Source organism: Glycine soja, chromosome 20, assembly GCF_004193775.1.
Source record: "Glycine soja cultivar W05 chromosome 20, ASM419377v2, whole genome shotgun sequence".
Classification (NCBI taxonomy): Eukaryota; Viridiplantae; Streptophyta; class Magnoliopsida; order Fabales; family Fabaceae; genus Glycine; species Glycine soja.
Genome location: NC_041021.1, coordinates 26,747,804 through 26,819,892, shown reverse-complemented (window position 1 = coordinate 26,819,892; position 72,089 = coordinate 26,747,804). Strand labels below are relative to the sequence as shown.

The 72,089-nt window shown below is 35.2% G+C and overlaps 1 protein-coding gene, 2 long non-coding RNA genes and 1 pseudogene across 6 annotated transcripts; 2 read left to right on the top strand and 2 right to left on the bottom strand.

Moving 5' to 3' along the window:
- Positions 1-33,953: 33,953 nt before the first annotated feature.
- LOC114402830 lies at positions 33,954-37,830 on the top strand. 4 transcript variants are annotated; one of them, XR_003664528.1, is made up of 7 exons: positions 33,954-34,245; positions 34,320-34,399; positions 34,709-34,858; positions 35,162-35,349; positions 35,452-36,231; positions 36,631-36,773; positions 37,317-37,830. It is a non-coding gene; the product is annotated as an uncharacterized LOC114402830 (long non-coding RNA). The 4 variants fall into 4 exon arrangements; XR_003664530.1 differs by having other exon boundaries at positions 33,954-34,399; positions 35,473-36,231; XR_003664527.1 differs by having other exon boundaries at positions 33,954-34,399.
- Positions 37,831-38,231: 401 nt separating this feature from the next.
- On the top strand, positions 38,232-41,143 carry LOC114403023. The gene is made up of 3 exons (XR_003664569.1): positions 38,232-38,382; positions 38,569-38,634; positions 38,738-41,143. It is a non-coding gene; the product is annotated as an uncharacterized LOC114403023 (long non-coding RNA).
- Positions 41,144-54,674: 13,531 nt separating this feature from the next.
- LOC114402722 (histone-lysine N-methyltransferase, H3 lysine-9 specific SUVH5-like) lies at positions 54,675-58,188 on the bottom strand. Its single transcript, XM_028365384.1, has 4 exons — positions 58,037-58,188; positions 55,812-57,158; positions 55,469-55,738; positions 54,675-54,953 (listed from the first exon to the last, which is right to left on the bottom strand). Exons 2-4 carry the CDS (start codon positions 57,154-57,156, stop codon positions 54,910-54,912), a joined length of 1,659 nt encoding a protein of 552 aa, XP_028221185.1. The 5' UTR covers positions 57,157-57,158; positions 58,037-58,188; the 3' UTR covers positions 54,675-54,909.
- Positions 58,189-68,337: 10,149 nt separating this feature from the next.
- LOC114401937 lies at positions 68,338-69,059 on the bottom strand (annotated as a pseudogene).
- Between the last annotated feature and the right edge of the window lie 3,030 nt (positions 69,060-72,089).

The following is a 72,089-nucleotide window of genomic DNA, read 5'->3' as shown; positions in this document are numbered from 1 at the left end:
ATTTGGAGTACTTCTTAGTCCAATAGCTCTTAAGGTGGTTGGCCCCTTTCTTCTTGACTCAAATTCTTCAAGATATGGCACCAATCCTCCTTTCCAATTCCCTATATGGCAACTCACAACCAAGGAAACAAAGAGACAAGAAATAACCAAAGACCAAAAAAAATGAAATGAAAGCTAAACCAATAGAGTTTTAACAAGACAAATTTCCAAGGATTATTCAACAATTAAAGCAATGAAAAGCACTAAAAGCAAGCTAGGACTCAAAGAGAAACCTAGAATGACTCTAGAGTAGAGTATAAAAACTCTAAAAAAAAAAAGACTCAAGAAACCTCTAGTTTTGGCACTTGTTTTCACAATAATGTTCAATTGAAATTTCAGAACTAGGATTGGTATAAAATAGGCACCAATTATAGAACAAATTTTGAGCCAAAACAACAAGCACACTTTCCTTTCACTTTTCTTTTTTTTTCCTGGACACTGATTTTTCTGCCAACTTGTGAGATTTTTATTATTTTTTTCTTTAATCCAAATCACTTGGTTATTTTTTTATAATTTTGGTCCAGATGTCTAGAAAATTTAGTAAAAGTTTCAGCTCAAAAAACGTAGTGACCAATTCCCAGTAATTTATACAAGTTTGTATGTTCAAGCTGCCAGCACCAGCGATTTCAACCTAGAAATCAAGAGTAGTGTTTATGTTGCTTAAGGCTTGGATAGTTACAATTTGTGTTTGCTTATACTCAATTATCTTGAATAACAAAATTCAAGAGAGCTTAAGACTTATTTGATTCACAAATCCAGCCACAACTCAGCACCACAACTCAACTTCATCATAGGCATCATGTAGGAAACTTAGAAAGCAAAAAAAAAAAAAAAGTTCAAGAACAAGACTACTTCTAGGAATTGATTTAGAACATGTTATGAACTAAATAACATGCATGAATTAGACTCAAAATTCAAAAGATAGGCTAAGAATGACAAGAATACATGAACAAATGTATCTAGAATTCAATCAACAAAATAAAATTCAACACAAACTTAGAACATAATGTGACAACTACTATGACTAAACATGACTCTAAGACAACATGGATTAAGTGATTTACACTTAGATTTTTGTGTTTTTTTTTTCTAATCAATATTTTGGAACAAAATTTAGATCTAAAGGTTCAGCACAAGAATATTATGAATGAAAATTGATAGAACCTAAAATCAACACAAAAACAAGATTCAAGAGTAGATCTACAAAATTTGAACCATAGAAATGCAAGAACAAGTGTAGATCTAAGATTTAATCGGTTTATTTTTTTTGAATCTACTCTAAACAGCACCAAAACACAAGACAATGGAGGATATACATGGAGAATAAGATGAAAAAAAGGATTAAAAGAGAATTCACCGAACAAAAAGATAGAGGAAGCAAAAGAACATCACCTAGATGAAGATGCTCTTGATACCACATGATGCAAGCTCCATTGGAGCTTGTAGGCCTAGGATCTTCTTCATCAATGGATTCCTTTGCTTCTTGGAAGATAAATGGCAGCGGAATGGAGAAGGAAGAGAGAGAGGAGACGCCACTTCAAGGAGAAGGTGAGTCTAGAAGAAGCTCACCACCATAGGAGGCCATGGATAAGAGCTTGGAGGAAGAAGGAGATGAATGAAGGGAGAGGGAAAGAAGAGCACGGAATTTTGTGCTCAAAAGGAGCTCTGAAATCTGAAGTTAATATTCAAATGATCAAAGTTCAAAAAATGCACACACATGACCTATATTTATAGCCTAAGTGTCACACAAAATTGGAGGGAAATTCAAATTTCACTTGAATTTGAAATTGAATTTGTGGAGCCAAACTTTGGAGCCAAAATTTCACTAATTATGATTAGTGAATTTTAGTTATGGTTCAGCCCACTAATCCAAGATCAATTCCAAGATTCTCCACTAAGTGTGCTTAGGTGTCATGAGACATGAAAAGCATGAAGGACATGCACAAAGTGTGACTATATGATGTGGCAATGAGGTGTAGTAAGCAAATGCTCACCTCCCCCTCTAAAATTTAATTGGATTGGGCTTCTACCAATTCAATTAAATTTATTTGCAACCACACACATCAAATATCCACTTAGTGCATGTGAAATTACAAAACTACCCCTAATACAAAAACTAGTCTAGGTGCCCTAAAATACAAGGGCTGAAAAATCCTATATTTCTAGGATACCCTACCTACAATATGGAGCCCTAAATACAAGGACCAAATATAATGACATCCTAGTCTAATATGTACAAAGATAATTGGACCCAACCTTGGCCCATGGGCTCAGAAATCTACCCTAAGGCTCATGAGAACCCTAGGGCCTTCTCTTGCATCTTTGGCCCAATCTTCTTGGAGTCTTCTATCCAATGCCCTTGGGGGGTAGGATTGCATCAGTAAATTTTTCCTCCCCCCTCTCTCTCCAAATTCACCAAATATGTTCCTCTTTTCAGCTATCTTTAGAAGCCATAAATTCTGAGGTTGTTCTTGGATGGTAATGAGCTTACATGATTTTCATATGCAGTTTCCTATAAGAAGTGTTCACATTGGTTCTTCCGTATGTTTTTTTATCTGAAAATATATTAGGGAAAGAAAAGAAAAGGAACCATATAATGAAGGTTTCTGTAGCAACCAAGTTTGCTGCACTGCCATGGAGATTTGGCCGAAAAAGATTTCCTTTGTCAACTAGAATTGATTTCAGTGGATCTTTATCAACTTCATTGGTCAGTATTCACGAGCCTGTTGAATGATATTATTTTTATCCAAAATCCTTGGTTGAAAATGTAATTTCTTATTTTCAGGCCATGAGTTTGGGAAAATGAAGGTTGCTCTGTAGCAAAAGTATTTTGTTTAATGTGGCTCATGAAATAAGATGTCTATTTACTTATTCATGATCAGATCATGAGAAAGCTTAGTTGCTGAATTAATTAATTTTCAGGGTATATTGATGGTCTGGAAGGTGTTGAAAGGGACCCATGAAGGCTGTTATTGTTTCAAAGTATATTAATAGTGGTAATTCTTTATGACTATCATCTGTTTTAAAGTCTTCAATATTGTGCAAAAACATGAATCACTTCCACGGTAAAAGGTTTGATTCCTTGATGTATAGCATCTTAATGTTATTATTCATTATGACTTCCTAGTTTTATGATTGTTTCTGTAGAGTGAGGAAGAGTTCTACTATATCTGTTCAAACCTGGCATTGTTATTGGTACACACTATGTGTAGCATAATTCCGCCAAGTACAAGTTAGCATTGACGTGATTTCTTTTTCCTCCAAGGGGGAAATATCCTGTTATGTTCACTAAGTACGTGTTTGGTGTGCAGTTAGCAATCCTTTGGCACTTATTTTTAGAAATTCAGAATGTTGTGTCCACTGGTGCTAATTGATTATTTATGCAAGTAATGTTAGAATCTGACTTGCCCTTTTTTTTCTCTTGAATTCTGAAAACCCTGTGGCCTGAGATATTACTATCTTCAATTTATAACAAAGCAAGAAGAAATATGGGAACATTTTCAGCAAGGCTAACTTACTTGGTAGTATTATAAACTCAAAAACAGTGTTAGTAGTTTGCTAGATATAATTAAAGCCTAGACGGATGCTAACATGTAAGAGTGAAACAGGTCTTGCACCATGTTAGAAGAATTTTCATCGTTAGATTTATTTATATTTTCATTAAGGTAAAATTGTATTTTTGGTCCCTTTAGTTGTCTTCAATTTTTATTTGAATCCCCTCTTAAATTTATTCATGAATTTAGTCCCCCAATTATGTCCAATCAAGTAATTTTGGTCTTCATGCCCAGATTTGGACGTTGACTGTTACAAACGAACATTGACTGTCACGTGTCACGTTTTGGTTCGTCTATATATAGGTGCGACATTTTAATCAAGTATGGTAACCTTTTTTTACCCTCACTCCAGTGGAATGATAAGCTACGGTGGTTCGTGGATCCTCTTCTCATTTGCTGCAATTGGAACCCTAATCTCACCTTCACCCTCACTTCTGGCTCTGTTAATGGAGGTTGAATGGGAGCAATATTTAGGTCTTGTGCATCCACCACTGTCACACACAGGTGGTAGTTGTAGTTGTGGACATGAGGGTTGTGGAGACGATGGTTGTGGTTGAGGAATAAGCTCAGTAACAGCTGAGAATTCGGCAGAATTCAATTGTGGATTCTGGATAATTGTTTCCATCATGCCTCTAAGATCATCATTGTCGAATAGTTAAGCTGAAATAAAACGTGTCTGACCGAGATGAATTGAAATAGGGACACGAAATAACAATTGAGCAACTTGTTCAGTTGCTCGAGTAGGAAGACGATTGTTAATTTTTCGAATGAATTGTGTAAACGTAATAGAACGACTGGCGTAAAAAAATATTGGGGTCGTACATTGGTACGTCGATCCTTGAACTGGATCGTCTACAATGTGACCACTGTGGTAAATGAGGGTCGGAATTTCTTTAGGTGGTGCTTATGGGATATGAGTGGAAATGGTGTGAGAGTTACAAATCGAGTTTTGTTTTGTGAGAAAATTGTTGTGTGTGATATGTTGTTGTCAAATGGTGATATTATATATAGGCTGAGAAAGTTTAGTATCAGAGTTAGATTGGAATGTTAGGTGGGAGAGTTAGATTGGAAGGTTAGGTTGGGAGAGTTAGTTACGAGGGTTAGATGGGAGGGTTAGGTGGGAGTGTTAGATTGGAAGGTTAGATGGGAGAGTTAGATTGGAAGGTTAGATGGGAGAGTTAGATTGGAAGGTTAGGTGGGAGAGTTAGTTACGAGGGTTAGATGGGAGGGTTAGGTGAGAGTGTTAGATTGGAAGGTTAGGTAAGATAGTTAGATCGGAAGGTTAGATGGGAGGGTTAGGCAGCAAAGTTAGTTACGACGGTTAGGTAGGAGAGTTAGGTAGGACATTAAGTGCATGTGAGTAAATTAGTGTACACATGTGAGTGAACAGTATGCAACCTCACACATTAATATACATGACAGACTGTTCATTTAATCATGATTGGTTGACCGCAGTGTTCCGTATCGCATGCCAAGGTCACATGGATTGTTCAGAAACATTTTAATGGGATAAACATACGCATGTCAGTGAACAGTGTGCAACAACACACTTTAAAGGGGTGTCAGTGCATGTGAGGGTTAGGTCTGACATTGCTCCGCATCTCTGAAACGATGCATATGTAGACTATTATTACTGAAGTAAATTAAAAATAACAACTTCAAAGCATGCAACAACTACAACTAGATAATAAAGATGGAGAAAAACTTCAATGCAATACAACAACAAAATATGTTAAATTATTCATTCTAATTTCATGGTATTCTCCAGCTTCTGCTCCATGTCGGCCCAACTTAGGTCATTAACTTGAGTAGGTGATAATGAATAATGAACATCAACTTTAAGTTCCATACATATTACACTTCTCATATTGAGAAATGTATGAAACATGCATGAGACACCTTCTTCGTCAACAATTTGAATTGCCCTATATTGAACTTCACCATTTAATTGATATACAGGACAACGATACCAAAGGGTATTAATTATAGGCGTAACATCATTATCTGTAATTGATGACTGTATTGCAGTGATATATTTGGCAGCGTCATTGTTGGATTCAAGAGTAACGACTTTGTGTTGTCACCTCTGAAAATTGCATTTGCACTTGAACTTTGAATGATTTCACCATTGATATAAATGTACACACAAATAGGCTCTGACCTCATTGCTAGACCTCTCTGTTTTCTCTCACAATTTGATTAGACACAACAGTGCAAAGTATTAGGTGACATGGTAGGTTTATATATGCACTCAATCACGGGTCCATGGTTCATGTGAATTAGGATCTCGATGCATCACAGTACCACAGTCGTGTTAATGTGCTTTGGAATCTCGAGGCCTTACAACGAGACAACACATTAATGATGTTTGTGACTCATTTTTTCTATAGTTTGAATGTCAAAGAATCCAAAAAAAATTATTTCGTGCACCAGTTTCATCGACTAACACCTCAAAATACAAGTGCAAAATAAAAAAAAAAACTATGATTTGGACCCATGCAACTATGCTTAAGTACCCATGTTCTGCATTTCTTTAAAATTATGTCAAACACATTAATGATGTTTGTGACTCATTTTTTATATAGTTTGAACGTCAAAGAATCCAAAAAAAATTATTTCGTGCACCAGTTCCATCGACTAACACCTCAAAATACAAGTACAAAATAAAAAAACTATGATTTGGACCCATGCAACTATGATTAAGTACCCATGTTCTGCATTTCTTTAAAATTATGTCGAAGACATTAATGATGTTTGTGACTCATTTTTTCTATAGTTTGAACGTCATAGAATCCAAAAAAAGTTATTTCGTGCACCAGTTCCATCGACTAACACCTCAAAATACAAGTACAAAATCAAAAAAACTATCATTTGGACCCATGCAACTGTGCTTAAGTACCCATGTTCTGCATTTCTTTAAAATTATTTCGAACACATTAATGATGTTTGTGACTCATTTTTTCTATAGTTTGAATGTTATAGAATCCAAAAAAAATTATTTCGTGCACCAGTTCCATCGACTAACACCTCAAAATACAAGTACAAAATCAAAAAAACTATGATTTGGACCCTTGCAACTATGCTTAAGAGCCCATGTTCTGCATTTTTTTAAAATTATGTCCAACACATTAATGATGTTTGTGACTCATTTTTTCCTATAGTTTGAACGTCAAAGAATCCAAAAAAAATTATTTCGTGCACCAGTTCCATAGAATAACACCTCAAAATACAAGTATAAAATCAAAAAAATTATGATTTGGACACTTTTTCCATGGTAATAACGTCAAAAACTTCAAAAAAAAAATATTCGTGACACACTGCAATTTTCACAAATCAATTTTTTTTTACTCTGAAATTATAATGGACTTCTGCTGCATCAATTATTAGGGATAAATCACAGTCGAAATTGACAACACTTGGCAATTTCTATAGGTCTCTAAAAAAATAAATGTCTCACCAGTAAAACTGACATGCCATGCACTACTCAATTTTTTTTCACTCTGATAATTATAATGGACTTATACTCCATCAATTACCAAAGATAAATCACAGTTAAAATTGACAACACTTAGCAATTTACACACGTCTCTAAAAAAAATAAATGTTGCACTAGTAAAACAGACATGACATGGACACCTCAATTTTTTTCACTCTGATAATTATAATGGACTTCTGCTCCATCAATTACCAGGGATAAATCACAGTTGAAATTGACAACACTCGGCAATTTCCACACATCTCTAAAAAAATTAATGTCGCACCAGTAAAACTGAAATGACGTGGACAACTCAGTTTTTTTTCACTCAGTTGTTTTCTTCACTCAGCAATTTGCACATTATGGACCCTTGTAAATATGCTTAAGTGTTCATTTACCCGTTCATCTAAATTCACAGTTAACTAGTGACTCACTCAATTATAACCAAATTCTATAAATACCACTACAACTAAAGACATTCGTAACAATTTCAAATTTTCATCTCAATCCCTACCACAATGTGTCACCTAACTGCATATGTTTGTGTTTACTACGACGGCCAAATTTGCAATACTAATGAGGGCACCACCTTCGTTAGTAACAACACAAAAACTTTCATGGTCGACAAGGTCATAACCTTTACACAATTGCTTGAACTTGTTCACCAAAAAATAAACATTGACCCAGAACAACATATCCAACATCTCCATTTTCGGTGCCCTATATTTGAGTCAGGACAACGTTATATGTACACATCTTTTATTCTGCGAGATGATGCTGATGTTCGACAAATGTTCAACATTAATTACCCATAATGTTGTAGAGACAAGTGTTGAACAAACACATTTCAAAATTCCACATCCTCAGTCAATGTATTGTACTGCTTCACCTGTTCATCAAACTTTTGGTCAGACTGGCGAGTCAGTCAGCGCAACCAACCATGAATGGATGACCAATTTATTTGGTGTCAATTTGAATACACCAAATTTTGTGACATTATATTTAGCTTCATTACAACAGTTCAATGCACCACATTCGTTTGGAGAATAAGGACAAAGTTCTTCAACTACAGCAACCCATACTGAATATACTAACACAGAACAACAACATCATCATGACGTGGGAGAACCAGTCATACATGAAAGAAGAAATCCGCGACGTAATTGACGTCCATCGCCCTGTGGGACTGGTCATCGTCTTGGTCATTGAGGTAAAAAATATTGTGATAATGTGATCAACTATGTTTAAGTACCCCTGTAACGGTTTCATAAAAAAAAGTATGTTCCCCACCTTTAAAAGAATGTTTAAGTGGTCATCTTATGCAATTTTTTAATGTCAAAGAATCCAACAAAAAAATATAACGTGCACCATTTCCATGGACAACCACCTCAAAATAGGAGCAAAAAATCGAAAAAACTATGTGATGTGCCATCATTTTCTTCTATTTTCTAAACCTTTTTGCACCATTTTAATTACTGATTGGTCTTAATTGTCAATTAATCAGGCAGTTTTATTATTTGGGCTCATTTAGCTAATTTGACGTTTTTAATCTAATTTCAGGAATTAATGAAACATTGGGCTTAATACGGATTTTGGTTATGGACTTGAAGAGGGAAAATAAAGCAGCGCTTACCTTAGTTAATTTCGAATTAGGAAATTTAGCAATTTTATTTTATGTTGTTGAGTGTTTATTTCGTTTTGGGCCAGAGTATTGTAATAGGGCCCAGTGACTTTGAGTGACTCTTTTTAAATAGTAGCCTTGGGATTCGTGCAAGGCTATTCTGTTATGCTATTCATTATTCAGAGCTTGTGTTTTAGGGTTTTACGTTTTCTGCTTTGATGCTACTGTTCACGTAATGCAATTTTACGTTTTCTGCTTCTAATTACAATTTCGTTCTTGCTTCTTCTTCTACTCTCATTTACGTTTCTGTTTCATTTACATTTCTGTTCATTTACGTTTCTGTTCATTTACGTTTATGCTTCATGTTTCATTTGCGTTTCCTGTTTGAATCTATGGAAGGCTAGTTTTTCTGGTGTTGTTTCCTTTTGAGGACGAAGCCCAACTCTCTTTGAGGTTTCGTTTGTAATGTGGTTTCCTGGCAGTTTTCCCTTCACCATTTATCCCAAATTCGTGAACATTAATCAGTGCACTCTTCGTGTTCGATTAATTGCCTCTGAGCCTAACTTGCGTTCATGTTTAATGGACGAAGGGGTAACTGGTGTATGTGGTGCCTAATCACGTATTGATAACCCTAAGTTGATTTTCGCTTAGTAAATTGAAATAGGGTTGGATTAAGTGGTTGACTGTTAGGGACGAATTCTCCATAACCCAGGATAAGAGAATGGCTTCTGAATCAGAGGAAACAACCCGTTTTTAATATTAGTAGTTTCAAATTCCAGTTTACTTGTTCTGCTCTTTAATCATGAAACAAACAAACCCCCCCCAATCGTTATTGTTACTGCGCAAGTATATTATGAACATTTGGTTTGTCATTGCTCGTTGGGAAACGACCTAGGATCACTTTCTAGTTACTGCATTTTCATGTTTATTTGATTCGGGTACGACCTCGATTAAATTTGGCGCCGTTGCCGGGGAGCAGTGTCCAAAGGTTCATAATAGCTAGCTAGTGTTGTGTGTTTAATCCTTTCGTGTTTTATGTTTAATTGTTAGTATTGTGTTAGTATGTGTGTTAGTGTTGTTTAGTGTCCTGGTATTTTGTTTAATGTGTGTTCTGTTTCAGTTTTTCCATTAAGTGTTTCCCCTATTTCAGTTTTGGGTGTTTTGCTGTAAATAGTGTTTTGCGACGGACTTAGCGACCACTTTTGCTTGCGGCAAAACAGAGTAGTAGTAGAAATCAATTAGAGACGGGTTTTAGCGACCACCCATGCTGAATTATTTGAGATTTTTTGTTTTAGTAGCTAGGGTTGTTATTTTTGGCTGAATTTTTTTGTGGTAACTTCTTTTAACCTATATTTTGTGGGAAAAATAGCTAGAGCCTTTAGTTTGGTCAGATTTGAAAGTTCCAAAAAAGTAGCAAATTTTGTGTTTGTCGAAACTTCAAACGGTCATAACTTTTGCTCCGGTTATCAGAATCGCAATTATTATATATGCATTTGGGGTAGAAAAAAATTTCCTATGCCGTGGCAGCCTGCCATAGGCTGGCTGAGGTCTCCATCGTAAAAAAAAAAAACGATTCTGTCAAAAGTTTTTTATTTTTCAAGTTTTATTCACTTATTTTTCTTAACCTACCAATTTTAGCTTTCATAGTTAGACTTTGAATTTTTGTCTGAAATTTTTTGTGCTATCTTATCATCATTTTATAAGGTTGCTCACAAAATTTCAAGTCATTTGGATATCATTTGAGGGTAGCTGTAGTTCAAACTGCACCTTTATTTACATGACAAGGCAACTAGTTGTGCATGCTGAATGTAGTGTATGACTAGAGGCAATCCATCTGACTTACAACCCTTTGACCCTGAGATAGATAGGACATTTCATAGATTAGTTAGGCATCATTTTATACCTTTTGATCATCCTGAGCATTCCATTACTGGTGAATCTGTGCATTCTGTTATTGGTGATTTTGAACATCCTGATTTGGAGCATTATAATTTTGAGCATTCTGATTCTGAGCATTCTGATTTTGCACATTCTGAGAACATGGCACAACCTCCACCCCATGAGAGGACTCTAAGGGAAATGGCTGCACCTGATTTCACCTACGAAAGCTTGTGCATCCAATACCCTGATGAGGATGTCCCATATGTTCTTAAAACTGGACTGATTCATTTGCTTCCAAAGTTTCATGGCCTTGCAGGTGAAGACCCGCACAAACATTTGAAGGAATTTCATATTGTCTGCTCCACCATGAAACCCCCAGATGTCCAAGAGGATCACATATTTATGAAGGCTTTTCCTCATTCATTAGAGGGAGTGGCAAAGGACTGGCTGTATTACCTTACTCCAAGGTCCATCCCAAGCTGGGATGACCTTAAGAGAGTATTCTTAGAAAAAATTTTCCCTGCTTCCAGGACCAAAGCCATCAAGATGGATATCTCAGGTATTAGACAACTCAGTGGAGAGAGCCTGTATAAGTACTGGGAGAGATTTAAGAAACTATGTGCCAGTTGCCCCCACCATAAGATTTCAGAGCAGCTTCTTCTCCAATATTTTCATGAAGGACTCATTAATATGGAGAAAAGTATAATAGATGCTGCCAGTGGTGGAGCCCTTGGAGACATGACTCCTGCTGAAGCCAGAAATTTAATTGAGAAGATGGCTTCCAACTCCCAGCAGTTTAGCGCCAGAAATGATGCCATAGTCATTAGAGGAGTGCATGAGGTAGCTACAAACCCATCTGCATCATCTAAAACTAAGAAGCTTGAAGGCAAACTGGATGCATTGGTTAACTTGGTAACCCAGCTGGCCTTGAATCAGAAATCTGTACCTGTCGCAAGGGTTTGTGGTTTATGCTCCTCTGCTGACCACCATATAGACCTTTGCCCTTCCATGCAACAACCTGGAGCAATTGAGCAGCCTGAAGCTTATGCTGCAAATATTTACAATAGACCTCCTCAACCTCAGCAGCAAAATCAACCACAGCAGAACAATTATGACCTCTCCAGCAACAGATACAACCCTGGATGGAGGAATCACCCTAATCTCATATGGTCCAGCCCTCAGCAACAACAATAGCAGCCTGCTCCTTCCTTCCAAAATGCTACTGGCCCAAGCAGACCATACATTCCTCCACCAATCCAACAACAGCAACAACCCCAGAAACATCCAACAGTTGAGGCCCCTCCACAACCTTCCCTCGAAGAACTTGTGAGGCAAATGACTATGCAAAACATGCAGTTTCAACAAGAGACCAGAGCTTCCATTTAGAGCTTGACTAATCAGATGGGACAATTAGCTACACAATTGAATCAACAATAGTCCCAGAATTCTGACAAGCTACCTTCTCAAGCTATCCAAAATCCCAAAAATGTCAGTGTCATTTCATTGAGGTCGGGAAAGCAGTGTCAAGGACCTCAACCCGTAGCACCTTCCTCATCTGCAAATGAACTTGCCAAACTTCACTCTACTCCAGAAAAAGGTGATGACAAAAATTTATCTAACAATTTCTGTGCAGGTGAATCTTCTTCCACAGGTAATTCTGATTTGCTGAAGCAGCACATTCCCCCTCTTCCATTCCCTCCAAGAGAAGTTTCCAACAAAAAAAATGGAAGAGGCCGAGAAAGAGATCTTGGAAACGTTTAGAAAAGTAGAGGTAAACATACCTCTGTTGGATGCAATAAAGCAAATTCCAAGATATGCTAAATTCTTGAAGGAGCTGTGCACTAATAAGCGAAAGCTTAAAGGAAGTGAACGAATTAGCATGGGCAGAAATGTCTCCGCATTGATTGGTAAATCTGTTCCTCAAATTCCTGAAAAATGCAAAGATCCAGGTACATTCAGCATACCTTGTATTATAGGGAATAGTAAGTTTGACAATGCCATGCTAGATTTAGGAGCCTCTGTTAGTGTTATGCCTCTGTCTATTTTTAATTCTCTATCTCTAGGTCCCTTGCAGACAACCGATGTGGTAATTCATTTAGCTAATAGAAGTGTTGTCTATCCTGTTGGTTTCATAGAAGATGTCTTAGTTAGAGTTGGTGAACTGATTTTCCCTGTTGATTTTTATATCTTGAATATGGAAGATGGATTTTCTCAAGGATCAGTTCCCATCATTCTAGGTAGACCCTTTATGAAAACAGCTAGAACTAAGATAGATGTTTATGCAGGCACACTGTCCATGGAGTTTGTTGATGAATACATGACTGATCTTTATTCTAATCTGCATGCCTCTCACTCTTCATGCATTGAGTCTGAAATTGTACTTGATCATATTTATGAATTTGATGCTGAGAGTGAATCTGAGAGTGATATTGATTGCATGTCTGGTGGTGGTGTTTTACCTCTCGAGATTGATTTTATAGAGTCAGATAGGACTAACCATGTTTCAGGAAGTACACATACCTCTGACTTTCTTTATGAGGTAAAGGATGAGAAACCATCTCCTTCTACCACTGTTCAGCCGACCACACCAGAATTGAAGCCTCTGCCATCAAATTTAAAATATGCTTACTTGGATGATAGCAACAATTTTCCAGTGATTATATCTGCCTCCCTTGCTAATGAGCAAGAGGAGAAGTTGTTGTCAGTTCTCAAGAAGCATAAGAAGGCTATAGGCTAGACCCTAGCGGACATTCCTGGTATTAGCCCATCCACATGTATGCATCGAATAAATTTAGAGGATGGAGCTAAACCAGTAAGACAGCCACAGAGAAGACTCAACCTGGTGATTCTTGATGTAGTGAAGAAGGAGATAACCAAGCTTTTGCAAGCTGGAATCATTTATCCTATCTCCGACAGCCAATGGGTGAGTCCCATCCAGGTAGTCCCGAAGAAGACCGGCCTCACAGTGATAAAAAATGAGAAGGAGGAGCTGATTCCTACTCGGGTGCAGAACAGTTGGAGAGGCTGCAGTGACTATAGGAGGCTGAACCAGGTTACCAAAAATGACCATTTTCCCCTGCCATTCATTGACCAGATGCTTGAACGCCTGGCAGGTAAATCCCACTACTGTTTCCTTGATGGTTTTTCTGGTTATATGCAAATTACTATTGCTCCTGAGGATCAGGAAAAGACCACATTCACCTGCCCCTTCGGCACTTTTGCTTATAGGAGGATGCCTTCCGGCCTGTGCAATGCCCCTGGTACCTTCCAGCGGTGCATGATTAGTATTTTCAGTGATTTTTTAGAAAATTGCATAGAGGTGTTTATGGATGATTTCACTGTATATGGATCCTCTTTTGATGGTTGTTTGAATAGTTTGGAAAAAGTTTTGAATAGATGCATTGAAACTAACCTTGTTCTAAATTTTGAAAAATGTCATTTTATGGTTGAGCAAGGTATAGTTTTAGGCCACATTATTTCCAATAAGGGTATTGAAGTAGATCCTGCAAAAATTTCTGTTATTTCACAATTGCCTTACCCTTCTTGTGTGCGAGAGGTGCGATCTTTTCTTGGTCATGCAGGATTCTACAGGCGCTTTATAAGGGATTTTAGCAAAGTAGCCCTTCCACTGTCCAACTTGTTGCAAAAGGAGGTGGAGTTTGACTTTAATGACAGATGCAAAGAGGCTTTTGATTGCCTCAAAAGAGCGCTGACTACCACCCCCATCATCCAGGCACCCGATTGGACAGCCCCTTTTGAGCTTATGTGTGATGCATCAAATTATGCATTGGGGGCTGTCCTTGCTCAGAAAATTGATAAATTGCCCAGGTTGATATATTATGCTTCTAGGACTTTAGATGCTGCCCAAGTGAATTATACTACTACAGAGAAAGAGCTTCTAGCCAGAGTTTTTGCTCTTGAAAAATTTCGATCTTATTTGCTTGGTACCCGCATTATTGTTTACACTGACCATGCAGCTCTAAAGTACTTGTTGAAGAAGGCTGATTCTAAGCCTAGGTTGATTCGATGGATGCTCTGGCTCCAAGAGTTTGACTTGGAGATCCGTGATAGGAGTGGAGCACAAAATCTAGTTGCTGATCATTTGAGTCGGATCGAACGTGTATCAGATGCGGATTCACCCATTCGGGATGATTTCTCGGATGATCATTTGTTTATACTGTATAGTATTTCTGACTCTCTTTCTACTCCCTGGTTTACTAACATTGTCAATTATTTAGTTGCCTCTGTTTTTCCTCCCTTAACATCTAAGGCCCAAAAAGATAAAATTAAAAGTGATGCTAAGCATTTTATTTGGGATGACCCCTACTTGTGGAAATTGTGCAGTGATCAGGTCATTAGACGGTGCATTCTAGATCATGAGACTGACTCAGTCCTGCAGTTCTGTCATTCTTCCGCACCAGGAGGTCATCTGGGTGTTCAAAGGACAGCTCGCAAAGTGCTTGATTGTGGTTTTTATTGGCCCACCATCTTTAAAGATGCGTGGAAGATCTGCAGCACTTGTGAGCAGTGTCAGAGAGCAGGAAATACACTTACATGGCGACAACAAATGCCTCAGCAACCTATGCTATTCTGTGAGGTGTTTGATGTCTGGGGTATAGATTTCATGGGTCCTTTTCCTGTCTCTTTTGGTTATGTTTACATTCTCCTTGCAGTTGACTATGTTTCAAAATGGGTGGAAGCCAAGCCCACTAGAACTAATGATGCTAAAGTTGTTGCAGACTTTGTCAGGTCTAATCTGTTTTGTAGGTTTGGAGTACCTAAAGCAATTGTTAGTGATCAAGGAACCCATTTTTGCAACAGGACAATGCTTGCCCTGCTTAAAAAATACGGGGTGGTACACAGGGTATCCACACCATACCACCCCCAGACCAATGGACAGACAGAAATTTCTAACCAGGAAATCAAGCAAATTTTAGAGAAGATTGTGCAGCCAAGCAGGAAAGATTGGAGTACCAGGCTTGATGATGCTCTCTGGGCACATCGGACTGCCTACAAAACACCCATAGGAATGTCTCCTTATCGGGTTGTCTTTGGAAAGGCATGTCATCTTCCAGTGGAAATTGAGCACAAAGCTTACTGGGCAGTGAAGACTTGCAACTTCTCTATGGATCAAGCTGGTGAGGAAAGAAAGTTGCAACTGAGTGAGTTAGATGAAATCCGCCTAGAAGCCTACGAGAATGTCAAGTTCTACAAAGAAAAGACCAAGAAGTTCCATGATAGCATGATAGTTAAAAAGGACTTCATGGTTGGGCAAAAAGTGTTATTGTATAATTCTAGGCTTGGACTCATGAGTGGTAAGTTGAGGTCTAAGTGGATTGGTCCTTTTGTTGTTACTAATGTTTTTCCTTATGGTACAGTTGAGATCAAAAGCGACTCCACAAATAAGAGCTTCAAGGTCAACGGACATCGACTTAAGCCATTCCTCACGAACCCTTCTTTAGTGGACGTAGTGGTGGAAGAGACTTCTTTACTCCACCCTACTTTCCTCCACCATGACTTAGGGAGTTTTTCTTTTCCTATCTCCTTCTTTGCTTTTATTACACTTGTCCGATTCTCTTTGATGATTTAATTGTTTTTAATCTTTTAATTGTGCTACATTGAGGACAATGTGTTGTTTAAGTATGGGGGGGGGGGGGGGAGTGTTCTTTGGTTTTGCTAGTTTTGTTGGTTTTGTTAATTTGTTAGTTGTGTTAATTTGTTAATGTTGTTAGTTTCGTCGGATTTTTAGTTTAATATTTTGGGTCAATTTTGTGTGCATGTACGACTTTGCATGTTTTTCTTTGAATTATAGGATATGTTCAAGAAATGGGTAATTGTTTTGAAAATAAAAGTTCTTGATATTTTGTGACTTGAAATCCTTGATTCTCCTCTACATGTCATGATAGTTTTGAAAGCTCAATTTGAAAGTGATGAGTTTACCTTTGTGAGAATTTGAGCCATCCATCATCATAATCATTTGGTGTGTTTTGCCCCATTGATTGCTTGCACAATAGCCTTGGCTTGATTCTTGTTGATGCTTCCTAATTCACATGCATATTTGGAAATGATTGAGGCAATTTTGTTCTTATAAGCTTCTAGCCAAATGGACTTACCTTGAATTAATTCCTTTGATAGCCCTTTTGAGCCTTGTTTCCCTTTCCTTGTTTTGAAGCTCACTACAAGCCTTAAATGAAAAACCATGATATCACCATATCCTTAAGGAATTTTGGAGCTTTGAAATTGTTTTGGGAATAAGTGTGGGGGGTTTTTGTTTCATTGGATAACTTGTTTTGTTGGCTATGCTTCATGATGTATTTTGGGCCATACTTGATGTACATTGTATATTGGTTAAATGTTGGACATGCTGAATGAAATGTTGTTTCTCAAAGGCTATAGAGTAAAAAAAAAAAAAGATAAAAAATAAAAAAAAATCGAAAAAAGAAAAAGAAAAGCAATAAAGTTGAGTGAATAAGATCTTAAATGGCACAAGAATGATGAAACTCTTGGTTCTACTCTTTATGTTTAAATTTTATCTTTACTTCTTTTTATTTTCTTATTTTTTTCTTAATATGCACTTATTCCCCATTGCTCCTCTATTCCTTTGGGATTTAGCCACTTATTCCATAATTCTCCATACCTTGTCCTTGGCCCCATTACAACCTTAAAAGACCTTTTGATCCTCATATGCTTGTGTTTGTGGGTTGATTGTCAATTTTAGAATCTTGCCAAGTTTATGTGGTGTTTGCTTTCATGGGTGCTTTGAGGGTAAATAGTAGCCTAGACACTTGAGAGATAGAGTGTATATCTTGTGAGGCTTTATCACTTTTCATTCTTGAGCTGATTAACTATTTTGCCATGATTGGGTTGCTTGGATGATTTTCATGAATGTCTTGACTTTTTTTTGGATCTCCTTATGTTAGATGTTACCCATTCCTTTCATTCCTTGACATTCATTGAGAAATATGTGAATGTTTTTGTTTGTCTCTCTTTGATATCCTTGGATTTTGTTCTGTGTTTCATTTTGCCCAGGAGTGCAAAAGGCTAAGTATGGGGGGTTTTGATGTGCCATCATTTTCTTCTATTTTCTAAACCTTTTTGCACCATTTTAATTACTGATTGGTCTTAATTGTCAATTAATCAGGCAGTTTTATTATTTGGGCTCATTTAGCTAATTTGACGTTTTTAATCTAATTTCAGGAATTAATGAAACATTGGGCTGAATACGGATTTTGGTTATGGACTTGAAGAGGGCAAATAAAGCAGCGCTTACCTTAGTTAATTTCTAATTAGGAAATTTAGCAATTTTATTTTATGTTGTTCAGTGTTTATTTCGTTTTGGGCCAGAGTATTGTAATAGGGCCTAGTGACTTTGAGTGACTCTTTTTAAATAGCAGCCTTGGGATTCGTGCAAGGCTATTTTGTTATGCTATTCATTATTCAGAGCTTGTGTTTTAGGGTTTTACGTTTTCTGCTTTGATGCTACTGTTCACGTAATGCAATTTTACGTTTTCTACTTCTAATTACAATTTCATTCTTGCTTCTTCTTCTACTCTCATTTACGTTTCTGTTTCATTTACATTTCTGTTCATTTACGTTTCTGCTTCATGTTGCATTTGCGTTTTCTGTTTGAATCTATGGAAGGCTAGTTTTTCTGGTGTTGTTTCCTTTTGAGGACGAAGCCCAACTCTCTTTGAGGTTTCGTTTGTAATGTGGTTTCCTGGCAGTTTTCCCTTCACCAGTTATCCCAAATTCGTGAACATTAATCAGTGCACGCTTCGTGTTCGATTAATTGCCTCTGAGCCTAACTTGCGTTCATGCTTAATGGACGAAGGGGTAACTGGTGTATGTGGTGCCTAATCACGTATTGATAGCCCTAAGTTGATTTTCACTTAGTAAATTGAAATAGGGTTGGATTAAGTGGTTGACTGTTAGGGACGAATTCTCCATAACCCAGGATAAGAGAATGGCTTCTGAATCAGAGGAAACAACCCGTTTTTAATATTAGTAGTTTCAAATTCCAGTTTACTTGTTCTGCTCTTTAATCACGAAACAAACAAACCCCCTCAATCGTTACTGTTACTGCGCAAGTATATTATGAACATTTGGTTTGTCATTGCTCGTTGGGAAACGACCTAGGATCACTTCCTAGTTACTGCATTTTCATGTTTATTTGATTCGGGTACGGCCTCGATCACTATGATTTGGACCCTTGCAACTATACTTAAGTGCCCGTGTTTTGCATTTCTTTTAAATTATGTCCTACACATTAATGATATCCGTGACACATTTTTTTCATAGTTTGAACGTCAAATAATCCAAAAAACAAATATAACGTGCATCGCAACCTGCCATCCGGCGGGGGCACAAAAAAGGCCTTTCGGATGGGCCAAGGGTGCGTATTTTTGAAATGAAGGTTCGGGAGTTGTTTACGCACGGGGAAGGTTTTAGCACCCCATGTGCCCGTCACAAGGGACGGCAGCCTCTAATCGAGTGTGTAAATCGTGACTTCAATATTACTTATTTTCCCTTTTATCTTTATGCCTTTTTATGTATTTTTCCTTTTTATGCTTTTTTATGTTTTTCTTTCCTTTTTATGTTTTTTTACTTTTTTGTGGTCGACAAGGGTGTTTCCCTCGCTCCTACGCATTCCCCAATTGTGATGAAGAAATCAGACTTACGTAGTTCTTTAGAACTAAATGTTGGTTAAATTGTTTTTTTCTTTTTTCTTTTTTTTTGCAAGATCGATTTTAACCAAACAAAAGTTGTTTAAGGCGTTGGACCTTTAAACGATCTTTTGATTTTTGAAAAGAAAGAATCGTTAAGGCGCTGGACCCTTTTGGATGATCTCCTGATTTTTGAAAAGAGAGAAACGTTAAGGCGTTGGACCTTTAATGATCTCTTGTTTTTGAAAGGAGAGAAAAATTAAGGCGTTGGACTTTTAATGATCCCTTGTTTTTGAAAGGAGAGAAACGTTAAGGCGTTGGACCTTTAACGATCTCTTGATTTTTGAAAGGAGAGAAATGTTAAGGCGTTGGACCTTTTTGGATCTCTTGATTTTTGGGGTCGACAAAAGCGGGGTTTTTGCTCCTACGTATCGTCAATTGTGATGAGGAACTCGGACCTATGTAGTTCTTCGAGAATTAAAAAAGTTATGTGGGGTGTTTGATTTTAGACTTTTAAATGGTTTATTTTAACTGATAAAAGTAAAAAGACCGTTAAGGCGTTGGACCTTGAAACGGTTTAAAATGACCTTTTTGCGGGCAAAACCTTGGTTTGTGAGTTGATCTTAGCCTTAGTTTCACCTGGTTATTTCCCAACTCATTTTCAAAGTAAATGTTCGATTTGTTCTTTAGCGGGTATCCCCTTTTTGCTGAGGTCATCCTCTTCCTTGGCAAACCTTCCAACCGGGACCTCGTTATTCACCTTATCGCTCTCTACCACATTTGCCTTTGCTTTCCCTTTTAGGTATTTGGATTGCACCGGTGGCTCAGGTGCTGCAAAGATCCACTCGCTACGAGTCATGCCACTCGTGCCAGAGATGTTTGTGACATTTTCAAAGGATAGATCATCTTTGACGTGCACGATAGACGCGTCTTTCCCTCCGTCGGGCCCTTGTGTGGCGTAAGTCCATGGCACCGCCTTGTCACTTTTGTAGGGGAAAGGGGCAGGCTTCTTAACTGGGATAGGTTGGAAACCTTGGGGCTTTTGTGTGACAACATCCTTAGTGAAGTGAATCACCAATGGATTGGGTTTGCTCGATCTCTTATCAACCGACTGCATGCACACATCTCCTTCCCCCTTTCTTGCACTACAAACTTCAATTAGGCCTTTGTCCATTATCCCCTATATCAACTCCTCCGCCGTCGGGCATGTCTTCACATCGTGTGATGCCCCCAGATGTATCAAACAAGAGTCTCCCTTGTCCCCATCAAGGCAGATCATGCCCACTTCACACAGTGCTTCCAATATGAACCTCTTAGAGGTTAACACGTCTTCCATCCGCTTCGGCCCCCGAGGTCCACATTCCTCCACCGCATTAACCACCGAGCCTGTGGCATCCCCAAAATAATGACTGGTTTAATAGTAATGATTTAAATAACAAAAACCATGGTAAATTTTTTTTTCTTCTTTTTCTTTTTCATTTCTTTCTCTTTTCACAATAATTAGGTTCAGAAGGAAAATCCTCACTATAGAGTCCTGAATGGCCAGTTCACAACTCTATTCGGAGTCATTTCTTTCTTACCGCTCGTACTCTCTAAACTATTTTGTTGTTTAAAAAGGCAGAGTATACCAGCCATTACTTTAGGTCGTCACGTGAAAATAGTAAAATAAAATACGGTCGGTAAACTCTTTTGCAAATAAAGTTTGCTACTGCTTTCTTTCCAATTAACAAGATTAAACATGAGTACATTCATCATTTAAAAGCTGTCCAATATATGGGAGTTTTACAAAATACATAGTGTCATCCATAGCAAAGGCGTCCACAGTGGTGGCTTCAGCCACATGTATACGATCATCAAATTCCTATACAATAGGTCTACCCATACAAAAACAAAAGAGTAAACCTAACAGTCAGTCCTAGATACACCCACCCTCAAAAAGTATACAAAACTAATCCAATGAGCTATCTACTATGATGAAGAGCCTCCACTGATCGCCATCTCTCCAGGACCACTATCCTCCGTAGAGTCTGCCTCAGATGCCGACATGACGTCCTCGGGAGAATCCACCTCAGGGAGTGGGTCCTCATCACCCTCTAGAAAGTCAAGAGCATCCACAGCAGGCTCAAGAGGTAGCTCCTCGGGATCCTCCTCAGGGTCTTCCTCGGATGATGTCACCTCGATCACTTGGACTGGCTCCACTAGACGGTATGGTGTAGGCGTGGGTAGTATCCACTCCACAGTACGCTGAAGCGTGCGCACGGGTTCATCTGGATGCACCAATGAAGTAGCCGTAAATCGAATCGTGCCCCGAAATCAGCACCTCGTGTTGCCTTCGAGGGTCTCCCAAGCTCCCTCTAGGCACTCCATCTCCACTCGATCATGGATTAGTTGCACCGCCATCACGATCTACAAGAAAGAAAAGAAAGGGGTAGACTCTTTCACAAGAATCTAACATGCCGCAACACAATGCGTCTCATAACCACTACATGCAAGTAAAAGGGGTATCTCTAGGCTTTTCATCTCTGGTAATCGATTACACAGCCTTGGTAATCGATTACCAGAGGCCAAACTCGAATTACACAGCTTCAGGACATGAAAACCTGAAAAAGGCACTGTGTAATCGATTACACATACCTGGTAATCGATTACCAGTGACCCATTCCTCTGTGTAATCGATTACACAGAATGGTAATCGATTACCAGAGGCCTCCACAGTCTTCCAGTTCCCTTTTGAAGCCTGGTAATTGATTACATCCCCTGGTAATCGATTACCAGAAGCTCCCCTAGTTTCCTGACCTTGTTTTCAAGCCTGGTAATCGATTACACCCCTTGGTAATCAATTACCAGAGACTATCTTAGCCTCTTGTCTTCATTTTTAAGCCTTGTAATCGATTACCCTTCCTTGGTAATCGATTACCAGAGGCCATATATCATATATCAATCAAAGTTCACAGCTGGCCAGCCACCACACAAGCCTCCTTGCTTTGTGGTTTTGTTCCTTTTATCTGTTGACTGCCAGGAGCTCGCCTGCTTAGGTACATCACAGGTTCTCATTGACTGACTATGCCCGGGTTGGGTCGGGATTGGTCAAGCTTGGTTTTGGGAAATAGCACCCCACCTGACGTCCCCAAGGTCTCCTGACCCCCGCGACATATCTCCAGGTACCACTCTGTGGTCAACGAATAAAAGCAGGAAGTTTCACCCTTCTACACTTCCTCTTTTCAAGCTTGTAGGAATATGGGGTACTCATCACATGTGGTACTAGGTGGCGGTCGGGCGATGGTGCACAACAAGTTTTCCACATCCACAAATCGCGCATTAACCCACCATCCCCTGTTGCCCACCTCCAACTGAGCTCACGTACTCCCACGTAGCCCATATCCTCGTTTCTCTCAACACCGGGTCCCCATCAATCCTCCCAAGCTTCCCCAACATCCAAGTAATTCAACATCCAAATCATCACAAACTAACAAACCAAGCAAAACAGGGCAAAGGCAGAAAACTCTGCCCAAAACTCAAACCAAAATCACAGCTTTTTCTCACTTAAAGACTCCAGTAACATTTCCTTCGTTCCAATTTGTTAACCGTTGGATCGACTCGAAAATTTTACTTCAAGTCTCTAGTACATAAGTCTACATTTTGACCGTTTGGATCTACTAGAAAACATCCAGAACTCATTCTATACTACTCTTTCCACAGCCAACCACACACAAGCATTTTTCTGCACAAAGCCAAAATTCTGCTGCACCTATTTGACAGCAAAATTCTGCATAAGTGCAGATTTTCGAAAACCACTCTTGCCTTCATCCAATTTTGCCCAAATTGAATCCTACAAGTCCTAAATCATGTACCAATCATGTCTAAACCAAGGACAAGCTTCAAACCACAACAACACAAAATCTAGGTATCCAAAACCCCTCAATTTATTGGATTTTCAAGGTTTGAGAAGTGAAATTGAGAATGAGGTAAATTTGAAGCAAACTCTCTCCTCACACAAGTCCATAACATCAATTTAAACTTGTTCAAACTGGATTTACACCTAAAATTTCATCGAATCAAAATTTGACTCCTCAACCCCCAAATTTACCCTAGAAATGGCTCTTTGTTCACTTTGGTCATTTGTTTTTCTCTCTAGCACAGCCCAAACTTTCTCATAAGTCCTAAATGGCATTTCAAGCTAGGATTAACTCACTCTAACCTCCAAATACCACTAAATCCAGAATTGGGCCTTCCAACTCTCAAAATCTCACTTTTTTTCCACTCACAACACCATACTCCCACCTTCTAACCCTAGGTTAATTCTACCCTTCATTTCTAACAGTTTTCCATAAGTAATTTCAGCACATAAACATCACAAGCATCATCATAAAAACCCTAAAACAGAATGGGTATGTTTAACTCATCCAAACATGGCAAGTTCAACAAGTTTCTTCACAAATAACTATCATGAAGCAGAAAACTAGCAAAACTACCCATCATATCTCCCAAAACCCCATACCCACGAAAATCAAGAGAGAAAGAAGTCCACCCAAACCTGAAATTTCGAAGTCCCACACGTAGAGACGCGTTTCACGACTCCGAAAATGCCCTCCTTTCGCGATTTGGAGCAGAAATGATGGCCAAAGGTTGGAGCTTTGTTTGGAGCTTCAATGGAGAATGAAGGAGAAAGAAAAGCAACGTGAGGGAGAGGGAGAGAGAGCTTCTGAAAATGTGGGGCTGAGTGAGGAGAGAGAGAGTTGCTTTTTGGTTTTAAAAAAAGGCTTTTTCCTCTTTTCTTATTATTTTATTTAAGCTATGCCACATGTCTCCATTTGAGTGGAGCAAAAAGGGCCCACTTTCTCTTTTGATTGTGACCCATACACAGCCACAGAAAGTGAGAAAAATCTGACCTTTGAAACGCTAAAATCATGCCTCGGTTTGCGTGTCGTTCCTCTAGTTCCAGTTCCTCCCGTTTCTCTGCGTCTGTCGAAGCCAATTTTCGAAGGTAAACAATATATATATCAAAACGCTCAGAATAAAACCCCGAGCGTGGTTCAGAGGCTGGTTTCGTTAAGTTTTAAGTCGCACGCAAAACGATGATTTTTAGACTAATTAATTAAGAATTAACCCATAACCTCCCAGTTATGGATTTCTCTTCCTTAATTAGCCTAACCCACGTATCTTGCCCCCATTATTCCTACTTCTACCAAGAACATATAGGCATATACACTGAATAATACTTATATATATATATATATATATAATCATTTAAAATACATTGTTTTCAAAAATTCCGGGTAGAAATTTCTAGGATGTTACAGAGCCTCCATGACTGGCGAGGGGATTCGTCCTTACATTTGGGTTGTTCTCTTGAAATGTCAGTCACCCCGCGTCAATCAAACTTCGTACCTTGTGTTTGAAGGCCACGCATTGTTCTATTGAATGTCCTGTGACACCCCTATGATAGGCGCAAGTTGCATTGGGGTTGTAAAAGTGAGGGAAGGGAGACTGGTAGATCTTCCCGGGGTTCACTACAACCATCTGGTTGGTGATCAACGATGGTAGCAAGTCAGCATATGGAATCGGGATCGGGGTGAATTCTACAGGCTTCTTTGCTTGAAAATTCCTTCCCGAATTGGCACTTGTGTTGGGATTAGTGTTATCGGCAAGACGAGATTGTGCGAGAAATGAGCTTTATAGGGGAGTCCTTTGTGGTTGAGTGGGCAACCTTTGTTGGACGGGCGTCGGATTGGGAGGATTTTCGACATTGGCCAAATAACTTGGTTTGTGTAGGGAATATTGGTAAGTGGGATTGTGAGGGGTTTGTTAGGATTTAGGCCATGTGGGAGCTAAAGTTATAACATCGGTGTCTCCCTCCTTCTTCTTGGCTCCACTCGCTCCGAACCTCCTATTGCTTGTGCTTGTAGAAGCGCCGTAATCAAACTTCTCCCTTCTCAAGCCTACCTCAATCCTCTCACCTACAAACACCAAATCTGAGAAACTAGAGGGCATATAACCCACCATCTTCTCATAGTAGAACACTGGCAGTGTGTCTACAATCATGGTTATCATTTCTCTCTCCATCATGGGGGGTGTTACTTGTGCTGCCAGGTCCCTCCACCTCTGGGCATACTCTTTGAAGGACTCATGCTCCTTCTTGCTCATATTTTGCATTTGGGTTCTGTCAGGAGCCATGTCGGTGTTATATTGTTACTACCTGATGAAAGCAATCATAAAGTCCTTCCAAGAATAGATCCAGGAAGCTTCCAAGTTAGTATACCACATGGAGGCCGCCCCGACCAAACTTTCTTGGAAAAAATGCATTAAGAGATTCTCATTTCTGGAGTATGCCCCCATCTTCCGACAGTACATTTTTAAGTGGTTCTTAGGGCAAGTAATCCCCTTGTACTTATCGAAGTCCGACACCTTGAACTTCGGAGGGATGACGGCGTCAGGCACTAGGCACAACTCCGCCATGTCGGAAAACGAGTAATCATCGATCCTTTTGATGGCCCTCAACCTCTCCTCTATGAGATCCAACTTCCCCCTTCCTTCTATGGCCGGAGGTAGTCTCCTTACCGAGAAGTGCAGAGGTTGCAGCGGGCGATGTTGAGAAGCTCCTGCGGCATTGGGCTGAGGCATACCACTAAATGCTAGTCCCTCAGTGGCATATGTAGGGTATTGTTCGAAGTCACCCTGAGCATGATCCCGGGGCTCTTCACGGGCTTGCCCCACAGGCTGAGCGAAGGGTGCATGTCCCAACTGGGGTTGCTGGCCTTCGAGGGGAACAGGAACAGAGTGGTTGGCGTTCTCGTTGGGCACGTGCACTGCATTGGGTGGTGTATGGTTGGGGGGTAAACCATATGGGAAAGAATTCTTATTTTGCCCCATACGGGGACCGCCCGTGCTGCCTAACACCTCTCCTCCCTGACCTACCATGTTCGGGACTGGCTGGCTTGTTTGGTTTATGGAGGATGGGTGAGTCGGATCTGCCTCAACAGCGGTGCTGGTGGCAACAACTGCGGCCACATTGTTCTCCATCATCCGTTACATACTTAACATGGCATCCTTCGTGGAGGTCATTTGATCCTTCATGACCTCCATGTCGGCCTTCATTTGCTCTTGCACTTCTTCTATCTCACTTATGATTTTAGTTTTGGCGTGGGTTAGATAGAGGTGTCGTAAAGCTTGTTCGTTCCTTTTTGTTATTGTGTTTACTTTGACTATGACTGCTAAAAGAACAAAATGCAATGAGTAATGCAACAACGAATTAAACATGAATGCATGATAATGATAAGTTGTCAAAGTATTGAAACCACATAGAAATTTCAGCAAAGACATAGGGTTGAATCAAATCTCATTTTCATTAAGAGATAATATTTTTTATCTTGTCAAAGCCAAAGCATAAATAAATACAAACGTCTTAGCAGTTCCTAATTATGTGGGACATCAACTCAATCATATAAAGACAATAATCGAAAAGCCCATGAACTTCCTCAGGAGCCGAGTATACATCCGCCATTGCCTTTGCTATGGTTAACAGTCTTGGAAGCTCTTGACCCCCATTCAGAGTGAAAGCGAACCTATCCATCCACTTCATAACTTCTCCGTGCAATGAATCTATCACTCTCTCTCTTGCTTCCTTTTCCGCTTGTAGAGCCGATACTTTTGCATGCTCGTCCTCTAGCCTTTGTTCATGGCTAGTAGCTAGGTTTAGCTTCTCTTTATACTGGTCAATGATTGTCTGCATATTCTCTTCCGTCCTACTCAATTGCTCGGTCAAGCTTCTCATCGACCTTTGACAAGCCTTCAACTTGTCCTCTAATACCATATTTTCCACCATTGACTCGTCCCTTTCGGCCCTTCGAAGCTTGAGTTCACTGTTGCTGCCCCATAAAGCCCCTCGGAACTTGTTTCAGCCCCATTCTTCTTTTCGGGCCCTCTTCATTTCTCGCTCTAACGCTTCGACTGTGGCCGCATTGACATCTCTCTGCTTGTCACACTCTTTCCTGACCCTGATGGCTGTCGTCTTGAACTTTTCCTTGACCACTCGCGTTCTTTCAAGTTCCACTTTCAAGGTTTGCACTTCTTCGCTCTCCTTAGGGACTTCAGCTTCTTCCCCACTTGAAATCCTTAGCTTCACAAGAGCCAAGTTAGCCCTTGCGTCCGAGCCTTCAACCATTTATGATAGCCGCCAATAACACTGTTACCGCTTCCTTAAAGCTCCTTATCCTTTCTTTGCACCACATTCCACGCTTTTCGGACTCTTTGCAGCATTTTTGCATTGCCTTCATTGAAACCTCATGCAATGAAAGGCGCAATACTCTCTTCCGACGACGCCCCTTTCATAGGGTAGCCTAGTTGTCTTATGGCCAGCATGGGATTATAATTAATACAACACCTTGTTCCCATCAAGGGGATGTTTAGGAACCCTTCACATAAGCACAAAACTCCGGCCCCTCCTTCCTTCCATCGGGGGAACCAATTAATGGACACCCCTACCATACCTGTCAAGAATTCTTCCCAATTTGCTTTCCCTTTCTCGACACACATGCAATGACTTTGTAGGGGACAGACAAGTCTGCTTTCATGATGAAAAATGTGAGAGACCAGCCATAAATAAAGAGCGGGTGTGCAATAGACAATTCTCACTGCTCTTCTCACATCTCCGGTCAAATGTGTCATAAGCATCAGCCAAAACAGCAACGACCGGACTTTCCTTGTTGTGGTGATAAGCAAGAAAAGCATCGATCGCCACTAGATCCACTAGCCCATCCACATTTGGAAAAAGGACGATCCCAAACACCAATAATGCTAAAACATCAATGAATGAAGTCCACTCTCCTTGATCTGCCAAAGCTTTTGCTTTCTCTTCCAAGTGCTTCCTTGGTATTCCAACCACCCCATTTCTATTTTGTTTAGCTCGGTCTAGCTCTTCTGCCGAGATCTTGACCACTTTGGCTATTCTTGCCATGGAGGGGTATAACCCAGAAAATAGATACGGCTTCCTTCCTCCTAACGGGCATCCCAATATCCCTTCAAACTCTTCTACGGTTGGTACCAACTGAAAGTCCCCAAATGGAAAACACCTTAGCGGCTGGTCATAGTACTGAGCGAGGGAGGCGATGGCTTCAACAAAAACTTCTATCATAGCCAGATCCTCGATTTTTCCATATGTTTTGTGGTAGGCTTGATGTCAGACTTGATACATTCGTTGCCCTAGCTCTCGTAAGCTGGCTACCTCTAAGCTTTTGGCTTTGACATGATAGAACCTTTTCTTAAAAGAGGGTGCTTGGTTCGACCCCATGTTTGCTAGAATGAAAATTCTGCTGATCAATACTTCAACATCTTATCATAGAAAATATATGATGAATGCAATGAGGGGATGTTTATGCTATGTATGACAAAACGTGTTTATCTATGGACGCAAGAATTTGAAAGAACGTCCCTTCTTACCTACAATGCATCGGGTATCATGATTTGTGTGTAGACATCACCATGATGCCCAATGCATGACAATTTAAGAAGGTGACGCGAACCTTCTGACTTCCCGTGACAAGACGAATGTAATGCATGAGTGAGGACACGCCATGGGTATGCATGCGTGAGAGCATGTGGTTGGTAGCACAAAGAAAAACATGGTGACACAATAAAATAACACTAAACTGACATAACGACATGACAAACACGGAAAAGACGCACACAATCATGACATCACAAAGATATGCATGGCTATATCGAGGAAACAAAACATAGTGTGTTTGTTCTGTGCCCCTATTTTAGGAACCTAATGGGAGGGACTAAAGGTTTGCTACTTAGTGATAACCCCAAAGGTGGTCGCACATATCTTTCAAAGGTTTCTAGAGATATCATCCTCTTTGATATCAAGCATTGTGGCGGTAGGGACTACCAGCGACAACGTATCATCAAAGAGAAAAACTTTAGATGAGGTTTTACTATCATCAAGCGAGTCGGAGACTCAACATGACCACAGATCAATCTCCACTTCCTATGCTTCCATGGACCTGAGTATAGGGCCCTAATAACTCGCCGTGTGTGCAAAGGTGTATGTGCCATGTGTGTATAAACAAGTATTTATAAACATGCATGTAATAAGTAAAACAACCACACGAAAAAGCATCGAAAAAGTTATATGAACACAGGAACATAAAAGAAAGAAAGGGAAACAAAACAAAAAGGAAGTCATGATAAATATTGCACATAGATTAAATGGCTTAACTCTCCAAAAAAAAATCCCTAATGGAGTCACCAACTGTCACAACCTACCCTTCGGCGGGAAGGTGAGGCGAGACTCAAGGGTGTGTCTTCCTAAAAAGAAAATTCGCGGGAGTCGCCACCAACATTTATTCGAGGAAAACATTAGAAAAAACCAAAAAGGGATCTACGAATTTTAAGAATAAAGGTTCGAGAGTAGTTTACGTGTGAGGAAGGTATTAGCACCCCACGCGTCCGTCACAAGGGACAACATCCTTCAATCAAGTGTGCAAAATAATGACTTCAATATTTATTATACTATCCCTTTTTTATGTTTTTTACTTTTTGGGTCAACAAGAGTGTGGCCCTTACTCCTACGTATCCTCAAGTGCGATAAGGAACTCAGACCTACGTAATTCTTTCAAAGCAAGAAAGTTATGCGTAGAGTTGATTTTAAACTTTGGAAAGGTTCATTTTAACCAATAAAAGTAAAAGAGACCATTAAGGCGTTGGACCTTTAACGGATTTAAGTGATTTTTATGGATAAAAGCTTGGTTATGTGTTGGTTTTAACTTTGGCTTCACTTATTTACTTTCAATCTCATTAAAAGATGACTTGTGAAGTAAATGATCGGTTGAAACTTTATTTTACAATAATAAAATGAGATTACGGCACAAACGATTGGTCAAAACTTGCTTTACAATGATAAAATGAGATTACGACACAAACGATGGGTCAAAACTTGCTTTACACAAAGAAATGAGATCACTAATGGTAGAAGAATGAAGATGAAGATGAAGATGTGCAAAGCAACAAAAGGGACCTCAAGGGTGCATAGAGCGAATTCAAAACTTTAAAATAAAAACTAACTGGTTGATGAACGAAGAACGATGTAGGAATCGATCACGGATGAAATTCAGAAACGCCTCGGCCTCGTTTTTTCTTCTTCTCCTTAATTTCACTAAATCCTTTCAATGTTGAAAGTCTGAACCCATTCCTTGAGCCCCCTCACGCATATTTATAAGAAATGAGAGGAGAAGGTTGATCAGCAGCTCGCCCAAGCGAGTTGTTGCTTCAACCTAAAGTAACCTTGCTCGCCTAAGTGAGCTGTTTACTTCACCCCTAAGCCTTCTAGGGGGCCAGGTGAGCGAGAGGCTAGCCTGGGCGAGCTAGGGGTCTGAAAAAGCTTCCAAATGACCCTTTTGTCCTCCCTTTTGGGTATTTTTCGTATTCTTTTCCGAAATGTCAAAAAACCTTTCGAATTGTAGGGCAACTGGTGTTAAGCAGCTCAATTCGACTAACAAGAATCAAAACTTTAACAAATGATCATCCACGGACGAAATTAGGGTCTAACAGGTCCCTCTGCATGATCCACGGGAAAACTTCTGGTTTGAGTTTCCAAGCTTGGTAGTTGCTGCTAAACAAGACATTTTCAAGGATAAACATGTCAATTGGGTTCACGCTTGCCCACCCAATGCTGTAATTGGGAGAATATTGAGCTTCTCATGGGTTTCAATTCAAATTTAAAGTAATTTTGTAATGTCAATCCTATTACTCTGGCCAAGGCTTTAGGACATTTCCTTTGTCAAAAAAGGGCTCATGTTTCCTTCCAATATATCATCAATAAAAATGCATTTTGAATGGTCCAATAAATATTTCCGTTCTTTTCTCTTCTCAAAATTCTTTATCTTATTTTATGCCTTTGTTTGTTTCCATTTGATATTTTTAAAATAATGCAGATTTGAAAAGCCAAAAGAGCGATCTAAGAAAAAATTAGAGCACAAAAAAAAAAAGCTAGCTAGACTGGAAACATGAAAGGACAATCTAGGCAAAACTTAGAGCATAAAAATAAAGAAGGCTAGTTAAGTTGAAAGGGTTTTAATCCACTGAGTTGAAAACTCGAAAAAATAACTCAGAAAAAATTGAAACTGGGATAAATGGCGTGTTTATCATCCCGAGTTGCGGCAAATTGTGTAAATATTGAGAAGATTGGGCCAAATGATTTATACAAGTGTATTCTCCTTTGAAGCTTATTGGTGAGTAGTCAAAGCAATTGACCTGTGTTACTAGCAATATCATCTTAAAGCATCGCTGTTGCAACAAAAGTCCTATACTTATGTTGCCATTGTTTCAGCTAAGTTTATTGTACAATTGTCCTTGTAAATATATCCATATTATATTGAATAAAATTGTCTTGTTCCCTTCATTAGTTACCAATTTATTTTGCATCTTTGACAGTAATATTTTGAAAGTTAATATATGTTAACATTCAATTTCAAAGCATTACAGTTACTTTGATGAGCTTTAAAGTCGTGGTATGCTCAATTCTCAATAAATGACACAAAGCGCAGCCAACAAGATGATGTTGCATTTACTCACAAAAGTTTGTAGTAATTTACAGATAACCCAATGCCACTTAAAAGCGGCCAAGTTAAATAAAGTTTTACTCATCCATGAATCTTGGCGCGCGTGATACCGTAGGGGATGAGGATTATGAATCCTTTTGAGAAAATGCAAGCAAATGTGATAAGTCTAGTCTGATACATTTTAATGTTTCATGACATTTTACATCATATAATCAAGCTTAGTCTAATAAGCTTTAATATTTGATGACATCGTATCATTGCATTGCATCTAGTCTTTGATAACATCAAAGCCCAGAACCAACATCGACACCTTCATTTAATCTCGAAACCAACATTGTCACTCTGTGTCAAGCCCGGAACTAGCACCAGCACCAATAAAGCTCGAAACCAGCAGGCACCCATCCTCAAGCCTAGAACCAACGTCGCCACCCTGCACCAAGCCCGAACCAACACCGTCACCCTGCATCAAGCCCAGAACCAGCACTAGCACTTTCATTTAAGCCCGAACCCAGCATTCAAAGTCCTGAACCAGCACCGGCACCCTACCTCAAGCCCAGAACCAACATTGCCACCCCACACCAAGCCTGGAACCAACCGCGCCACCCTGCATCAAGCCCAGAACCAGCACTAGCACCTGCATTTAAGCCCCCAAACCAGCATCGACACCAGCATTCAAAGCACAGAACTAGCAACGGCACCAACACTGGGATATACATCCTAAGCCCGGAACCGACACCAACACCTACATCTTAAGCCCGAAACCAGTACCGACCTGGCACTTGAATAAAAACCCAACACCGACCTGGCACTTGCATAGAAACCCAAACCTAACTTGGCACTTGCATAAAAACCCAGCAGTCAGCACCGACCTAACACTTGCATAAAAGCCTAGCACCAACCTAGAAACCACATTCAAGTCCACAGTCCGACTAGCATCAGGCATTTGGCAAATGTATTGGGTTCCCGAATAAATTTGATTCACTTCTTTACGCATTTCTTACCATAATCATCTTAAAAACTTCATTATTTAGATTATTGATAAGAAATAGTAAGGAGGGGAAATTGTGAATATCAATTTTATTTGGGTACAATTTTGTGTTTCTGAATAAAATTGATTTACTTCTTTCTTATCATAATAATCTTTAAAACTTCATCATCTTAAAAACTTCATTATAAGGAGGGTCAAGGGACAAATGTGAATATCCAATTTTATCTAGGTACAATTTTATTTTTTGGAATATTTTAAAAAAAAATAGAAAAAAATATTTGAAAATATTTGATATGAGATGATGCAGTTACAAAGCAACACTCGTAGCCGCGTTAAAGATATCTGACTGAGCATTCATCCTTTTTTGTTTTGTTCGTTTCTAATTTATCAGTAATGACAAAATTTTATAAAGTTCACATGGTCTAATTTTTTTATGGTCCCTTATGTCTTTTCTTTTTATCATTTGTTGATTTTCCTTTATTGCTATTGGCATTGATTCTTGTGCATGTATTGCATCTCACATGTTTTCTTCTTATGGCATTGTTTCATATTTTTTTAATCATGTATGTAGACCCTGTTAACTTCTTTTTTTATTTTTAAGATTAACATATTAAAAAGTAATGTTTATGTGGAAAAAAGGAAGAAAATTGTGATTTTACTAGTTAAAAAAAATTGTGTATTTAGTTTACATAAGTTCGTAGTGACTTCCTCATAATCACTCAGTTTTTTTTTCATTTTATCTTTTTTTAGTTTGGAATATAAAAATAAAAATTATAATGAAAAACGTAAAAAAAAAATATTTGTTTCAGAGTTTAATTCATTCACAGTGGTTTCAAATAAAAATAATTCTTTTAACTCATGCTATATGGTTTGTGACATTAATTGAGTAATAATCCTGAATGTTACTTAAAATACATATAAAATTTTATATAATAGTTATTTATATCCTATATTATAAAAGAGAAGCATAAGAAAATTATTAATGTGTCTGTGGTCCAGCTGATGACACTTGTCCAATTTGTTGGTCTTTTGGTCATTTTGTCGTGCATTTTGGCCTTCTTCATTTGTTGACGCGTGGATTTTGGATTTCTTCATTTGTTGACACGTTTCACTTTGCTCTGTCTTCATCTCAAACGTGTGGTTTTTCCCCTCCACCTCACCACTCACCACTCTCCAATCTTCCATTTTGCCCTCTTTTCTCATCCTCGAATTGAATCTAGCTTCTGCAGTTATCACGAACCAACCTTCAAATTCTTCAATCCCAAGCTATTCACAAACCAACCTCCAACTTTCTCTCCAACACTTTTCCCAAGTCGAAGAAAAGTTTTGTTTTTATTCTTCAATAATGTATTTCTGTTGTGCCCCGATCTGTTTCAGGTGATCTTTATTCATGTGGAATCGAATAATGAAGATGCAGGAAAGCCTGTTGCAGATTATTTTGGAATCACAGGGAATGATCCCAAAGTAATAATTTCCCGTCTCTTCTTTATTTTATTTTTGTGGTTGAGTCACGGGATTCTTCTCTTGTTATTTTGCAGTAGATTATTTTGCATACACAAGAAATGATGATGGAAGAAAAAATTTGCTTGATGGAGAGGTCACTATTGACACAATTACGGTACTCTTCTCTCTCTTCCTTCTTAGGGGGCTCTGTTCGTTTTTATGGAACATGCATAAATGCTTTCTTTTATGTTTTATTTTCACTATTTTAGATTCTGCCTTTTTGTCAAAATATTTGTGATCATCAAGATCCTATATTGTTTCCTTTGTTTTTTCTTGGAAATTATCTAAATGAATTTATTATAAATTTTAACATGTGTACTTCCTTGATTCAAGCTATTGTTATAGATTTTGGTGGATAAGAATTATTTATTTATTGCCAAATAGGTTTAAAAGGATAATTTTTTGGTTTGAATTTTTTCTGAAGGTCATGGTAAGCAGGGTAGCTGGCACCTATTTTCCGAGGAACCTGATGATGGGTATGCGATTTCTCAGTCCACCAATTTATTTATACATGATTTTTTTATGCTTATGCAGGGTTGTGGGATCTGAGTTTGTGCAAAAGTATGTTGGTGAGGTATGATTTTTATATCATCTGCATTTGAATGCGATATTGACAATGTTGTAGCTTACTCTGCTATCTTTGTTTCTTTTTGAAAATTATGGGTTTCCAATTCATAATTACTGATGCTATTCATATTCAGTATCAAAATTGGGATTGGATATTTTATCGGGATTTCATTGGTGTTTTGTTTCAAGACAATGATTTTGATTAATGTTGCTCAAGTTTCCTGGGAGTTTCAGATTCATTGATTATATATGTTCTTATCAATTTTTTTAGAGCAACATCTTCAAATCTTCCCTGCCATTTATATTTCAGGGTCCACGAATGAAACAACTCTTTGTTGAGATCTAATGCTACCCTTTTCTCTGATGGCCATCATCACCAATCACAAATGTTGAGCTTCTCTTCTCCAAAGTCAGAGTCTTTGTTGGTAGATAAGGCTTCCTCAAATGCCACATTGCCTTTTTCTTACCACCAATTGTCTAGCAACACCAGAAATGCAGGTACATATTATGTCTTGGCTTTTGAATTCATTGTCTCAGTTAATATCAAAAAGTGTTTTATACTTTGATCGTGCTATTAATATATGGAACGATTTTCCCAAGGAGATTTGCTTCGTATTGTAGAACTTCAAGAGGAAGTTTATGGACTCAAGCAAGGATCACACACTGTAACAGATTACTACACAAAACTAAAGTGAATTTGGGAGGAACTCAACAATTACCGTCCCATGATTCCATGCATGCACATGCTCAGCCAAAGTCTACCACGACTAGGATTTCATTATTCGATTCCTTAAAGGACTTGCTGAGCATTTTTCTGTTTCTCATGGAACCACTGCCTTCAACCAATAGAGTCTTCTCTATGGTCATTCAATATGAAAGGCAACAACTACCAGGACAAGCTATTGTGGAGGAGCAAAATAGCTTTGCCAATGCTGCTGAGAAACGTCACTTTTCTAACAAAGGAAAAGGAGTTTCTTATGATGGTGCTAAGGGAAATCCCACTCACAACAGTGGAAATCAAGGCTCAAACAAAGAGTGGACACACAAGTCACACTGTGGGCGTTTGTTACAGCAAGCATGGACAACCTCTTAGGCATCCTCGCTATCCCGAAAGGCCAGGATACCATAATCATGCATCCAGTGGAGCTGCTGCTAACAACATCGCTGCAAATGCAGTCCATGAAGCAACAAAAAACAATGGAAATGAGGAAGATTCATTTGGACTAAGTTTGAATGTCGCACCAGCATAATATCAACGTTTTATTGTTGTTCTCCAACAAACATGTTTCAAATGTCTCCGCTTATTCCACACAATTATCTAAAGTTCATGAAGCTTGGTTCTAAGCTTGATACCTTTCAAACTGATGGAAACAATGTTAGGTGAGATTATGTTATGTATTCTTTTTAATATACACATTGTTGTTTATTACATATTTTTAGCTGTGATGTGAATTACTTTTGTTCATGTGTTGCTGCTATTGTTCCTTTTATTTTTTCAAACATACATAAGTTGATAAGCATCATATGCGTTCTCCCAACAAGTTCTTTCATTAGTTCCTATAGTTTGTTTTGAAGGTGGTAATTGAATGAATTTACAGTTCCTATAAGTCTTGATTTCCCCTGATGTACTTTATTCTTCAAGGAGCTTTTATGTGATTAAGGAGACTTTGTGGAGAGAGTCACACACAGTGGGAGTTCAATAGAAGATGGACAAGACAAATGGTGCAGTGCAACAGGTGTTGTTGCAGTGCATGACAGTGTGTTTGTTTGTGTATGTAGGGAGTCAGGAGGAGCACCAAACTGAGTTTCAAATTTCAACATTCAACAGAGGCAGAAGCTGATGAAGGAGAAAAACAAGAAAAGAAAAAGTAAAACAAAAAAGAAAGAAAAAAAGACAATCAATCAGAGAATGAGTTGATATGGTTTCTTTCTTCTTCTTTTTTTTTTCTGATGCATCTGTGTATCTAAGTAACTCTAAGTACACTAAATGACAAAGTATTATAGTAGTTTTAGCAGCCTTCAGGAAGAGAAGATTGGCACTTTTTTCCTAATGCATTTTGGTCTTTGATTTGAAGTGAGAAAGTGTGCAGAGACCATTCAATTTCTGGGGTGCACGTTGCTGAGTTGTGCACGCCAAAACTGACACTTCAGCTTTCTCTTTTCTTTTGCATCCTCCTCCCTCCCTTTAATAACACGGACTCCTATACTGTAGTATAGTAAATGGACCTCTCATTAAATGAATGCCTCAGTTCTCAGTTATGATCAAAGCCCATGTGGTAGTGTGTTAAGTCTATTTTAAAATAAAACCTATACACATTGGTCTTCCTAATGGTCTTTGATTACATCACATTTGTTATCCATGATGTTCTCTATGTGCCTAAGTTTAATTTTAACCTCATATCCATTTCAAAATTAATTTTCACTCTTCCATACTCAATAACTTTTTCAATGTTTGCAATATTCAGGGAATGAGCTGCTTGAAGATGATTGGCTTGCCTAAATTGTAGAGGGTCTTTATCACCTCACCATCAGCAAACATAACACAGTTCCTCCAACTAGACCATCTTACATGAACAACATCACCACAACTCCAGTCACCAATTCCAACATTTGGCATTTTAGATTAGGACATTTGTATGAAAATTGTTTAAATGTTTTGCATCAACAATTCCCCTGTATTCCAAAGTTTATCAATGAAACATGTGATGTTTGTCATTTGGCTAATCAACCAAAGCTACCATATTCTTAGTAAAGCTTTTAGGATTGTATTAAGAGCTAGGCAGTCAGAACAAAAATTTGGTTACAAACAACTTGACTCCTCCTTCGTGTCCCAAAATACAGAAGTTGACAAATAGTCAATAGCACCCTGTAGCAGGATAGAGGATTAAGCATGTTGTTAATAGTGCATGATAACTATAACAAGCCTTATTTTGATTGTCTTGAGAGTTAGGCAGGCAAAACGGAATTTTTGTTGACCTCTATTCCTTTGCACTTTACAATACTATTTTTTTATCATGTCCTGTGTTCCGTTTCTTTCTTTCTCCTTTAGACTTCTCATTCACATTCTGCTAATTTTTTAGTTTGAATTAATAATATTAATTGGCAATACATGTTATGCCAATAAGATATCAAATCTATCATTTTTATTGGCAAGATCTTTGAAGCAAAACTTTCATATTAGGAGTTCCATTTCTATATTATTATGTATAGCAACATATTTTTAACTCAACCAAAAGGTTCTTGAATCTATAGTTAAATTATGAATTATAAGTAAAGGTTATTGCAGATTTCAATTCCATATTACTTATGTGAATGATAAATTTAAAATAAACCTGATATTTAAAAAGAACTATTATGAAAAAAAAAACTTTGATTCTTTTTGAGCTGTTTATTTGTTCTGGTTGATTGATCTCTCATTGAATTTTTTAGCCCCTTTTTATGTATGCATATATAAAAATGTTTCAGGCTCTGTGTGAGGAGTTAACTAGAAAAGCTGCCACTTTGGTGGCAGAGAATGAAAACCTAAAGAGGGTATGGTACTATCTCTTATTTGATATCTTATTAACATTTTCCTTTTCCACTTCCTCTTTATTTTGTTGCACTTATTTGTACAAAACATCTATTTAAGATATTTATAATTTCTCAATTTATTTAATCTCGTTTGATGTTTACCTGATCATTCACGATATCTCATTTTGTGGCATTTCTGACAAAAAGGAGAAAGAATTGGCTTTGAAAGAGTATGAGTCTTTGGAGACTACAAATAAGAACTTGAAGACACAAGTAAGATGTTTTGTTGTGGTAGAAATCTGTAAGCATAATATAACTTTTGTTTGCAAAGAAAGTATATCAATACAGGTAAATCAACATTATCTTCCATTTGCAGATAGCCAAGTCAATAAACACTGTAGTGGAGAAAACTCCTATTGAGCCTGTGTCATCTGTGGCTGAGATAACACCTTCATCCGGTAATGGTCCATGGTTACTTTATAACCATTTTCCAATCCGGTAATGGTCCATGGTTCCTTCAGTCTTCTAATCCAGTTCATCTACAAAATACATCATTTAATTCCATCGCCATTCCACTTAATGCTAATGTTTCATGTTCTTCTGAGTCTGAATCACATCACAAGCAAAATAATCTTATAAAGATAATCGAACTCAAGTAATCACTTTTTAAAATTTTATTTTGATTTATCCTTTTGATTTTTGAGGTTGTAAGTTTCTTTCTTTAGCTTAATCACTAGAAAAAGATAAGAAAGCTTTTGAAATGACTGAGTCAAAAGAGGCAACATTGCTTGAAGCAGAGAAGATTTCCTGTCGGAAATCTGAAGTGGATTTCAAGTTCCTGTGTTTTTTGCTGGTTTCTCAAGTCAAGAATTGGGAAGTAACACATTCCTATTTTCGAGATTTATTGTTCTTTATTATTATTATTATTATTATTATTATTATTATTATTATTATTATTATTATTATTATTATTATTAAGTCATGTTTTAGGAAATTGGAGGATCTAATGGTGCAACTTCTCCAGCAGTTGAGGCTTTAACCTTCTCTCATACTTACTGTTTGCTGCTAGCTTTAATTCAATTTAGTTGTCCACCATTTTTTCCTGCATTATTTAAATTCTACTCATCTTAATTTTTTGCTTTATATTTTTTAAGCATTTAATTTAAACTTGATTCTTGTCGAGTTTCAGTCGGTGATATCTAATTATGATACCATTGACAGGGTAGTGTGCTTATTGGATAAAAGCATTCTGAGTGCACATGCTCTGATGCATTTGTTTTTCATCTTTTCTAGACTCTAGAATGTCATGTCTCCTGATAATTGAGATTATCTAATTTTGAATTTTGTCATTAAGTTAGGCCATTTTTTTATATAATCTTGGACTGCTTTTGTCGTTCAACTTCTTTGTAGGGAAAGAAAAGAAGAATAGCTTCAAAGGTAGGTTTGCAGTACCCTAATTGTATTTTCTTATGTATATATTGAAATTAATTTCATAACATCTATTCAAGCAATGTTGTTGGTACCCTTATTGTATTAATTTATATATTGAAATTAATTTAATTTACTCTTAAACATGTGAGTCTTCCCCAATGGCTGAGGAATCTAGCACTCAAGCAAGTATTTCAAGAATAATCATGCTGGTTGAGGCTTTGTTTGAGGTTTTAACCTTCTCTCATGCTTATTGTTTGCTGCTAGCTTTAATTCAATTTAGTTGTCCACCATTTTTTCCTGCATTATTTAAATTCTACCTATCTTAATTCTTTGCTTTATATTTTTTAAGCATTTAATTTAAACCTGATTCTTGCTCAGTTTCAGTTGGTGATATCTGATTATGCTATGATTGACAGGGTAGTGTGCTTATTTGATAAAAGCATTCTGAGTGCACATGCTCTGATGCATTTGTTTTTCATCTTTTCTAGACTCTAGAATGTCATGTCTCCTGATAATTGAGATTATCTAATTTTGAATTTTGTCATTAAGTTAGGCCATTTTTTTTATATAATCTTGGACTGCTTTTGTCGTTCAACTTCTTTGTAAGGAAAGAAAAGAATAATAGCTTCAAATAGGTAGGTTTGCATAACCCTAATTGTATTTTCTTATGTATATATTGAAATTAATTTCATAGCATCTATTCAATGCAATGTTGTTGGCACCTCCTTGGGACTCACCAATGGCTATCTCACTATTTTTGTTGTCACTATGGCACGAAGAGGTTACAAGGCAAGTTCACCCAACCCACAATTCACAAATTAAAAACTAATATAAATACATTTTATGGATTTAATTTCTATTTGAAAAGAGAAATGATATTTGAGAAATCAATACTAAATATTTGCTCATCTAATCTAATATAATAATTTTGAACACCAAAATTCTGCCATATAACCATACCATTGAGTAAGGTAACTAATTTTAAAATTTTGTTGCTAAAACTCTTGGAGATCCATTAAATATTCATTGCATAGAACTTATGTTACTCTAATTGACATGGTTAGCACATTAGAGACAATATATAAGTCAGCCAATGATTCAAGGGAACAAGTACCTCTGCATGATTTTAAATTTTAGTATGTTAGGGGTGTCAAGTTAAGTAATAGTGACTGAATTCAAGGTGTTAGAAGCCGTTTTTTTTTCCTGATATTGAATACTAATTTTAGTATTCTATTTTCTAATATGAAGATGTTGATGTATATCTACATCTATAATAATTTTTTCATTCGTGATGATATTCATTATATTGCAGACACGATTTTGATAAATTTTCAATTGTCCTTCTTTATCCTTGCAGGGGATGATATTCATTATATTGTGCTAAACAACCTTTGCTGCTAGCTATGGGAATTGACCAGGGAAGAATTAGAATGAGATCATGTTGTTAAAGAGACATTTGCTTAGTTGATTCTAACTGACTAATTGCTATATAATTTTAATTTTAATTTGAAGTTTCCTTTATCAAGTGACCTATACTTATGCCCGGGTTTTAAATTCACATAAACATCAACCTTTAGCTATGGGATTCACCAGGGAAGAAATAGAATGAGATCATGTTGTTAAAGAGACATTTGCTTAGTTGATTCTAACTGACTAACTGCTATATAATTTTAATTTTAATTTGAAGTAATCTTTATCAAGTGACTCATACTTATGCACGAGTTTTGAATTCACATAAACATCAATCTTTAAAGTTTGGTTAATTAAGTGATATGTGCGTATGCACGGGTTACTGACTAGTTTTCTATCTAAAATTGTTGTGCATGCAGTTTATTTTTTTATAGAGATAGATAAAAGTGTTCTTTTTATAGAATAATAAAAATAAAAATAAATATTTTTTTAGAGTAAAGTAAATATTTAATACCTCCTCTACACGTCATCTACCCCAAAATCTATCTTTGCTTTGAAAGACCATTCATTTTTTTAAGGTTTTCTAATTTTTCTCTCAAAATAAAAATATTAGTGACAACTCCATTTTAAATATTTTTACACCGTCCCCATAGTGACCCCGATTGCAACAGAATGTAAATACTCAAGATTCAAAAATAAACACTACAATTATTACTCATAGATAAATAGTTCAAAAATAATTATTTTATAAAAAAAAATGGAAATATGAACACATGTATTATCTTCCCTTCATGGCTTCACCAACCTCATTTACTGCGTGAAAAAAATAGTTCATATGCTTCCAGTAAAGTGTTCCTTTAATGGTATGTATGTACAATGTAAACTCCATAGTGGTTTTTGACAAGTAATGACAGCAAACTGGTTTGATATTTTTTCCCTCATTTTCGTGACCAATTTCATTTATATATATATATATATATATATATATATATATATATATATATATATATATATATATATATATAGAGAGAGAGAGAGAGAGAGAGAGAGAGAGAGAGATGTTATAAGGTTTTTTTTACTAACAAGCACCCTCTCTCTCCTCAAAATACCCAATACACATCACTTTGATATTTTTTTCCCAAATTACACCAGTTGAGGGATGCTTCACGAAGTCGGATTTGGCTACCCCCGACTTCCCTTCTTGTTCTTTTTTTTTATGAATTAAAATTTTATAAAATTAAATATTATATTATATAAAATTATTTTTAATTAATTTTAAAATTACTTATTTATTAAATTAATTTAAGAAGGATTGATTAAATTAATTTTGTTATTAAGAAAATGATATTATTAAATTTAATTATTTTTGTTACATTATTTAATTTATTTAAGATATTTTTTGGGTGAATATTTGTTTTAAAATCAGAATTGTGTATAATAATATATTTATTTTAGTAAAAAATTTAAAATTTTTAATATAATTAGTTTGTTTATGTCATTAGATTTAATTAAAAATGCTAAAACTAAAGGTTTTAACAATTTATTTATAGAAGAACATTATACTACATTAACAATAAAATATTTAAATAATTACATTTGGCTAAGGAAAAACTTAAATGAGGATATGTTAGGACAATTGTTTCTATTATGATCATGTTGCTGGCAAAGTCCACATTTTTTTCTACTTGCCCATTCATTTTCGTCTTCGTCCATCTCAGTAGGAATGCGAGTTGAAACGAGACGACCCTTTGTAGTCCTCTTTCTCCTTTGATCAGGACCCCACTGATCTCCTTCATATTCTTGCCACATTGATTTGTGTGACAGTAAATCAAAGGAGTTGTTGTAGATGTGCAAAATGTGTTGTAAAGTGAATAGCATCGGCACATAGGTCATGGGATCAATATTGACAAATTTACAGGCAGCCATGACGTGAGAACACGGTAAGTGTTTAGCCTGATATTCACCACAATCACACTCTTAGGATAGTAACATTACTCTAAACCTTCCAGGTGGTCTGGGTGTTGAAGTGGGGATTGAGTCTCTGTTATAATAAAAGTGTGATTGTGTCTGTCGAATTCATTTACAATGTGTATATTAGATTCTTGTTGACCGTTATTCATTGCATCGAAGACGACTTCAGAATACTATGAGCCGAAGTTGATCATTGCCTGAGTTTGTCGACCTCTATTAGCAAAGAGTTGTGCGGTCTTGAAATACGTCTCCTCAACCAATGATGACACCGACAATATCTTGTGTTTTTGAACATGGAATTAACAGACTCCGACAAATTGGTAGTCATATGTCCCCAACGTTTCCCCTCATCAAAGCATTGTACCCATTTTTGTTTGGGTAATTGATCAAGCCATTCAGCTGCACTTGACTTATTCGCACGGATATCCCCAAGATGTCGCCAGTGCATCTTCTCCGTGTATGCGTAACCTATAAATATTCAATCAATCTATTATGTTATAAAATTTGATTGAAAGAAAAGTTTAACGAATAAATAAAATAGATTCTCACCAGCTAACATGAGTGGTTTCTTTAAATGTTTGCAGTTTGAGTTACCGCGAAGAAACTTTTGTGCATTGTGGCGCAGGCAAAAGAAATGGGATGTGTCCTGGACCCATAAGTTACTTGGGTTGTTGTAGGCACTTATAATTGAGGGGTGTTGGTTTGAAATGAGAGAAATGTTAATTTGCGGAGTAACATGTCTTCTCAAATTCTCTAGAAAAAACCCCAAGCTGAAGTTGTCTCCCCTTCTACAATGGCGTAGGCAATCGGGAAGATATGGTTAGCTCCATCTTGTGCGGTATCTATCAACAGTATGCCAGTATACTTCCCATATTCCCATAAAGCCATGTACCATCTACTTGTACTATGGGTTTGCAATATGCAAAGCCATTAATGCATAGACCAAATGACCAAAAGACACGTTTAAACAATCTTTTGTCCGGTACTATTTCTCCTCCCTCATACACGGATCCTGTTTGAGCAGCGACCACAGTCCCGGGAACACAAGATTGCAAAGCTCCCAAAAGTTTTGGCAGTTTGGCGTATGATTCTTCCTAGTTTCCATAAATCATCTCCAACGCTTTTTGCTTTGCTAACCATGTCTTCTTGTAGGATGGGGTATAATTCATGAACGTTTTGATATCTGCAATCAACGTCTTGATGGAGACGGTTGGGTTTGTTTTGACAATTGGTTTGATGATTTGTGTTATGACGTGTTTGATAATCCATTTGTTATGCCTCTTTGAATTGCATGCGCCCAAGCTCCATGTACAACCATTTTCATGCAATTTACACACGAAGTTTAGCCTTCTCTAGTCAAAGTAAATTATTCTGCAATCAAAAGGATTTCTGATGTTGTATTCTTTAACTACTCGAATACATTGTGTTTTTTCATCGAAGGTCATGCCAACCTCGAGTGCACCGATTGGTGGTTGTACATTATGTTGCTGATGAACAAAATGGTGTCGATCAATGTAGTGTAGTAGGTGGTCAAAGTTCAAGTCACTGGACACCTAGGTTGGTGATATTGCAACGGAGGTGACGGAGGTGTCGCTGCTTTGGTCATCGCTTTGGTCATCACTTTGGTGATTAATGTGATCAAAGAAATGTTGATCCTGATCCTCACTAAAATCATCCATGTTTTCATCATGAAATCGTATAATGGGATCTTCGTTAGCAATGGGATGTTCATCTCGATTTGATGTTTCCGTTTGTGGTAGCTGTGAAGGTGGCGTAAAGGGGGATGAAGGATGGTTTTGTTGGTCAAAGGAGGTTTGTTGGGCATAAAAAAAAGAATCATTTCCGAATAATAGTGGTGTGTATGAAGTATAAATGTCAAAGGGGTCTTGTGCTGAGATTGTTGGATGAAGATACTAGATTATTGAGGTCTATGTTGTTGTACGGTAACTGTAACTGTTGTGGAGGCGGTAATTGTAGTTGTGGACATGAGGGTTGTGGAGACGATGGTTGTGATTGAGGAATAAGGTTAGTAACAACATAGAATTCGGTAGAATTCAATTGTGGATTCTGGAGAATTGTTTCCATCGCGCCTCTGAGATCATCATTGTCAAGTAGTTGTGCTGAAATAAAACGTGTATGACCCAGATGAAATGAAATAGGGACACAAAATAACAATTGAAAAACTTTTTCAGTTGCTCGAGCAGGGAGACGATTGTTAATTTTTCAAATGAATTGTGTAAACGTAATAGAATGACTAACGTAAAAAAATATTGGGCTCGCAGATGTGTACATCGATCCTTGAACTGGGTCGTCTACAATGTGATCATTATGGTAAATGATGGTCACAATTTATTTAGGTGGAGCCATGGTGGTGCTTATGGGATATGAGTGGGAATAGTGTGAGAGTTACAAATCGAGTTTTGTTTTGTGAGAAAGTTATTGTGTGTGATATGTTATTGTCAAATGGTGATATTATATATAGGTTGAGAAAGGTTAGGTGGGAGAGTTAGGTGGCAAAGTTAGTTACGAGGGTTAGATGAGAGGGTTAGGTGGCAAAGTTAGTTATGAGGGTTAGGTGGGAGCGATAAGTGGAAAAGTTAGGTAAGAGAGTTAGATCGGAAGTTTAGGTGGGAGGGTTAGGCAACAAAGTTCGTTATGAGGGTTAGGTGGGAGGGTTAGGTAGGACATTCAGTGCATGTGAGTAAATATTGTGCAACTGCGGAATAGTATACACATGTGAGTGAACAATGTGCAACCCCACACATTAATATACATGACAGACTGTTCGTTTCATCATGATTGTTGACTGCAGTGTTCCGCATCACATGCTAAGGCCACACAAATTGTTCAGAAACATGTTAACGGGATAAACGTACGCATGTGAGTGAATAGTGTGCAACACCACACTTTAATGGGGTTGTCGGTGCATATGAGGGTTAGGTCTGACATTGCTCTACATCTCTGAAATCATGCATGTGTAGGCTATTATTATTGAAGTAAATTGAAAATAACAACTTCAAAGCATGCAACAACTACAACTACATAATAAAGACTGAGAAAAACTTCAACGCAATACAACAACAAAATATGTTAAATTATTCATTCAAATTTCAGGGAATTGTCCAGCTTCTGCTCCATGTCGGCCCAACTTAGGTCATTAACTTGAGTAGGTGATAATGAATTATGAACATCAACTTTAAGTTCCATACATATTACACTTGTCATATTGACAAATGTATGAAACATGCACAAAACACCTTCTTCGTCAATAATTTGAATTGCCTTATATTGAACTTCACCATTGAATTCATATACAGGACAACAATACCAAAGGGCATTAATTATAGGCGTAACACCATTACCTGTAATTGATGATTGTATTGTGGTGATTATATTTGACAGCGTCATTGTTGGATTCAAGAGTAATGATTTTGTCTTGTGACCTCTGAAAACTGCATTTGAACTTGAACTTTGAATGATTTCACTATTGATATAAACGTACGTACAAATAGGCTCTGACCTCATTGTTTTCCCTCTCTGTTTCCTCTCACAATTTGATTTGACACAACTATGCAAAGTGTTGGGTGATACGGTACGTTTATATATGCAATCAATCACGGGTCCATGGTTCACGTGCATTAGAATCTCGGTGCGTCACACTACCATAATCGTGTTAACGTGCTTTGGAATCTCGAGGCCTTACAAAGAGACAAATTATAAATGTGATTTGGAATCTCGAGGCATTACAATTACATTAAGTGTAATGTTGAGGCCATGCAAATTTTTGAGAACCAAGTTAATGCGGTAAACGTACGCATGCGGGTGAACAGTGTGCACACCACACATTATAATTTCAGGAAATTATACAGCTTCAGCTCCATTGATTCAACAGTAACGATTTTGTCTTATCACCATTGATATAAACGTATGCACAAAAATGTAATTGATTCACATGAATTAGAATCTCGATGCGTCACAGTACCACAATCGTGTTAACGTGCTTTGAAATCTCGAGGCATTACAATTACATTAAGTGTATTTGTGTTTTCAAAACTGAACGCAGTTTAAACCATAAATAGATGGGAGGTGCATGTCAATACCACATTTTCATCACCTAACTTCAAATTTTATATCATTTGTATTCGGTTTACCATTTGACATCATTGTCATGGATCATAAACCTCTATTGCATCATCAACATGTTCATCGTTCACGTACTACGATTAATGACTTAATCACTTCCTATTACCATACAATACCTGAACCAGAACCACAAATTATACCATTATTATCGTGTACCGGGTTCCAACATATTGCCCTAATCAAACAGTGTAAAATTGATCCTGCATTGATCACTACATTTGTTGAACGATGGAGGACTCAGTTTTTTTTCACTCTGATAATTATAATGGACTTCGGCTCCATCAGTTACCAGGGATAAATCACATTCGAAATTGACAACACTCGATAATGTGCATATGTCTCTAAGAAAATAAACGTCGCACCAGTAAAACTGACGTGACATGGACAACTCAGTTTTTTTTTCACTCTGATAATTATAATGGACTTCTGCTCCATCAGTTACCAGGGATAAATCATAGTCCAAATTGACAACTCTCTGTAATTTCCACACGTCTCTAAACAAATAAATGTCGCACCAATAAAATTGACATGAAATGGACAACTCGGATTTTTTTTCACTCTCATAATTATAATGGACTTCTGCTCCATCAGTTACCAGGGATAAATCACAGTCCAAATTGGCAACACTATGCAATTTGCACATGTCTCTAAAAAATTAAATGGCTCACCAGCAACACTCTACAATTTGCACATTATGGATCCTTGCAAATATGCTTAAGTGTTCATTTACCCATTCATCTAAATGCACAGTTAACTAGTGACTCACCCAACTATAACCAAATTCTATAAATACCACTACAGTTAAAGACATTTGTAACAATTTCAAATTTTCATCTCAATCCCTACCACAATGTGTCACCTAACTGCATATGTTTGTGTTTACTACAATGACCAAATTTGCAATACTAATGAGGGCATCACCTTCGTTAGTAACAACACAAAAACTTTCATGGTCAACAAGGCCATAACCTTTACATAATTGCTTGAACTTGTTCACCAAAAACTAAACATTGACCCACAACAACATATCCAACATCTCCACTTTCGGTGTCCTATATTTGAGTCAGGACAACGATATATGTACACATCTTTATTCTGCGAGATGATGTTAATGTTCAACAAATATTCAACATTTTTTACAACAATTCATCACTACCATTTGTGGAGTTATTTGCCATAATCTGTCACAATAATAACCCACCAACCAACCAATATGGTTCAACCTCCAATCTTGAGGACTTATCAGATGAATACGAGACTTGTTTGGTCAAAAACCATGATAGTGATACTGACTCTTCTTCTGGGCCCGAAGGAAGTAACATGTCTCCATCACACAAAACAATATTCAAACGGGATTAGTAATCTATGGATCATTCATGTCTTAGTTATTTCTGCATTCATGTCTTAGTTATTTCTGCTTTGAGCTTTTCATGTAGTGTTTTATGCCTGTGTTTAGTTATCAGTTTACATATTGAAATAATTGTTTTCTTTAAATTTAAATTAGCAATTTTCTGTTTACCCACTTATTGCAGTAAGTGACATGACAATTTGCATACATCTCTAAAAATTATGTCTCACCAACAAAACTGACATAAAATGGACAACTCATAATCTCTTTTTTCACTCTGAAAATCATCATGGAAGTCTAACGACTTAATTACAAGGGACAAATTACTACTCCAAATTGATAGCACTCTGTAATTTGCACACATCTCTAAAATTTAAATGTCTCACCAGTAAAATTGACATGAAATGGACAACTCATAATCTCTTTTTTCACTCTGAAAATCATCATGGACGTCTGTTGCATTAATTACATGAGAAAAATCACAGTCCAAATTGACAACACTCTGGAATTTGCACTAGTCTATAAAAAATTAAATGCTTCATCAGCAAAACTGATATGAGATGGACAACTCATAATCTCTTTTTTCTCTCTGAATATCATCATGGACGTCTGCTGCATTAGTTACATGACAAAATCACTGTTCAAATTGACAATAATCTGCAATTTACACTAGTCTCTAAAAAAATTAAATGTCTCACTAGCATAACTGACATGAAATGGATAACTCATAATCTCATAATCTTTTTTTTCACTTTGAAATTATAATGGACGTCTGCTACATCAGTTACTATGGAAAAAGAAACATTGGATCCCAATACACATCAACGTGGCAAAATGCTTATACAACTACAAATAACACAAAACACACTTAATACAAACGCACAATCTCATACATCATACCTTATAAACCAAATTCAATCTTATTACTATGTCATTTTTGGGAGAAACAAGCAGCCAGACCATTGTTAACTCCAGCTTAGCCTTCATTTTTCCAAATGGATCAATCACACACAACTAAACTGGTGTTTATTTTCAAAGTTCCACTCCAACACCAATGTGAGTTCCTAATAATTATTCTTTTGATACACTCAAGCGTAGAATGCACAACACCCTTCAACTAACCAATGATCAATTAGTGGATGAAATCTACTATCGATAACCATTCATAGATGTAGGTCAGCAATATTTTTTTCAATCTTTACTATTGAAAAATGATGATGATGTTTACACAATGTTAATGTGCAATGAGTAATACTCATGTGTTGGTCCTATAGAATTATTATGTACCATCATTAGAACACCAGATGTTATACTCAACATGCTTCAATCAACTATCACTCCTACTCATGATGCAATTATGTATTACAACAGGAAGTGGAACATACCGCGTCAAGGTGTGTTTTTGGGTTACTCCTTTACTAGAACAAATCCAATAAAATTTGACATTCCTTCAGGATGTAGCATGGACAAACTCAAGCATTTAATCAAGCAAGTTGCACCTATAGGGGTTCCCCCTTATGGAATTCACGAATCACAATTGGTTAGACGATTATTCATTCGACAACCAGGTCATGTTAAGTATTCGGAAAATTTAATTGAATATGAAATAACAGAATTGAAAAATGAAAAAGACGTGCTAAAAGTGTTAGCACAATCCAACTATTGGAAACGATTCTGCACAATAGAAATTTTGGCTATTTTTAGCAAACCAGTGATCCAAATAGAAGAAGACATGTATCTTGTACAACATATTTCAGATCATCATTAGTTTTGTCATATTTGCATTGTAATTGTAATTTTTAATATGTTTCATTATTGTTGACCATCATCTCAGTTACTACAATTTGAAATTTTGTCTACGACAGATGTATCAATTATTTTTTCACGGTGTTTTTTTAATTTATTTTAATACTACTAACTAATTTTATTATTTTTTAATTATAAGAGCATAACAAAAAAAATCAACAAAACATAAATTTAACTACAGAATTACATATAAAGTAAATAAAAAATTGTACTCTAATTTTATCCAATTTTTATATTTTTCTTTATATGTATATTTCTCTTTAAAAAATTATAAAACAATCATTCATAAATTAATTTAATAATTAATTAATTTTAAAATCAATTAAAAATAATTTTATATAATATAATATTTAATTTTTATAAAATTTTAATTTATAAAAAAAAAGATCAAGAAGGAAAGTCGAAGTGGTCAAACCCAACTTTCGTGAAGCATCCCTCAACTGGTGTAATTTGGGAAAAAATATCAAAGTGATTATTGGTTACTAACATTATAACTGTATAAAAATAAATAAATTATTAATTAATTTATAGATAATAATAAAAATATATATTTTTCTCTTAAAAATGATTATTTCTACTATTGTGACCATTCTCTTAAAAAAAATTGAGCATTGCCTAAAAATAGGTTTTTATCTTGTTTTAATTAGTTCAAAAAATATCATTATATAATTCCTTTTCAAATTAAATATTTGTTACATTAGTCTTATGCAAAATACAAAATTCAAATAAATTATAAGAAATTTTAATGAATTATTTTAATCAATTTAACTTCTTAAGTTAGAGTTCTCTTGATCTTTAAATATACATAATGTCAGTCCTATTTATATTGCAAGTCATTTGGGATTTAAATAATTTAATTTTTTTTAATCCTTATAAAAAATATTCATTTTCTTTAATATTTTTAAAGTTTTAATTTTCAAACTTTAATTTTTTTTGAATAGTCTTTATTAGTAGTTAATGCAACACGATTTGGCCATCTCCATAAAGGACCGATGCTCGTTAAACATTCAACCATTGGACAAATGTACTTATTAGTTATTAAGCATCGGTACTTATTAAGGGAATTTAAAAATAAAAATAAAAATTTTATATGATAAAAAATAAATAAAAAGCTGATGTAGTGCCACTAGTCATACCAATTTAGTAAAGTTTTAAAGTTGTTGGATTGAAAAAATAATTATTTAAATTAGGGTCAGAGCATCTCTAATAAACATATTTACATGAGTTATGTTTCTTAACTTTTTTTCCATAAATGACATGAAGTTGTTTATATAAGCTTATATAAGCAGTTTAAAATATTTATATTATAAATAATCTATTTTTCAAGTATTAAGTGATTTATAAAATTAAGTTAAAGACGTACTTTATTAACCTTAAACATTTGAGTAAATTTTTGTATAAAATTTAAATTTATATAAAATTATAAAACTCAAAAAATTAAAATAAGCAACTCATCTATATAACTATACATCCTTTACTTAACATTTTAGTCCCTCATTTTATATGGATTTCCACTTCTCTAGTCCCTTAAAAATATTTGGGCCAATTTTAATCTCCAATAAATTTGTTCATTTCATTTTTAGTCTATGTCATTAATTTGGATTGTTAAGGGACAACTAAATATCTATGGAGGTATGTGATGTGGCATGCCATGTCGAGGAAGTAGGTATCATGTGACATTCTTTTTTATTTTTTAAATTGTCAAAAAAATTCTTTATTTCTGTTTTTAATTTTTCAAAGAGAATAATTTAACTATTTTTAATCCCTAAAAAAATATTCACACTTTTTTTTGTTAAGTGAATAAAAGAGTCAAACTATTTTTGAGGGGTTAAAAATAAAAAAAATGACAAATGATTGTGAGGTCATATATAATTGTGCACATGATATGTCATGTCACATGTCTACATGGATAGCACATTATTGTTTAGCAGTTCAAAGTAGTTCAAAATAATCGTAGGGACCAAAAATGAGGAAATAAAAGTAAAAATTCAAATAAAATGAGAAACTAAAAAGTAAAAATCCAAAGGACAAATTTATAGGACTAAAACGGGCCAAAATATTTTTGAGGGATTAAAAGTAAAAATCCAAATAAAATGACAAACTAAAAAATTAATTAATTCAAAGATATTTGATAAATATATCTTTCTTCCAATCAAATAAACGTTATAATTGAAAATCCAGTGAATTTGATTTCATACTTTCTCCCAAATCAAATAATTAAGATATAAAATAATCAATTTTTTAAAAAAATATGTTATACTATTGATTTTTCTTATATAATCAATTAAATAATCTTTGTTCTAATCTAAATCAAATAATAAATATATCAAATAATCAAACTATGATTATTCGATATTTAACGTTAAATAATTCAAATTTGAACAGTTTCCCTTGATTATGTTATTTTAAAAATAAAATTTGCAATCATAACTAATTCATCTAATCAAATTAAAATAAGATTGGTGCGCCCGTTTTCTTATTTAAATAGTTATTATAAATACACATTAATTATAATTAGTGCAACTGAATGCATAATTTTTTATTTTATTTAAAAAAGTCGTATGACTATCTTTTCCTTAGAATGAGAGGGAAATCCTCATGTATATTCATTTAAGTAATAAGATATTTAAGTCATTTAGCTAATAAGTTTAGAGCCCGTTTGTTATAAAAAAAATCCTGAAAAAAAATCTTATGAAAAATTAAATAAAAAAAACTTTTTTTTAGTTATTTTAAATAGTTCTGGAAAAAAACGTACTATTATAACTAGCTTTAAAAATAAAAATTCAAAATTATAACCAAACAAAAAATAGATCTATTTTTTTATTAAAAAAAACTAATCTCCAATTTTATTAACTAAGTGACCTTTTTTTTCTCTTTCACACACTCTTTCCAATACCGCGATTCAATTTTATTCGCTATATTCACTATACTGGCAAAACAAATTACTTAAATCTGCCAAAATGGATTGTTTTTCCTGAACCTAAGTTATTATGCATTGCATGATTCCACATCAATGAAAATAATCTTCATACGATGATCATGATGATAATAATAATAATAATAATAATGATAATAATAATAATAATAATAATATAAAATTATTTTTTAATTAAAAATTATTTTTTATATTTTCTTTCAAAAATAATTTTTTTAAAAATAAGACAAAATTATAAATTTGATCTCTTATAATTAATTCAGGAATTTAATCCCCAATTTTTAATTAGAGACACGAAATTAATGTTCAATAAATGTTATGTCATGTGGTGGTCAACGTCCAATCAAAAACATAACACATGATGAACGTTGACAAGTAACTGTTAAAGTTCAACTTTGAGGTTAGAAACTAAAATATAATTACAAAAAAAAACTAGAAACTAAATTCACAAATTAAATTATTAGTGAATCAAAATCAAATTCTAAGATAAATAATAAGGAGATCAAATTTATAATTTTACCTAAAAATAACGAGTGAGATATCAACATTGATTATGCAAACTTATCATATTGACAAGCAGACTTAAAAAAATATATAAAAAAATTAGTTTGATACTCAATAAAAATATTAATTAAATTCATTTTTTTTTCTTGATTTAATATAAAAAGTATTATTTTCCTTGAATATTCTTAATCTTGTTTATTGCAAATATCTATCCAAATTTGAATTTAAGTATATTTTAGAATGATGACATTAAATAGAATTAAATTTATTAAAATTTACTTATAATCCAATTCACTAAACTTGCATATTTAATGCATAAATGTACAATCCGTTGCGGGTCATAAAAGATTCTGCTTCCCTGCTTTTATTCCCGAAGCAACACATAACCCATTTAATACCTACCTTTCTTACACTGACTAGACCTATTTGACCAAACTGCTGCAGTTTTCTGGTTCTTCTGCTCTGTGAGGCTTGTCAAACCTCTAATTGGATTTATTAGGCTGGAATCAGTTTAGGACAAAACTTCAATTAGGTGATGGCATTTAATGAATTTCTTTGTTTAACATACTACTAAGCTGAAAACCTAAATCTGATTGATGAACCCCTATGGTACTCTATCTAAGTTTTCCCCATCTTTTTAACTCGATCGCTTTTCTCTGTTCTTTAACTGAGGTTAGGATAATTACATTTTAAGCTTTTTACCTCTCCAGTGGACTAATTTCTATCATCTGAGTCAATATGGTATGGCAGTGGCAGTGACAGTGATTATGGAAATCATACGACACTTACAAATCCACAATATTGAAAAGCTTAATCCTACCATGTGATTTTTCAATACATGTACATGACATGTCTTGCTACAAAGTCATACTGATTAAATCAATCCATACACAACCCTCTCAAAATATTACCAAACCTGTATCAGTCCTAATTGTTAGCAACTGCCAATCAGTCCTACATATGTCATATGTGACAAGAACAGAAGTTTACTAAACTTCAATTAGAAGCTTCCAAATTCCTCAGTCAGCCTGTCATTTTGTTTAACTGAAAAACAATTAAGATGATGTGTAAGAGTCAAGATAATTGAACCATGATTATCACTATGCAAGAGACAATGACAGCTTTATATGCAGAGATCATCAACCAAACTTCGTATTTGTTATCATAGCAAAGTGTAAGCAAGAGTACCCAATTTTAGTTAACATGTTTATCATTCACACTCTGTTAACCCCCTTTAACACTTGTGAATGTGTTCTTAATGACATGGGCATCCTTGACATACTCAGCATCACTTTATACACATCAAATAATGATTTGAGTACATATAATACAATGCCTATCTAAATTATCTTCACAATGCAATAAACTGTGCATTCTTAATACATGTGCATCCTTGACATACTCAGCACCACCTTATACGTATCAAAATAATTATTTGAGTACATATAATACAATGCCTATCTAAATTATCTCTACAAGGCAATAAACTGTGCTAAGAAATTTCGATGATAATAAAGTAAAAAGCAGCACTTAATATATAAACAGTTTAAAATTTATACCTTTAATATAGATCTGACCATTGCATTCCTGTGATCCACAGTAGCAGCTATTACTCCTATCGTTGATAAATTTTCCCTTGGAATTATAATCAAAACTCAGCTCTCTACCAGCAGGAATGTCCTTTGCAGCAAACAGCATTTTGTGAGGAAGATTCTTGTCATCATGATCATACATAACATCTTTGACATGGAGATTCGGAGAACAGCTATGATTTATAAATCTTCCAATGTTTCCACATTTTGTTGCATCGATGAAGCCCTTTCCAACACCTGCAAAAGCAAACTGCAACTTTAAATGAAATCCAGACACAAAAGGCATAAATCATGGTTCATGAACACATACCCGTGTGAAATAAATAGTCATCATCAACATCTATACTCAATCCACTTTGTCTACTGTCCCGGACTTCTCCAATGTACTCACATACAAAGCTTCCAGAGGGAATGAAAGAGCGTGTTCTAACACCCCAACCTTTCAATTCTGTCATGAAGATTTCCAGTTGGAACTGGATCCCATGCTGGCTTACTCGGTTGATGCAAGAAGAGGAGCACTTGCAAGAAGGGCCACATTCATAAATAAGCAATGATCCCATGGGAGAAGCAAGTCTTTTTTTACAATCATATGCCATTATCCCACCATTCTTAATAATGCAAACACATTTGTCACAGTTCACACATCCATCTTTACAATCACAGCCACACGGAATCGTTGCCTGGTTGAACTTATCTGAATAGATGCTCTTAACAATGTAGTAAAAGGATTTGGGTATATGAACACAATTTGTTAATGTCACCACCCGAATAGGAAATTTTTCTTTTCCTTTTGAAAGATCGTTAACTCGAACAACATCCTTTTGGACTACACTTCCTCTGGATTTGTGTCTGTTTCTTGGCCTAGAACTTGCAAGTTGTCTTGAACTGTCATCATTGCCCATAACATCATCTTTGAGGGCAACACAACTTTGGGGTTGCTCTGAAATCCTATTCAGTGTAAACTTGAACACAAGTTTTCCAAGTTTCCCTCTTTCTTCAGTCATCTTATCCACTAAATACAAGCCATCATAAACATACAAGTAATCGAAATTGCTGCCAACTTCAAACTTTTTACAAAATTTCAGTATAACCCTCACAGGACTTTTTGTATCCATGCTATTCTTCAGAGCCAAATTTCCCCCTTGCAACTTCTGATCCTGAATAGAAACATTACTCTTAACATTGGGATTTCCTCCATGACCACTGTAAACCAAGGTACCATTGGATTTCCTAGCATTATCGTATCGATTGGTTACAACAATGCTTGTGGCCAACGAGTTCTTGCCTGTTCCCATATAATCAATACCATTCCAAAACTGCCGATGGAGGCCAATGACATTGAGTTCCACCCTACTTTGAAAGATGTCACCTACCTCGATGCCTACTACATGTCCCACATGCTTTTTATCGTTCTCCCATTGATGCTTTTGTCTCATCATCATTGCTGCTTCCATCATAGCTTTAGTCTTCGCCATTAAATTCACAGGTTGAGACGCTTTATACTGATGATTGAGCTTGTCAACTAAGTTTCTAAACGTCGCCAATGCTTGTTTGACCTTCCTGTGTTTTACAGACACTTCCATCCTTTTCTTGTCAGACAAAGGGGTAGGAGACCATTCTTCATGCCTTCTCCCAGAAGACTTTGAATTATCCATTTCTGTACTCCCAATTTACAGATAAAAACAATGCATCAGAAATATACACGAATGGTACCACAACTAATAAAAGAGTTTACAATATAGAAACCATGAGGTATAAATAAATAATAATAACAAAAATCACATTCACATGTCCCACAAAAAAATTGAAAAAAAAAATGAAAGAAAAAAAAACATTAGAGCATGAGTGGTAACGGTAAGTATTTAAATGCTGAAAATTGGAAGAAGAAATAGAAAGGGTTCGAAATTAAAAAACTTTATTAAAAAAAAAAAAAAAGAACGCTTGAGCCTTGAAATATGACAATACTAAATGAAAAGTCATGAAAATGAAATATTAAAACCGGAAAGGATGGTTTCAGAAATTGACAACAGAACTTAAACAATCACAGAAAAAACAAAAAAAACTTTCCGACCACAAGGAACAAAAATTCCGACCACGATGAGCATTCAGTGCACAAAACAGTGAAACAAGAATGCAAAAATCATAAACTTCACCAAGAAAAAGCAAAACTTTGACGAAAATAGAAAAAGAAAGAAACCACCCCAAAGAAAAACTAGTAAAGAGAGAAGCAGAACAGAGAAAAAAAATGAAGTTTTCCGACCACAAGGAACAAAATTTCCGAGCACAAGGAGCATGCAATGCACAAAGCAGTGAAACATGGATATCATAAACTTCATGAAGAAAAAGCAAAACTTCGAAGAAGAAAAAACACCCCAAAGAAAAACAAGTAAAGAGAGAAACAGAACAGAGAAAAAAAAATGTAGTAAAACACTCGGAGAAATCACAACCCTTTTGTTGTTAGTTGATGAACTAAAGAGATTAAGAAATGGAAACGAAAACTGTAAAAAGATAGAAACTAAAAAAACAAATACTTACCCTTCTTGAATGCTTGAAAGAGCAAAACTTATTCAGTACTATACTGGAGAAAAGAAAAGACACCGACGAAGAAAGAAGATACAGTCTCGTCTCACTGGGCAATGGTAATAAAATAGAATCTGACACACCGAGATAAATTTGTTATTGAAATCATTCACAATGTGATTATTTTTAATTGATAGAAACATATTTGTAGTGTATATATATATATATATATATATATATTGTCTTTCCACCCGGCTGGTATTCGAAAAATATAAAAAGTGATAGAAATATATCTAGACGTTAATAATATATTATGATTAATTATTATAATTTTAAAAAAATTATAATGATTATCACAAAAATTTGGGAGAGCTATATCACATTGGTAGGTGTTTACTTCAGTTGTATATTTTTAAGGTTCATTAATAGGGGTAAGTAAACAGGCTCAGATTCATGGACTGGCCCGCAGTCCGCGCGAGTTATGGACCAATTATTTTAAATGATCAATGATTATGTCATATTTTTTATTTTGCCCCGCTTAACCTGCGGACTATGCGAGTTTGGCCTGCGAGATCCGTGGGTTGTCCGCAGCCCGCATTAGGTTTTATTTGTGTGACCAAAAAGATAAGTGATAACAAGCTTTACTTTTTGATATTTTCTCTATCTTTTTTCTTTTAATCTATCATTTTCATATCTGCAAGTCATAAATAATAAAAATATCAATTCTTATCATTTAAGCTAAAAATAATTGTTAAATAAATATTTTTAAAGATATTTCGATATATTTTTATTATAAAAAATAGCTCACATCATATTTAACAGTTATCATTGTAGCAGACTAAGAACACTTTTTCTCTACCACGCATTCACGCACACGCACAAGTCATACGACTATTTCCCTTACAAGAAAAACAAAACGTTACTCACTCACGCAGTCACGCGACACACCAGCACAGCCTCGACCCACCACCACCGTGCTACCACGCGAAGTACATCTCTTCTCTCCATAGAATTTGTTTTTATCCTATTTTTGTTTGGACTGATTCATTGTTGTTGTACTCTTAAATGTGGAGATGGAGAAGACTCAAACTACTTCAAATATGGAATCATTTGTTGTTAGAGATGTTTAAATTTCATATTTTAGATTTATTGCTTGGATTTTCTTTTTTTAAGACATTATTTATTTTATTGATGTAATTGACTAATTATTGAAATTTTATTTACATATGTATTGAACTTAATTTGATTGTATTGTATTTTTATTAAAATTAAAATTCTTTTAAAACTAGGCCGGGCCCGTTTGACCCGTGGGGTCCGTGGGGCGGAGACAGGCCAATTTATTTTGTCCGTGTAAGAAGTGGGATGGACTGGTCCGGTCCGCTGCCAATGCAGGCGGGCCTTACGCAGGGCAGACCGGCCCGCTAACCCACCCCTATTCATCAACAGTTGAGACATACATAAAATATTACCAATGGAAGTGAATTTGTATTGCTTTGGCAAATTCTTTTTACTTTTCTTCAACTAAAAAAAAAAAAATCAATCATTTGGTTAACTTTTAAATAAATGTTATCAACACAGAAGAAGGAAAAAATAAATTTTACTGTAAAATGATATAAAAAAATCATTGTTTATGTTTAATCAAATACTATTTATTTAATTGTTTTTTATAAAAAAATTTATGATAAAATATTTGTGTCTATTAGTATATGCATCTAGTGACATTAAATTACAAATTATAATAAAAGCTTGTTAATTTTTAATTTTTTTTATAAATTATACACAATTATTATTTATTGACTGATCATTTAAAAAATCATAACCTTAAAAAAATCATTCCAAAGAAAGTGAGTATTTTTTAAAAATTAAAAGTGTCATTGCAATCGTAATTATCCTTAAAAATTATTCATAGATATAATTTAACCATAATGCTTTACAATAAGTATTTTTTTTTTACTTGAACCTTTCATCAAAAGAGTGTAAAAAAATTATTTATAGTTTATAAAACGAGTATTTTTTTTCTTTTAGACTCGATTTAATTTATGAGTTTGTTAAAAAAAATTGTCTCAATCATTATAAATTTTTTCAAATTATAATAATTAGTCATAATCTACTATTAACATTTGAATATATTTGTCACGCTTTTTATACTTTCGAGGATTAAATTTTGTATTTTTATCTTTTTATGACGCATTTGTCAACGGGATAGGAAAACAAAGAGTAAAAAAAATATTATATGACAAATATACCCCTATGTTAGCCATTAGAGATGGTCACGTTGACAATCATTTCAATGACAAATTTGTCTCTTTGTGCCACGTAGGCTATTTTATTAACGGTTACTTACAGAAGTTAACGACCGAATATATTTGTCACACTTTTTACACTTTTGGAGACTAAATTTTATATTTTCATCTTTCAGAGACGCATTTGTCAGCAAATTATACATTCAGGGACAAAAGTAACTATTTATCCTAACTAAAATGAAATGCCAAAGTTTCAACTTCGAGAATAAGAATAACTAGTATTTATATCTCTAGTTCATTCCTGTGGCAACCTAGGGTCACTACGGGATGGCAATAAAAAGGATAAAAAGAGATTTTTAAAAAAGAAAAATGGGGAGAGTCGCCATCAACGTTTATTTAAGAAAAACTTCGAAAAAACAAAAAAGGATAAGGAATGGTCTACGGTTTGAGAAAAAATGATTCGAGAGTCGTTTACACACGGGAAAGTTATTAACACCCCACACGTTCGTCATGAAGAGGCAAACCTTTAATCAAGTGTGCTAAAAATAATGTGACTTTTTAATTATTTATTTTCTTTTAATTATTTATTTTTCCTTAAGAGGCCAACATGATTATTTAGCACCCCACGCCCCCGTCATGACTTTTTGTTTATTTAGAAAAAAGAAAATGAATTTTTATTTTTTAGGGAAAAAAGGGATTTTATGTTTTTTTGTTTTTTAGGTCGACAAGAAATTTGTCATCGCTCCTACATATCCTCGGGTGCAATGAGAAAATCATACTTACGTTTAGTTCTTTGGGTAAAAAATATTTTGTGTTGGGTTGATTTTTTTTTTGAAAGATTTGTTTTGATTGTGTGACAAAGAGTCATTAAAGCGTTGAATCTTAAAACGATGTTAAATTTTAAGAAAACAACAAAGAGAATCGCTTGAGACATTCAACATTGAAGCGATCTCAAGTAATTTGCAAATTTTGTGGGAAAAAAAGGAGAATTGAGTGATTATTTGTTTGTGGAGAAAAGAGGAAATCTCTTTTGTAAAGTCAAGCAAGTCAGAAATCCAACATGACTTTCACGAAACTTAATTCACACGTTATTCTGATGAACTTATTTTGCTTCCTCAGAATTCGTGCCTCTCCTTTTTTATTTGCTATTTGTTTTCTCTTGTTTCTGAGTACTTCTTTTCTTCCTTGTAATTGTGTGTGTATAATTATATGTATACCTCCTTCTTTTATATTATTTCTTCTCCTTCTATCCTTTATACTTATTTCCCTTTTTATTATTAATTTTTTCTGTTTTAGTTTTGTTTTTTCTTTCCTATTTTGGTTTTTTTTCCTTATTTTCTTTCTTTCCTTTTGTTTCCCTTTTCTTTCTTTCTTTCCCCCCTTTTTTTATGTTCTTTCTTTCCCTTTTTCATTTTTATTTCCTTTATTTCTTTTTGTTCTTTCTCTTTTTTTTTTATTTGTTCTTTCTTTCCCCGTTTACTTTTGCTTTCCTTTTTTTTTTGGTTTTCTTTATTTCCTTTTTTCTGTTCTTTTTTTTCTTTTTTATTTTCTTCCTTCTTTTTTAATATTTTTTAGTTTTATTTATTTTTTAATCTTTTTTTTTTATTTTTTTATTTATTATTTTTTATGTATATTTTTTTTGTGTTTTTATGGACAGAATTAGGGTCGGATAATTACATTAAGTTTGATTTATAAAAAATATTTGTAATATATAAATCATATTATTACTAATGCTCATAATTAAAAAATATATTTAAATATATAAATCTTGAAAAACTTATTCAATTGAAATATCAATTTTAATAGAAAAATAACACTTGTGAGCTATCTCATATATTTTATATATTTAAATATATTTATTAATATATTTAAAGGATCAATCTGTCACGGCCTTGCATTTTTCATATTTTGTAGTTCTTAATGTTATTTTTCTATTAAAATTGATGTTTCAATTGATAGTTTGAGATAGCTGAGAGATAAATTTTTAGATACTTGTGAGGATATGTATTGTGTGAAACAAACAACTAAAAAGAAAAGATGGTTAATATTGAGAATATTTAATAGAGAAAGAGTTTTTAACGTTTATAAATGATTTTGACTATTTTGCATAATTATTATTTTGCGGTTTCATATTATATTATTTTTTGGGGTTATTTTTTTACAAGTTTTAAATTTAGAGACACAACATATATCCGTTGACCAAAAAATATTATGTTTATTTGAAAGTACTTAATACTATATTTAGAATTATTAGATGAAATCTCGCCTAAAAGATGTAGCATGTGATAAATATTGGGAATATTTAACAGGGAACGAGTGACCAGAATAAGAGTCATACTATTTAAATTGTATTTTTTAATCTACTTTTTACATTTATGAATGTTTTGAATACTTTGCAGAATTATTAAATTGCGAGTATCATTTGATACTTTATTGTTTATCGAGGGTTATTTCTAGCATTTTTATAAATTTAGAGGTACAATATTTATTTGTTGACAAAAAAACATTTTATTTATTTTAAAGCGCTTATTACTATATTGAGAATTATCAATAGAAATCTCACCTGAAAAAAGTTAACATATGATGAATCCTGAGAATATTCAATAGATAGAGTGACGAGAGTGAGAGTTTTACTCTTCAAATTGTATATTCTTTAACATTTAAGAAAGATTTTGAACACAATGCAAAATTATTAATTAGTGGTATGCTATTTATATATAGTTTTTTTTATTTTGGGAAAAATTTAAGTCCCACATCGACTAAAAATAAAATCAAATTAAAATATATAAATGAGGGATAATCCTCACTTCTAGAGTTAACTTTTGGGGTTGAGTTAGGCCTAAACTCACATTCTTAACATTTTAAGATGGTATTAAAGCAAGGACCACCCACCATTTGATATTCACGCATAAAAAAAAGTCCAATAAGTGGTAGGGCATGAGGGGATGTATTGGAAAAAACTCAAGTTTCATATTCAAGATTAATAAAAAAAAAAAGGATCCCCCACCATTGTTGTTCACGTACAAAAAAAAAGTCCAATAAGGGACAACTCGAGTCGATCAAATTAGAATATATAAATGAGGGGCAACCCTCACCCTAGAGCATTGTTGCTTCCAATATTTTTAAAGTTTAATTGTGCAATATCTATTCGTCAACCAAAAATTATTATATTTATTTAAAATCACTTATTATTATATTAAGAAACATTAGCCAAAATCTCACTTAAAATGAGGGAGTATATATATATATATAATTATTAAAATGTGGATTCAAATTTGAAATTTGAAATTTGAAATTAAATTTTGGAAGTTGGAAGTGGAAGTTACTGAAAGTTGAAGTTGGAAGTGAAAGTTGGAAATGGAAGTTATTGGAAGTTGAAAGTTCAAAATGGAAGTTCGAAGTTGGAAATGAAAGTGATTGGAAGTTGAAAGTTGAAAATGGAAGTTGAAAGTTGGGAGGGGAAGTTAAGTTGAAGTTGGAAGTTGGAATTTGAAATTTAAAATTTCAAATTTGAAAATTGAAAATTGAAACTTGTAATTTGAAATTTGAAATTTGAATATTTTTTTGAATAGAAATTATTGTGCATAGTTAGTTGATTGTTAATTTAATTAATTTGATTTGAAATGTTTGATGATTGATTGTATTTGATTGATGTGTTATTGTATTTGTTTTTGCTTGATTAATATTGAATGATTGTTTTAATGTCTTTTGGCATCACTTGATTTTTATACATTGCAACAAGTGGTAACATTTTTTCTCCTCTCTGTTCATGATTTGTTTTTTATGTTGACAAAGGGGGAGAAAAAGATAAAAATCTTTATGAGACGGCTGAAATCTTCAACTGTCTCACATAAGCAATCATTGCAAAACAAAGGGGGAGTAAAACTATATACAAATGAATATTTTTTTGTTGTTATTGTTGCTCCTAACCTATAGGTGATTGTCATCATAAAAAAGGGGGAGAATGTAAATCATGCAGGTTTTGATGATGTCAAAGAGAATTTGCTTGATAATGAGCGTCATCATAAAAAAGGGGGAGAATGTGGATCATGCATTGTTTTGATGATGTTGAAAAGAAATCACTTGATTGTCATTATCAAAAAGGGGGAGAATGTAAATGTATGATGATTTTGATGATGCCAAAGAAGAATCAAACAAGGCTGCTTCAAAGGATAAACATTTGCTTCAAGATTAATTCAAGATTGCTTCAACAAACAAAGTCTTGTTTCAAGATTCACTAAAGATCAAGCCTTGAATTTGAATTTTCAGAAGGGTTTCAAAGTCATGCAAGACTCTGGTAATCGATTACTAGAAGGGAAGGTTGAAAAAGAGTTGTTGAAAAGAATTTTGAATTTGAATTTTCAACATGTAATCGATTACCATATGTCTGTAATCGATTTACTAGCAACGGAACTTTGGAAATTCAAATTCAAAGGTCATGACCCTTCAAATTATAACTATGTAATCGATTACATAAACATTGTAATCGATTACTAGTGGAGAGTTTTCAGAAAAACTGCCAACAGTCACATCTTTTCATTGGATCCAAATTCAAATCTCCCCAGACTGTATTTTAGCTAACATTGATTTCTTTGGGACTCTTGCTGCCCACATTTTCTTCTTGTAATTTTAACTAATTTCTTTACAACAATGAAGTCTTATCTCATCGGGTAAAATTGGCTCCATGAATTACACGCCTTTCGATACTATTAAAAATCAAAATTTCAAACCTTTTTCTTTACACGTGATCAAATTTGATATGCAAGTTTAAAATTTAATGTATACATATTATCAATGTAAAATACATTTTTCCAAGAATCCAATGATCACATCATATTAAATAAATAAGTTGATACAATAAAATAATCAAATCTTTTGTGTAAAAATATTTTAAACTAAGAGTATATGAATTAAACGGCCAAATTTATCCCTCATTTTTTCATCTCATTCAGAGACCATGTCCTACCTTTGCAACGTTACTAGGCAGTAGACACTGCTATACAGCAAAACCACTTGCTAATTGCTATCATTGGAACACCGTTGTCGTCATTGTTGGAAAAGAACTTTCATATTCTATATTTTTAGTTGATCTTGTCCCATTGAATGAAGTTGCTTTGTGGATATTGGATAGAAAACTTTATGCAAGTTGTATAGTTGTCATAATGTATACAATCATTTTATTTATATAGTACTTGAAACCAAGCTAAAAAAGAGAATGAACGCTAGAAAGACCCATAACTCGCACTACAAAACCAATAATCTTGTTATCAATGTCAAAGTTTGAATAACATAATCTAAAGGCAATCGTAATTAATCCCTAATCAAATATAAAATTTCAATTTCCAAGGATTAACCATATTTTTAGTTCCTCTAAACGTACAAATACTCACTTTTAGTCCCTAAAAAAACTATCTCCTTATGGTTCCTTATATTTGAAAACGTGCATTTTAAACCCAAATCCTAATGATACATTAATTTTCTATAATATAAAATCCTAATCAATTCAAAAAAAATTGTAAGTCCTAATATGGCAATCTATTTCTTACAAAAATCATTTAATTAAGATAACATCAGTGAAATAAAGTAAAAATCCCTAAATAACAACAAATATCTTAACCTATTATGCATCAACAATCGTCCCAAGAATATCAAAAGGCTCCCCTGATCTATAAAAGTTCAGGCATCCCTTGGTCCCAAGTCAACATCCATAGTAGAAAGGATCATCAACTCAGTTCTTCAGCAAATATCACATCAAATACAAATTGAACTGTGGCCAAAAGTCATATAGAAAGAAATTACATTAACATGTGTTTAACTCAGCAATGATTACTGTAATTTTTTTTTCATACTATCATTTTATCATGTGTTTGTCACAAACAGATTAAATGATAGTTACCACAAAATGAAAGGAATGAAAAAGGGTAAAACTCCAAGGTACTATATTTTTAAGACGAAGTCAGACCTGTATCAAGGTGATACAAGTAACTGTTTCTGAAACACGCAAGAACTGCAGAGAAAAAAAAGCAGAAAACCAAACTCTAAGTAATTTGAGAGTGTCCAAACTCTCTCCCAAATGGATCTTAGTATTTCAAGGAACTAATCTTTGGATTTCAGCCAAGGAATACCCAAATTCTTCTTTCTTCCTACCTACACCTTAGTTATCTTGGGGTCCTATCATTAAACAACACTAAAGCCAACAAACATATCCTAAAATTGCTTTATTGTACTAGAGTATCTATATATTTCTCTCAAGTAAAGACAATGTATAATAGTAGATTCTATTCATTAACATCAAAAGTAAATGTGAACTTCAAATTCAAAAAGTTAACAATACAACGATAGTGATCTAAGGATCATATGGGAGATCCCGCAAGCATACCTAGGTCTAATTCAAAATTAAGCATTCTTAATAATTATCATAAGCATAACATGAAATTATTAATGGTGTGGACATGCATTATACATTCTATCCCACACATAGTTCTATCATACCTTCCTCAGTTTGGAGATTGGGTTGATCAACCAAGAGTTGCTGAAGTGCACCAAGACACTATCATTGCAATGAAGTTAATGCAAAGTGATTAATACAACACAGAATGAAACATTGGACACCAACAAAAGTACAATAAATGAAAAATGAAAGACAAGCATCATGAATAAAGTACATGATAAATCTTGGTATCTCTGTGTATATAGAAATGAATACAAGTGCAAATGAATACACGGATCACTAGATTGCCTCTTTGCCTTTGTTTTTCATTTCTTTTTCTTCATCCTTTCCGATTATCATTTTGACTCAAATTCTTCAAAAGATTAAAAAACCAAAATTCTTTTAGAGCAGGTAGACAAAGTCTAGATCTCACTATAATTGCAAATCAGGTAGTGGAAGATGTAACAAAAAAATAGAAGAAATTTGGCTCTGAGTAAGGTTCTTGGAAAAGGATTTTGATAGAAAAGATTTTGATGCTAAATGTATAGAAGTTAGATTTCCTGCAACATTTTTTATGATTATGAATAACAACAAAAGTATATTATGGTTTAGGAAAATTAGAAAATAAGGAGTTAGGGAAGGGGAATGTTTTTTATTTTTGCAATTCTGTAACTGTGGTGGAGAGCTCATAAAGGTATCCAAGTTGGTTTAAAGGAAGTTAAGGTTTCACACCTTCAATTCACTGATGATTCAGATCTCTTCTTGGAAGAGTATAATGATCCCTTTGTGAATGTTTTACTTCTGATTATACTAAGTCATGAAGAGTGTTTTTGTTTAAAGATAAGTTTGATTAAGAGAAAACCAAAGGGTTTGAATGGTGATAACAAAATTCTTTTACAAGCTCCTGCGACTGCTTCTCAAGGTCAGACTTATAACACCCTTTCTTTTACTTTATAACACATATACAGTCAAAGGAATAAAATTCACACAAGCACATGTGTGCACATGGACATGCAGTTACACACACACAATTATGACATTTGAATGGTTAAACTATAACAATGATATTTTCACACCTGGACTTTAAGGTAATTTCTGATAGTGTTGAGATCACTGGTGACTTTAATAAATACCTATTACAAAAGAAACAACTAGTAACTATTTTTTCTGAAAAAGTCACTCGATCAAAATGGTATTATCAGAAGTAAAATCAATGAAAAAAAAGCACTTATGCACAAAGCTTGTATTCCAATATAAATAATCATTTTGAGAGTTTAGCAGCTGTTTCACCCAACAGATAATAAAGATTGATGATTAACAATCTTGACTTTTCCTACCAAAAAAAGAAAAAGAAAGAGAACAAAAGAGTTGTTGCATTTTTTTAATTTTCAAGAACTTCTTGGCCAACAATGAAACTGAATTTAATTGGTCAGAATTAAGCCAAATGTTCTTATTCGGTATAAGTAGTAGATGCATAACAAGTAAGTGAAGGAAGCAGAGCGACTGGATTCAATTATGGGCTTCTCAGAACTTGAATCATGTCATTTGATGCATTGAATATTAAGTTTATGTTAATGCATTTGTGGGTTGCTTAAAAGCACAAAATAATGTTAAAAAAATGTTTCAATTCACAACATTAATCCTTACTCAGAGTTGTATATCTCATGTATAAACATTAGGCTATCCAAGCAATAGATAAACTAGGTTTGATGCCAATTTGCTGTTGCAATTGTTTCATGTTCAGGTGACAAGAACCACCTTTCACTTGTTGTCTACTATCACGGTGAATTTTGTCAAGAGATAAGACAATACAATGAAATTCTTCCCTGAAAGTTCAAATTCAAATTTAATGAAATTAGTCACGAAAACATTACTCATAAACTTAAAATGTCTAACAATATCATTACATATCAGTTTAAATTGAAAATATTGCAGAGCTGAATAGAAACTCACATAGTCTTTCGCATGGAAACCAAGATGTTCCTTAAAGATTCAATCTGCTTTACCAAAAGAGCATCTTTCATGCCACTGGCACAATTTAGAACACCATAATTGTTGGAATTTTGAAGCACCTGCTTACAAAACAATCATAATTCACATAGTTACTTACTTCAAGTCCCCCTACCTAGTGATTTCAGAACTACAACATTAGCAATATCAAGGTCAAAGCAACTACTGAGGTAAATTAAAATAAAAAATTATAAGCATATAGTAAAAGTATAAATGAAATTACTTGCAACCTATCAACAATATGGGAAGCATTCCTAGACTGTGAAATTAAGAGAGATTGAAGCTCATCCCATCAACCCATTTCTTCCCTAGCTTCTCTGAATTTCAACTGAAATTTTTTCACTATCGCGTCCATCGTCAATCATGAACTAACCAGTCTTGAGCCAACAATAAGCCTTTCACAGAGGAAAAAGTGAATCTTCAGTTATAGTTCAAAATTGTGCTTTGAACTATTGGATAAAACTGAGTGATAAAGTGTTTGAAAAGGTGAGAAAGTGTTTGAGAAGATGAGAAAATTGAGAGAAAAGATTGATATTATTACTAGACTGAAAAGTTAATCTGAGTTGATTATATATAGACCTCTGAACCTTTACACTAACAGTAACAAAATCTAACCAACTAACAGTAAAGGCTAACTAAATTAACTAATAAACTAACTGTACTAACTAACAGACTAACTGAATTAACTAATTTTGTTATCAGATATCTATTGCTAGAGAAGTGTTGCTAGCAAAGGATAACAACCCTTATAAGTACACACAATTACAAAACTGTTTATACAATTATACAACACATGCTCTAATATTCTAATATCCCTCCTTAAACTCAAGGGGAAGAGTTTTCAGAAGAAATACTTTTCACATTGAGTTTGTCTCTGAGTATCTCAAATCTTGTTGAAGAAAGAGGCTTGGTCAGCACATCAGCCCACTAATCTAAGGCTGGAATATGTATAATTGAAGCCTGTTTGGCCAGAAAATTTTCTCTAACAAAGAAAACATCAACTTCCATGTGCTTTGTATGACTATGGAACATAGGGTTGTGAGCAATGGACACAACACTTTGGTTGTCACAAAAAAGGACAGGAGTAGTGAATGGTACTTGTAATGCTGTTAAAAGAGCATGAATCCACGTTAACTCAGTGGAAGTTTGAGCTAAATTATGATATTCAGCTTCAGTGCTGGATCTGGCCATGTCTTTTTGTTTGCGGGACCAAGATATTGGTTTGGACCAAGAAATATTGTAGCCCCTGAGGTGGAACGCCTGTCATCCACATATGATGTCCAATCAGCATCACAAAATGCACGGATAACCAAGGGCCTTGTAGCAAGAGCAGGCTGAAGAAGTAATCCATGAGATAAAGTGTCCTTGAGATACCTTAGTATTTTTTTTCACTATTTCCCAATGAGAGTCTAGAGGTGCAGCCATAAATTGACAAATCTTATTGACAACAAAGCTGATTTCAAGCCTAGTGAAAGTACCATATTGTAAGGCACCAACCATTGAGCTACATAAAGTTGGGTCATGAAAAATATCGGCACCATGTCGAGATAGTTTGCAATTAGATACCATTGGAGAAGAAATAGAATGGGCTTCAGCCATGTGAGTTTTGTGAAGTCTCGAATGTATTTACTCTGAGTCATCAATATATAATTATTAGGGAGATATTTGATCTCTAGACCCAAGGAATAATCCAAATGACCAAGTTGTTTGAGAGAGAATGAAGTGTGGAGTTTGGTTGTGAGCTGCTGAATTAGAGAGGTAGAACTACCTGTGATGATTATAATATCCACGTAGACCAAAAGATAAACAGTATGAATTTGTTGCGTGTAGATGGAAAGAGAAGTGTCACATTTGCTCCCTTCAAATCCAAACTGAAGTAGAGTAGATTTCAGCCTATCAAACCTCTTCCTTGGAGCTTGTTTCAAGCCATAAAGAGCTTTATTTAGCTTGCAAACCAAGGATCTATTTGCAACTTCAAAACCTTAAGAACCCCATTTAAGAAAGCATTATTTACATCAAGCTGAAATAGCTCCCACTCATGAGAGTAGGTATTAGTAAGCATAGCACTGGGTTGATTGGGAGCTAATACAACAGGCTTAGAATAAGGATTGACCCAGGTATTGGAAGATTTGATAGAACCAGAAGAGTAAGGAATTGTTGGAGTGTGGCAGGATCAAAGAAGGTGAGTGATTTATGTGGCCGAAAGCTCATGTCAGACTGAAAATGGCACACATTGGCAGTGTGACCATCCTTGAGACATATTTGACATTGAAAGTTGGCAAATCTTCCATTACCTCGTCCTCTACCAGAACCACCACCATTGCGTCCGACACCACGATCAGAAAGACCACTACGACCACTGCCACAACCAAAAAATCCTCTAGAACCACCAAAATCACCAAATTTATAGGAATTCGAGTGTGAATAACCTTGTGTGTAGTTCAACGATGGACAACTTAACATTTGAGATTCTTTATTGTAACGAACTAGACGTGTTTCATGGCCATAAAGCAAGGCCTCAATTTTAGCTATTGATGGAGTGTGTTTCTTTCTTTCAGTTACAGAGATTACCGGTGCATAATCCGATATGAGCCTTTCAAGTAGTGCATCAACATATTCCTTGTGTCACACCAGAACTCCGACTCTAGCAAGTTCATCAACACAACTTTTGATTTTATGCAAATATTCATCTATAGATTTGCCTTCAAATGAAACTGCACGCATCGCAATTCTTCATTGTCTAGCACGAGATTTGGTGTGCAAGCTGAAATACTCATGGATCTTGTCCCAAACCTGATATGAATGATTCAAGCCCAGCATGCACGACAAGACTGATTTCGAGAGTGTGGAGTGCAGCCAAACAAGAAGTGTTTGGTCCTGAACTTCCCAAGCTTCATACTCAGGATTCACACAATCTACAATACGATTATCCTCCATGAGATAGCAAGGCAAAACGACGGGATTGACGATGAAACGCTGCAACTTATGCGCTTTGATCACTAGTTCTACATGTTGTCGCCAGTAAAACTGAGTGATAAAGTGTTTGAGAAGGTGAGAAAGTGTTTGAGAAGATGAGAAAATTGAAGGAAAAGACTGATATTATTACTAGACTAAAAAATTAATCTGAGTTGGTTACAAAGAGAGGTATATATAGACCTCTGAACCTTTACACTAGCAGTAATAGAATCTAACCAACTAACAATAAAGGCTAACTGAATTAACTAACAAACTAACTGTACTAACTAACAGGCTAACTGAATTAACTAATTTTGTTATCAAATATCTAATGCTAGAGAAGTGCTATTAGCAAAGGCTAACAACCCTTACAAGTACACACAATTATAAAACTGTTTATACAATTATAGAACACATGTTCTAATATTCT

Excerpts from the sequence above, each read along its gene's own strand:
- LOC114402722 (XM_028365384.1), bottom strand. The coding sequence starts at position 57,156 with ATGGATAATTCAAAGTCTTCTGGGAGAAGGCATGAAGAATGGTCTCCT. Across the intron at positions 55,739-55,811 it reads TGACTATTTATTTCACACGG|GTGTTGGAAAGGGCTTCATC; the intron begins GTATGTGTTCAT and ends TTGCTTTTGCAG. Across the intron at positions 54,954-55,468 it reads TGGTCAGATCTATATTAAAG|TTAAACAAAATGACAGGCTG; the intron begins GTATAAATTTTA and ends ATTGTTTTTCAG.